General features: G+C 36.3%; 1 protein-coding gene and 1 long non-coding RNA gene across 5 annotated transcripts; both read right to left on the minus strand.

The window, feature by feature from the left end:
* Positions 1-17,914: 17,914 nt before the first annotated feature.
* Positions 17,915-46,772, minus strand: DCUN1D5 (defective in cullin neddylation 1 domain containing 5). Of its 3 annotated transcripts, XM_030835680.2 has the most exons (8): positions 46,356-46,772; positions 44,249-44,340; positions 39,084-39,154; positions 38,581-38,672; positions 25,066-25,174; positions 24,878-24,982; positions 23,049-23,151; positions 17,915-21,236 (listed from the first exon to the last, which is right to left on the minus strand). In XM_030835680.2, exons 1-8 carry the CDS (start codon positions 46,439-46,441, stop codon positions 21,181-21,183), a joined length of 714 nt encoding a protein of 237 aa, XP_030691540.1. In that variant the 5' UTR covers positions 46,442-46,772; the 3' UTR covers positions 17,915-21,180. The 3 variants fall into 3 exon arrangements, with proteins under 3 accessions (XP_030691540.1, XP_030691550.1, XP_069902285.1); XM_030835690.2 differs by lacking the exon at positions 44,249-44,340; XM_070046184.1 differs by lacking the exons at positions 38,581-38,672; positions 46,356-46,772 and having other exon boundaries at positions 44,249-44,286.
* Positions 46,773-53,002: 6,230 nt separating this feature from the next.
* On the minus strand, positions 53,003-71,045 carry LOC132597709 (uncharacterized). 2 transcript variants are annotated; one of them, XR_009564950.1, is made up of 3 exons: positions 70,915-71,045; positions 70,703-70,804; positions 53,003-54,296 (listed from the first exon to the last, which is right to left on the minus strand). It is a non-coding gene; the product is annotated as an uncharacterized lncRNA (long non-coding RNA). The 2 variants fall into 2 exon arrangements; XR_009564949.1 differs by having other exon boundaries at positions 53,003-54,328.
* Positions 71,046-72,089: the final 1,044 nt, after the last annotated feature.

The following is a 72,089-nucleotide window of genomic DNA, read 5'->3' on the forward strand; positions in this document are numbered from 1 at the left end:
AAGGAAACAACCAACAAAGGCTTAATTTCCAAAATATACAAACAGCTCATACAGCTCAATATCAAAAAAACAACCCAATCAAAAAAATTGGCAGAAGACCTAAATAGACATTTCTCCAAAGAAGACATACAGATGACCAACAGGCACATGAAAAGGTGCTCAACATTGCTAATTATTAGAGAAAGACAAATCAAAACCACAATGAGGTATCGCTTCATACCAGTCAGAATGGCTATTATCAAAAATTCTACAAATAATAAATGCTGGAGAGTATGTGGAGAAAAGGAAACCCTCCTACACTGTTGGTGGGAATGTAAACTTGTGTAGCCACTATGGAAAATAATATGGAGATTCCTTTAAAAAAACTAAAAATAGAGCTACCATATGATCCAGTAATCCCACTCCTGGGCATCTTCAGAAAAGATGAAAACTGTAATTCGAAAAGATATATGCATACCAATGTTCATAGCAGCACTATTTACGATAGTCAAGACATGGAAACAACCCAAGTGCCCATCAACAGATGATTGATTTAAAAAGATGTGATATATAGATATAGATGTAACTATAAAACAATGCAATATTACTTGGCCATAAAAATGTAACAGGTTCTCTTGCTCATTCTCCAATGGGGAGAAAGCTGGTTTCCTATATGGGGTGAGGATAGGGGTGGTCCAAGGGTCAGTATGGAGGTATGGCTTAGGTGGTTTGCCCACCCCTTTGGTGGTATTGAGGGCAGGGGACATGTGCAGTATATTGCTTTTGCTCCTGGCACCCTGTTTTTCTCCCAGCTCTTCAGAAGTGGCAGTTGGGAGGTTTTGTTTTTTGGGTTTTTTGGGGGGGGTACACTTGCTTTACCATGCTGTGTTAGTTTCTGCTGTACAATGAAGTGAATCAGCTATATGTATACGTATATCCCCTCCCTCCCAACCCCCCACATCCCACCCATCTAGGTCACCACAGAACACCCAGCTGAGCTCCCTGCACTATACAACAGGTTCCCACTAGCTGTTTTACACATGGTAGTGTATATATGTCAATCCCAATCTCCCAATTCAACCCACAACCCCTTACCCCCCCACATCCAAAAGTCCATTCTCTAAGTCTGCATCTCTATTCCTGCCCTGAAAATAAGTTCATCTGTATCATTTTTTTAGATTCCACATATATGCATTAACATATGATATTTGTTTTTCTCTTTATGACTTACTTCACTCTATATGACAGACTCTAGGTCTATCCACATCTCTACAAGTGACCCAATTTCATTCTTTTTTATGGCTGAGTAATATTCCATTGTGTGTATGTACCACATCTTTATCCTTTCCTCTGTCGATGGACATTTAAGTTGGTTCCATGTCCTGGCTATTGTAAATAGTGCAATGAATATTGTAAATAGTAAATGAATACTGGGGGGCATGCGTATTTTTGAATTATGGTTTTCTCCAGATGTATGCCCAGGAGTGGGATTCCTGGGTCATATGGTAGTTCTATTTTTAGTTTTTTAAGGAACCTCCATACTGTTCTCCTTAGTGGCTGTAACAGTTTACATTCCCACCAAAAGTGCAAAAGGGTTCCCTTTTCTCCACACCCTCTCCAGCATTTATTGTTTGTAGATTTTTTGATGATGGCCATTCTGACTGGTGTGAGGAGATACCTCATTGTAGTTTTCATCTGCATTTCTCTAATAATTAGTGATGTTGAGAATCTTTTCATGTGTTTTTTAGCCATCTGTATGTCTTCTTTGTAGAAATGTCTATTTAGGTCTTCCACCCATTTTTTGATTGGGTTGTTTGTTTTTTTGATATTGAGCTGCATGAGCTGTCTGTATATTTTGGAGATTAATCCATTGCCAGTTTCTTCATTTACAAATATTTTCTCCCATTCTGAGTGTTGTCTTTTCATCTTGTTTACGATTTTCTTTGCTGTGCAAAAGTTTTAAATTAATTAGGTCTCATTGGTTTATTTTTGTTTTTATTTTAATTGCTCTTGGAGGTGGATCAAAAAAGGTCTTGCTGTGATCTTTGTCAAAATGTGTTCTGCCTATGTTTTCATCTAAGAGTTTTATACTGTCTGGTCTTATGGTCTTACGTTTAGGTCTTTAATCCATTTTGAGTTTATTTTTGTGTATGGTGTTAGGGTTTGTTCTAATTTCATTTGTTTACATATAGCTGTCCAGTTTTTCCAGCACTATTTATTGAAGAGACTGTCTTTTCTCCATTGTATATTCTTGACTCCTTTGTCATAGACTTGTCAGCTAGTCTTTGTCATAGATTAGGTGACCATATGTGCATGGGTTTATCTCTGGTCTTCCTATCCTCTTCCATTGATCTATATTTCTGTTTTTGTGCCAGTACCATTTTGTGCCAGTAGCTTTGTAGTATAGTCTGAAGTCAGGAAGCCTGATTCCTCCAGCTCAGTTTTTCTTTCTCAAGATTGTTTTTGTTATTTGGAGTCTTTTGTGTTTCCATATAAATTGTAAAAATTTTTGTTCTAATTCTGTGAAAAATGTCATTGGTAATTTGATAGGCATTGCACTGAATCTGTAGATTGCTTTGGGTAGTATAGTTATTTTCACAATATTTATTCTTCCAATCCAAGAACATGGTATATCTCTCAATCTGTTTGTGTCTTTTTTTTTTTTTTTTTTTACAGTATGCATACCTCTCACTGTTGTGGCCTCTCCCGTTGTGGAGCAACAGGCTCCGGATGCTCAGGCTCAGTGGCCATGGCTCATGGGCACAGCCGTTCTGTGGCATGTGGGATCTTCCCAGACCAGGGCACAAACCTGTGTCCCCTGAATCGGCAGGCGGACTCTCAATCACTGTGCCAACAGAGAAGCCCTGTTTGTGTCATTTTTGATTTCTTTCATCAGTGTCTTATAGTTTACTGACTCCAGGTCTTTTACGCCTTAGGTAGGTTTATTCTTAGGTATTTTAGGCTTTTTGTTGCAATGGTAAATGGGATTGTTCCCCTAATTTCTCTTTCTGATCTTCTGTTGTTAGTGTATAGGAATGTAAGAGATTTCTGTGCATTAATTTTGTAATCTGCAACTTTACCAAATTCATTGATTAGCTCTAGTAGTTTTCTGGTGGCATCCTTAGTATTTTCTATGTACAGTATCATGTCTTCTGCAAACAGTGACAGTTTCATTTCTTCTTTTCCAATTTGGATTGCTTTTATTTCTTTTTCTTCTCTGATTGTCATGGCTAGGACTTCCAAAACTATGTTCAGTAATAGTGGGCAGAACGGATATCCTTGTCTTGTTCCTAATTTTAGAGGAAATGGTTTCACTTTTTCACCATTGAGAATGATGTTTACTGTGGGTTTGTCATATATGGCCTTTATTATGTTGAGGTAGGTTCCCTCTATGCCCACTTTCTGGAGAGTTTTTACCATAAATCAGTGTTGAATTTTGTCAAAAGCTTTTTCTGCATCTATTGAGATGATCATATGGTTTTTATTCTTTAATTTGTTAGTATGGTGTATCACACTGATTGATTTGTGTATATTGAAGAATCCTTGCATCCCTGGTATAAATCCCACTTGATCAGGGTGTATGATCGTTTTAATGTGTTGTTGGATTTAGTTTGCTAGTATTTTGTGGAGGATTTTTGAGTCAATGCTCATCAGGGATATTGGCCTGTAATTTTCTTTTCTTGTGATATCTTTGCCTGGTTTTGGTATAAGTGTGATGGTGGCTTCATAGAATGAGCTTGGGAGTGTTCCTTCCTCTGCAATTTTTTGGAAGAGTTTGAGAAGGATAGGTGTTAGCTTTTCTCTGAATGTTTGATAGAATTCACCTGTGAAGCCATCTGGTCCTGGACTTTTGTTTGTTGGATGATTTTTAATTGAAGTTTCAATTTCATTACTTGTCATTGGTCTGTTCATATTTTCTATTTCTTCCTGGTTCAGTCTTGGAAGGTTGTACCTTTCTAAGAATTTGTCCATTTCTGCCAGGTTGATTATTTTATTGGCATGTAGTTTCTTGTAGTAGTCTCTTATGATCCTTTGTATTTCTGTGGTGTCCATGGTAACTTTTCCTTTTCAATTTCTAATTTCATTGGTTTGAGACCTCTCCTTTTTTTCTTGATGTGTCTGGCTAATGGTTTATCAATTTTCTTTATCTTCTCAAAGAACCAGCTTTTAGTTTCATTGATTTTTGCTATTGTTTTATTCTTTTCTATTTCATTTATTTCTGCTGTGATTTTTGTGATTTCTTTCCTTCCACTAACTTTGGGTTTTCTTGTTCTTCTATTTCTAGTTGCTTTAGATGTAAAGTTAGGTTGTTTATTTGAGATTTTTCTTGTTTCTTGAGGTGATATTGAATTGCTATAAACTTCCCTCTTAGGACTGCTTTTGCTGCAACCCATAAGTTTTGGGTAGTTGTGTTTTCGTTATCATTTGTTTCTAAGTATCTTTTGATCTCCTCTTTGATTTCTTCAGTGATCTCTTGGTTATTTAGTACCATATTGTTTAGCCTCCATGTGTTTGTATTTTTCACAGTTTTTTTTTCCTGTAATTGATTTCTAATCTCATAGTGTTGTGGTCAGAAAAGATGCTTGATATGATTTCAATTTTCTTTAATTTCCCAAGGTTTGATTTTTTGACCCAAGATGCGATCTATCCTGGAGAATGTTGTGTGTTCACTTGATAAGAAAGTGTATTCTGCCACTTTGGGGTGGAATTTCCTATAAGTATCAGTTAAGTCTATCTGCTCTATGTGTCATTTAATCCTTGTGTTTCCTTGTTTATTTTCTGTCTGGATGACCTGTCCATTGGTGTAAGTGGGGTTTTAAAGTCCCCCAGTATTATTGTGTTACTGTCGATTTCCCATTTTATGGTTGTTAGCATTTGCCTTATGTATTGAGGTGCTCCTATGTTGGGTGCATAAATATTTACAGTTCTTCTTGGATTGATCCATTGGTTATTATGTAGGGTCCTTCCTTGTCTCTTGTAACAGTCTTTATTTTAAGGTCCAGTTTATCTGATATGAGTATTGCTACTCCAGCTTTCTTTTGATTTGCATTTACACGGAATATCTTTTTCCATCCCCTCACTTTAAGTCTGTATGTGTCCCTAGGTCTGAAGTGTGTCTCTTGTTGACAGCAAATATATGGGTCTTGTTTTTTTATCCATTCAGCCAGTCTATGTCTTCTGGTTGGAGCACTTAATCCATTTACATTTAAGGTAATTATCGATATGTATGCTCCTATTACCATTTTCTTTATTGCTTAGGGTTTGTTTTTGTAGACATTTTCTTTCTCTTGTGTTTCCCACCTAGGGAAATTCCTTTGGTATTTATTCATTTCAATTATTGTGTTTTCCATCACTGTTTGTTTGTTCTTTAGTTCTTCTAGGTCCTTGTTAGATATTTCTTGTATTTTCTTGATCCATGCTTCCACTCTATTTCTGAGATTTTGGATCATCTTTTTATAATTACTCTGAATTCTTCTTCAGGTAGGTTGCCTATTTCCTCTTCATTTATTTGGTCTTATAGTTTTTTACCTTGCTCCTTTGTCTGTAACATATTTTTTTGTCATCTCATTTGTTTTATTTGATGGGTGGGCCTGTGTTCCTTTCTTGCTGGTTGTTTGGCCTGAGGTGTCCAGCACTGGAGTTTGCAGGCAGTTGGGTGGAGCTGGGTCTTGGTGCTGAGATGAGGACCTCCAGGAGAGCTCACACCAATTAATATTCACTGGGGTGTGAGGTTCTCTGTTAGTCCAGCTTGGGCTTGGCACTCCCACCACAGGAGCTCAGGTCCAACCCCTGGCCTGTGAACCAAGACCATGCAAGCCACATTAAAAAAAAAAAAAAAAAAAAAAAAAAAAAAAAAGCAGAACAATAACAAAAAATAAAGTTAGGAAGATAAAAAATATATTAAAAAAATTAACAATAAAAATGAAACAACAACAAAGCAAAAGAGAACCACAACAGAAAAAAAAAAAAGAATAAAAAATAAGAATAAAAATAAAAGATAAAAAAATAAATTAAAAAATTTAAATTAAAAGGTAAAAATTTCCCTGGTTCCTCCTCTATCAGTGTCCTTGCCCCCACGGTGAGCTACAGCCTATCCTTTCTTCCCCAGTAGGCCTCCAAGACCTCTAGATAGGTCTCTGGACCCACTGTGTCAGCCTCATCTCTGCATGTTTTCTTCTCACCAGCATCTGTTCCTGAAACTGGCCTGGAGCACACATGTCCAAGCAGGTCAGCTGGGGTGCAGGCATCCACAGGTGCACCCACAGGGGCTGGCACAGCCAGAGAAGGCCTTGGAGGGAGGCAGCACTCAGCCCACCTGGACCCGCGCAGCCAAAGGAGGCCCCGTTAGGGGTGGCACTTGGGCTGCCAGGACCCTTGCGGCCAGAGGAGGATTTGGTGGAGGTGGGGCTCAGGGCCAGGACCCGTGAGGTCCATGGAGGTCTTGTCGGGGGCAGTACTCAGGTCCACCAGGACCTGCATGGCTGGAGGGGGCCCTGGGAGGGCGGGGCTTATGCCCAGCACCCACGCCACAGGAAGAGGCCTTGGCGGGGGTGTGGGGACAGGGGCAGGGCTCAGGCCTGGGGTCCCATGCAGCCAGAGGGACCCCAGCGGGGGGCAGGGTTTGGTGTTCAGGCCCAGGACCCCAGCAGGCTTGTGGGGGCCTGAACTGGCAGGGGAGATGCTGGCCAAGTTCCCCTCTGATCCCCCAATCCCCCAAAGGTCCTTCTCCATCCCTGCTGATCCCCTCACTGTGAGTGGACCCCTCCGAGCGTGGGAACCTCTCCCCTCCCCCAGCTCCCCTCAGGGGCGCCAGTGTCATCCCACCTCAACTTTTCTTCCCCCTTTCCTTCCCTCCCACGTCCTACCTGGTCACACGTGGATTCCTCCCATCCCCTTAGGTGTCCGAGGTTCCCCCACCAGTGCCTCCAGTTGGGTTTTTTTTTGGTATTTTTGTATCTTATTGTCCATAATTTGCCCCAACTGCACATGCGTGCAGTTATTTTTAGTCTCTTACAATTTCTTTGTATTTTGTTGCTCGAGGAGACATTTGTCCAGGTGCAAGCACTGCAGCAAAGGGTCCCAGGGCCCAGGGCCCAGCCTGTCTCACAGGGAGCTTGATTATAGAATCCAATGCTTTCACTTTACAGATGAGAAACTGAAGCCTTGGAAAATAAATGGGTAGTTTAAGGTCACCTAGCAAATCAGTGGTTCCATCTGGACTAGAATCACCTCCTCAGTTCCCTGTGTGATGGTTATCCCATCATATCACACTGCTGTTCTGAATTGAATCCAAATATCTGGACCCAGAATTCTCAGAGAATACACAGATGTGATAACCAAAGCACAGTCTGTGATGCTGAGGAAAAGGTGGGGAACAAGAGGCCCAGCTCCTAGAGAATTTGGGATGGGCACACATTTTTCCTTATTTTTCAAAAATAAAGAAGGTGGCTTCTCCCATCTACAGCCCTCTGAGGACTTTATTTCAACACAGGAGAAATATACACCAGGTTAAAGAATCATAATAAGGAAGAGATGATCACAAGGAACCAGCATGGAAAACAATTCATCTCAAACTACATTTTCTTTACTCTTTAACATGGTAAGGAAATATATTTACTCCATCATTCATTTCTTCATCTTATCAACAAGGAAATATTTGTTTGAGTACCTGTTATGGGTCTCACACTGAACTAAATATAGTAGGAAGATGAAAGACCACATATTTGGTTTTAAGGGCTCAAGACAATACAACGTAACATGACCAATGCTATATATAGAAGGTAAGAGAGGATGTTGGGGAGTAGGTGCAGGTGAGCAATGCCTTCCCAGTAAAAGCAATATCTATGCTGGGATTAGGGGTTTCAAAGGATGAGTGAGAGTTAGCCAGGGGACACCTTTCAAGATGGTGAGAGTAGCATGTGAAGGAATAGTAAATTTGGTAAATTGCAAGTAGCGTAGTGCTGTCCTGTAAGTATATGGTATCTATATTTCACCAGTTGACAAAATCTATATAATAATCTTTGTGCATAATATAAACATGTCAGGTAGATGGATTACTGACCAGCTGAATGGCCCCTCCCCAAGAGTAAGGAGCAACAAATTTATGTAGATGGGGCAAAGGTTTTAATTGGCTTTATTCAATTTTATTTATGAGGTTAAAAATAAAAGTACAATTTGAGCAATAGCTTAACATTGACTAATACAGAATATTCATAGATATGAAGCATTTGTTAACTACAAATTCTATGAGAAAAAGCAAGTTAAGGCTACCAATTAACGATATTGTAGAAGATATATAAGCATCAAGTACGAGATTTCTTTTTGAGAATGTATATTTATACAGATTAGAGTTTTACAAAATGAGAGGCCCAAGTGACCAGAAAGAGCAGTGGAGTAGAAGGAGAGTTTTAAAATTCAAGTTTAGATGTGCCATTTAGTATCCATTCAATCTTGGGGAAATTTCTTTGGGATCCATTTCTGTCTCCAAAGAGAGAGGGATGGACTAGATACACTTTATTAAATTCCTAGTTTAAAAAGTTAATTTCAAAATACAACTAGTTTTCAAGAACATGATTCTTGCCCTTATATCCCAAGTTCCAAGGTCCAGTAGGAATATCAACAAATATTTCCTGAATGAATCAATCAATCAGTGTTACTTCTGCACTGGCCCCAATCGTAACCTATGACTACCATGGGCAACAGGGGCAGAACAAGTAGAGAAAATGATCTACCACAGTGGGTCCTGGTGAAAATTCCTGTTTCAAGGTTAGTCTCTCTTCCTTCATTGGAAGAATGGGTAAAATCAGCAAAGGAGAAGGCATGCTTCTTTATATAACCTTTATTTACTTTTTTAAATTACCAAAGTAATACATACTCATTGAACATATTCAATACAGAAAATACAGAGAATGAAGTAAAAATTAAAACTCCTGGTGATTCTATCATCAAGAAGCTACCATTTTTCTGATTTTCGTGTAAAACCTTTCAGTCTTTTCTCTGTACATTTACACATACCCTGGAGTAACCAATTGTACATACTGCTTTAAACCTGTTTTCCCCCCTTTGATAATACAGCATGTATTTTTCAAGATGGTGTACTCCACTGTATGAATATATTATAATTTATATAACCAATTTCCTATTGGTAAGCATATAGGTTATTTCCCTTTTTTCTATCTGTAAAATATGATATGATTAAAATGTTTTACAAATTTTTAATTTATCGTGTAGGATAAATTCCTAGGCATAGAATTGCTAAGTGAGAGAATATGAACATTATTAAGGCTTTTGAACATATTTGCCTAAATGTCTTCCAGAAAGGATCTGCCAATTTATATTTCCTTCAGCAAAATATAAAAATTCCTGTTTCCCTGTACCCTTATCTACAATGAGTATTATCAATTTAAAAATCTGTGCCAATTTTGGAGGCAAAAATATCATAATTGTTTTAATATGCATTTCTTATTTTGATTTACATTTGTTTAGTAACTTTAATAGTAGGTCAACATTAAAGATAGGGCTGTACTGGAATTTCTGCCATACAGTGAAAAAAAATAGACAAAAGATAGACACCTTACATAAGCAAAATCATTTATTTATCTGTTCATCTTCATGTATTCATTTGTTCCATTTACTAAGTGCTTTCCCTATACTGTGGCTAATTGTGAACAGTGGAAAAATAAAAGGCAAAAATACACAATCCCTGCTCTCCAGATCACAGTTTAGTTAAGAAAACAAATATGTAAATTATACTTTATAATACAGTGTTATCAACACTCTAATAAAAGTATATATAAAATGATAGTGGTTCAAAGATAAGCAGGAAGGAAAGGATGTTTCTTAAAAAATAATCAGACCCTGAATAGGGGTGGAACCCTCAATGACTACAGAAGGCAGAAAAGATACGGGTATTTCAGAGGCAAAGAAAGGTGCTGTGACTTTTGAACATAAGAGAAAGGTTCCAATAAATCCAATCTTACATCATAAGGACTATTACCAATTCATACATTTTCAGCTCAAAAAGAATCATATTTTCCCTTATTCAGCTGGTGGCCTGTCAACTTTTTTCATTTATTGTGTAACACCAGACTACTCAATGTAACCATCTTATGACCAATTCAAAACAAATTACCAATTAAGGGGGGAAAATGACTCATTAGTAAGTAAAGATGTAAGCAGTTAAAGCAAATGAAGCATTCATCCTTCAGGAAGCTTTTTTTCAAAAAGCTGTTCTTCATGGTTTATCTTGTGGTTTGCTTCCTTCAATAAGGCAGCAATCTTAGAAATAATGTCAGCATGAAGAGCTCATGACTTACGCACCTCTGACATAACTTTAGCATCTCATTGGAGTTTCCAACTGATCCAAAAATGTTTCTTCTGATCATGAGATTTTGTGGCTTCACATATTTACTTTTCTTCCCATAAGAGGCAACAGGTTTCCTGACAGATTGCAGGAGCTGACATTCCAGGGCTCCCATTCTTTTCATTAATTAATATCGTATTTTTCTTTGTCATTCAACAAAAGTTTATTTGGAACCCACTGCATTCAAAGCGCAGCATTATGTTTTACTTGGCATTTTACAAACACTTTGAAGTACAATATCAATATGAACAACAGCCTTACCTCTACTTCACAGAAGAGGAATAGGAAACTACAGTAATCTCAAAGCCCTATAGCCAGTAAGCAGCAAAACAGAAATTCAGAATACAGACCTTTGCTCTCTAAGCCCAGGGCTCTTTCCACACTGTGCCTTCCTTACCAGTCTCCCAGTTCCCAGCCTCTTTCCTCTCCAGCTGTCTAATTCATGTACTTAAAACACCAAAGTACCACCCACCTTCGTCAAGTCTCACTGACTCTGAGAAGCTGTCTTGACCATTTCAGTTCAAAGAATTCTTCCTCCTCTGAACTCCTAAAGCTTGTTGCTCATATTATTCAACTGGTCCTAACTCAGAAAATGCTTAGTGGGATCTCTGTCTTCAATTATGAAATAATTTTAGTATCTATTTAGAAGGCACTGTGTCAGTCTATGTGGACCTACTCTGGTGCTATTCATACTTAAATTCTATTCAGTTCTACAAACATTTTGACAGCCTACTATGAGTGAGGCACTATGCTAAGAGCTGAAGACATTGTTTCTTCCCTCAAGAACCTTAGTCTAACCTTCCCTTAGTCTAATGGGAATGTAGATATGTAAATTTTTTATGTACACGTGTACATTTATTCATTCATTTATTAATTCAGTAAGGAAACTCTAATTTACTGGCTGTGCTACCACTGGGAACAAAAAGATAAGACATGGCCCATCTTTCAAGTAACTTGTAGTTACTTGAAAGAAGATAGACACATCAATGTTTTCATTCATTCAATAAACATCTATTTAAACCCTTATTATGTTGTGGACACAGAGCAAGGAACACTTATGAACATCATCCCTGTTCACAGAGCTGTTTCTCCTTTAAAGATTATAATACTCAAGGATAACTACACTGTTTTTTACATGTAAAAAGGGACCTCAGCTAGACATTCATTCATTCATTCTTATATCTATTCCAAATCTCTCTTGGCAGTTCTCATGTAACACTTCCTTTTAGACCAACTCTAGATAATGAACCTAAGAATTATCATAAACTTTATAGTACTAGTATAAACATTTCCAATGATGCTGAAATATATCTCATCTTATTCCATACTAAAACAATGTCAGCCACATTTTGGCTTTTATGCAGAGAATTAAAAAATTATGCAGAGAGAATTATGCAGAGTCTGGGCTTTCTCATTCTATTACTTTATTCACGTTTGACAGGCCAAAGTGCAAAGGTGGAAGCAGTGGGTTTCCAAACACGCTAGTCAGAGCTAGGGGTTCCTCTGAGATTTCTCAGAAGTGATAGTGGCAGTGGGGGTGGTGAGAGGGAAAGACTCAGAGCTTCCTATTTCAACCAGAGCATGTCAGTTTGCCCTGTTTTAGATACTGTGCTTCTAAGTACAACTTCTTTTGGAAAAGAATCCTGCTACTTAGATTAATGAAACAAGGTTTAAGAGAATCAAATAATGTAATAACACATAGTATCTTGGCTTTATAATTTTTAATTATTTGTCTTAAAAAGAGTCCTTACTATGAGGTCAAATTGGTCCACTTTTAAAGACAGCTACAGCAGCTAATGGTGCCGAGTGTTTATTACTTGGTGCCGAGTGCACTCTAAATTGATCATCTCATTTAGTCACAGTTAATATCCCTAGGAATGACCATTTTGCTATAATGCCCCACATTAATGGAGCAAATAAATCAGTTCGTATCACTGACTAATATTAGAGACTAATTTGTCAAAAGGTTTGCATTTCTAAATGTAACTGATTTAGTGGATCAACTTTATTTTGCCATTTATTTCATTCTATTATATAATAAGCAACACTTAATGAACACAAATCCATCCTACCAAGTCCAATTGATCTGTTTTCCAGACACCAGTGTAGCTCATATTTACTGCAAGCATTATTTCATTTCATCCTCAAAACAATCTTATGAGGTAAGGACTATTATTCTCATGTTACAGGTAAGAAAATTGAGGAACTAGCATGTAGAAGTAGGGACCCTAAAAAGACTGGGGAGCAGAAGGATTATGTGTGGGCAAACTTTCTGGGTGAACAGTGGGAAAAGGAGAAGTGTCCTCATCCCAGAAAGCTTGGTTTCACCTCAAACTGACAAGGGCCAGACAGGAGCCGTCCATTTCCACATTTATCCTTCTTCTCCACTTCGGTGACCATCAAAAGGCTAGACCTCCATTCTCAATGAATGCCATAGGTATTTCTACTCACTGCTCTTGATCGTGGGTGGAGATGAAGACTATCAGCAAAAGGAGTGGGAGCAAAGATGGAGAGTTGGAATAATCTCCATAACCTTTTTGTATTTGTTAATAGAAGGGCTTTCCTGCAAGGGAAAAAGTATGAAAAGAAAATAGATTTCTGCAAAGGCCTTGACTCTGTTTTTTTTTCCCTGTCTTTTTTCATTCATTTATCCATACGCTATGAACTAACTTAAGTACCAAGCACTGTGATGGGCACTAGGAAGTACCAAAAATAAATGAGTCATGATTTCTATTATTGAAGGAAAAAGACATTTAAATAGATACAGCACAAGACAGTAAATGCTATAAGATGCTACACCAAAGCTTATTTAGGCAGGGACTATATTTTACTTATTTTTGGAGCCGCAACTCTTTATCACAAAAGATAAAGAGTGTGATAGCACAAAGTTAACAGCTCAATACATTTCCTGAATGAATGTTTTCATGACCAATATTTCTTCTGACTGGCTTCAAATTCTCTTATGCTCATATATGTGTGGACCCTCTATATAAGATCTTAACGTAACTGTAGTAAGCTACGCTTGTGTTTCCTTGGACTTCATATGCAAGTATCAACTGTCGATCCTAGATATACTAAAATCAACCACTAGCCTAATTTTATGCTTTCCCAGCAATTGAAAAAATATAGTAGATAGTATACTTGTCGATTGAGAAACAAATCCATTCATTAATTGGGATTGAATATAGGTACAGTAATACATTTGGCTAAATTAATCCATTCACAGCTCTTCACAGTCTAGAGGCAAGCCTGCCCTCTAGTGCTAAAACTCACAAATTGAATCAGAATAGCAATTTCCAACTATCAGAAAAAAAGAACTAACATTTCAGATATATTAAAATGCAAAACTGTATTATCCCAAAACAAAAAGCCTCATTACAAGAATAAAACAGCATTCCCCCTTTTAAATTTGTCATATGCTTATATATTATCAATCTTGTTTCTTAAATCTCGGAGCTTCCATAACATTGTGGAAGGTAATGATTTTGTGTGTAGCAGAAAATGTTAACATCACATTTGTAATTGAAAAATCACAAAAGTTGGCCCCAAATTTCACTAATCACATATCTTCAATTCAGGCCTATTCTCTGGTTATACTTACTAAGTGATCTATCCATGCCCTGACTTAAACTAAGGCTATACACCAATGATGTCATATGATACATACATACATACATACATACATATATATATATATATATATATATATATATATATATATATATAGTACACATTCAGCTCAGACCTCCCTATAACTTCAAACTCAAATATCCAACTGCATGCTCTACATTTCCCTCGGGACATCTAATAGGCTTAACTAACATAACATATCCAAAACTAAATTCGCGATTTTCCCGTCCTCAAACCTGCTCCTGAGTCTTACTCATCTTGGTAAATGGCTGCTTCATTCACAGTTCTTCAAGCTAAAAATCTTGGAGTCATTCTTGATTCTTCTTTCTCATACCCGACATCCAATCCATCAGCATATTCTATGAGCTCTATTATCAAAATATTTTCAGAATCCGACCACTTATTATTTCCATTGCCCTCGGTCTCATTCAAACTACGCCATTTCTCATCTGGATAACTGTATTACCCTCCTATCTAATTCTACAGACTTCCATCCTCGCTTTGATCAGAACCCTAACTGCTTCCCCCTTCACTCAATGAAAGTCTAAGTCTTTGGAAAGGCCTACAGTGCCCTACATGATTAACTACAATCAGGCACAATCATTACTCCCAATCTCTCTAACTTCATTTTCTAATCCTGGCTAATATTCTCGTCTTGCTCGTTATCGTCTCAATGATTTCCTTGCCATTTCTTAAAAACACCAGGCAGACTACCAGCTCAGAACAGTAGTCCTGAGCTGACTACTGAAGAACAGAAAGTCCTTCTGCCTGGAATGCTCTTCTCCTGATTATCCATATGGCTTAACCGTTTGCTTCTTGAGACTTCTGCTCAATATCACTTCATCAGTGTATACTCCATTTAAAATGGCAACCCTATACTCACACACTCCCCAGACCCCTTCCTCGACTTATTTTCCCTAATAGCATGCCACCATATGATATTTTATCAATTTTTAACATATTTTATCAATTAAAATGAAAATCCCATAAGGGTCAGAAATAGTTGTCTATTCTATGCCTAGAACACGTCTCAGAACATACTAGATGCTTGGGATTTATTGAAACATTTAGTCCAAGAGGAATATGAATAAGTCAGATATAATAAGTGGTAGAATAAAACACAAAATCTCTGCTATTCCAGTTTATACAGGATGGAAAAATTTGTTAGAAAAAAAAAGAACTATTCTGACTAATTGCTTTTCATTTAAATACCAAGGTGTATTCATTCAACATTTACTTAGTGCTGTGGATAGGGCCCTATTTGAATTTCACAACAATACTGGTAAGTATTATTATCGCTATTTTACAGACAATAAAACTGATGACAGAAGTCAAGTAACTTGTCTAAAAGTGACATAACAAGGATGTGGCAAAGAGGAAACCAACTCAGGTTTCTTTGATATTACTTCTAAAAACTCTCTCAATATTTAAAGTAGTTCCAAGGAATGATATAAATCCAAAAACAGGTAAGGTTTCTACATTTGTAGATTAAAAATAACTGTGTATAAACTTGCTATAAGCCATTTGATTTGCATAATAGAATACGGGGAAAGTACTAAAGGTAAACTAATTGCACTTAATTCAATACTCACAAAAAATAATTTTGCTAAGTTTGATAACTTAATAACACTAAGTCTCTAATGACAAGTTGTTTAAATAATTTAGCCTTTCATCTTTCATGGCTCAAATGAAACTGGAAGCAATCATATGGAAGCACATTTTCTTTTCACCAAAATATGTGACGGACTTTTATCCAGAAGCTATTTTCTACACGGAAAAATAAATTACAGGTAATACCCAGTAACACTCAGTTTATTTACACACACACACACCATTGAGTCTGGGGTAAAGCTGGTTTCATACATACCCATTTTGCTTATTTTTGTTAGCTTTAAAAATAATTTTAAGTACTGTATTTGAGTATTTCATAATATCCACAATTTTAGTTTATATGTAAAACAATACGTCATGTGTGGCACAATTTTCATTATTACTTTAAAGCTGAGAACACCAAAATTGCAAAGGATAAAATTTCTTCAAAATGATATAACTTGGGGAAAAACTAAGAAAATTTTAATATAACTCTTACATTTATGGACCATAGATCCACAAAATAAATAAAACAAAGCTCCAATGAAATTGGCATAGTAAGATAAGAATCCATACTCATGTTAAAGTCTAACCTTTTTACTGGATGTATTTTAAATAATATTTAACACATGATAAACCAGAACCCATGCAAAATTGAGCCATATTATAAAAGGTTTAATAAATTACAGACAAAGCACACAAAATAAAAAGAAAATGATCAAACCAATAACAACTGGTCTAGGAAAGGAGCAAAGGAAGCACAATCTGTATAGGATATAAAAGATTATAAAGTGGATATAGCAAATTTATGATGTTTTATTAAGACTGATATTTGAGAAAAGGTAAATAAATTGTGCTTTAAAAGATCTAAAGATTTGGTCCAGTGAAGTAAAAGTTCACAAGAAGAGTCTCTACAATTAAATAGTGAATTAGAGATAATTCACCTGAGGCTTGGGGCAGGAATTTATCTTTACATAATTTATATAAATTTGACCATAAAATTTAGACTGCTTTTTTGGGCTTCGGCAGTACTACTTATAGGTAACAATGTCTGTCAACAAAAAAGATCAAGTCTTAAGCAATTTGTTTGTCTGCTTGTTAACAGATACTTATGAAAGTAATAAAACTATATTCACTAAAAAGTTATATGATCTAGGGACTTCCCTGGCGGCACAGTGGTTAAGAATCCGCCTGCCAATGCAGGGGACACGGGTTCAAGCCATGATCTGGAAAGATTCCACATGCTGCGGAGCAACTAAGCCCGTGTGCCACAACTATTGAGCCTGCACTCTAGAGCCCGGGAGCCACAACTGCTGAGCCCACGCACCTAGAGCCTATGCTCCACAACGAGAAGTCACCACAATGAGAAGCCCACGCACCGCAAGAATAGCCCCCGCTCGCCGCAACTAGAGAAAGCCAGCGCAGCAACGAAAACCCAATGCAGCCAAAAATAAATAAAAAATAAATTTATATAAAAAAATTATGATCCAAAATATTTAATAATCCAGATTGGCCTTTCCTCAGGATATCAAAGATATTTTGCTGTTACTTCTCTTTTCTCCTGAAGAGTAAATAAAGCCTTCTTTGAAATGTTTCCATGTAATGATTGCCAGTATCAGTCAAGAAGTAATACTACCTCAAGAAGAGAGAATTCCTCTTTAAGAATTCTTTAGACGTATGATTAAGAGATTATTTTGCCTTTTCTCTTTGTTTAACATAGAAATGCATTTAAATTATGTATTAAAATGTCCCCAATTTATTTGATACTTTAGACATTTGGTAAGCACATGAGAGATGTGCTACAAAACTTTATGCTATAGGAGCCTTGAAAGCCCGAACAAAACTTTATGAGATTATGAATTATCACAACAGTTTTAAGTACACTTCAAGAAAGCAGTTAAAAAAAAATTAGTATTCTTACTGGCTTCTCAAGCTGAGTACATAATGTATTTCAATAAATGCTTTTGTAACTTCCCATAGCATTTAAGGAGAAGGGACATGTTTTGATGAAGAAATAGTTCAAAGTAAAATGTTTCAGGGCTTCCCTGGTTGCACAGTGGTTAATATTCTGCCTGCCAATGCAGGTTCGAGCCCTGGCTCGGGAAGATCCCACATGCCGCGGAGCAACTAAGCCCGTGCGCCACAACTACTGAGCCTGTGCTCAAAAGCCCACAAGCCACAACTACTGAGCCCACGCACCACAACTACTGAAGCCTGCGTGCCTAGAGCCCGTGCTCCGCAACAAGAAGCCACCGCAATGAGAAGCCCACGTACTGCAACGAAGAACAGCCCCCACTCACCACAACTAGAGAAAGCCCGCGAGCAGCAACAAAGACCCAACACAGCCAAAAATAAAAATAAATAAATAAATTTATTTTTTTTAAAAGTAAAATGTTTCATTATTAATACTCTACATTAACTTGTATGCTTTAAAAACTCTATCTTAAAATTCTACTCTCTTCCTCACCTCCTCACACAGTGACAGCATTAATATTGTTAAAGATAAATTTTTGGCTCAACAGATGCAAAGGCATTTGTATTTAAGAGAAGTACTCTTAAGGGTCAATCTAACATTCCCATAGAAGGCCCTCATATTCCCATTTAAGAAACACTAATCTAGAGTACTTCAAACAAAGTAATACTCAAATCAGAAAAACCTATACATTATACATAAAAATACTATTACTGTCAAAAATGGATTATGTCAAGAAGTTTACTGGAAGCATTCGAAAAACAAGAAACCATTAGACAATAAAAGACAAACATTGCAACAGAGTCAGGTCAGCACACAATACACCATTTTTTATCTCCTATTCAAGTAAGTTACCTGAATCCCTAGGCTATTTCCTAAAGATAGCATTCCTTGTTAAAAATTACTGGCTCCGAGGGTTTGGGGGACAAACTCTCCATCCTCTCACAGTTGAGAATCAACACCTGGCTCTACTTTTTTCCAGTAGTATAACATCTGTATGCTATTCTGTAAGAAGTCGTTTCCAATGATAAAGCACCATTGACTATTTCATACCACATGAAGGAAGTAATACTGAAAATTTTACAACAGGAGTTCTGGGAAGGCACTTAAAGCTAACTAGCTAAAAGAGCTCCAACAGTTAGAAGGTTTCTTTTTCATACTGCAGGCTCCTTAATACTATCTTCTTTGCTTATACCACTTAACCTCTTGATCAGTAGTTTCCCAATAAATTATGTTCAAATATAAATTAAAAAAAGAAAAGCCAAGAAAGGACAAGCCCACATTCTGAGATGAATGAGGCAGAGTAAGTTTGCTTCCAAAATAAACGAATGACTCTAAGAAGTGAAGAGAACTAGGAAGAGCAAGAGAGTAAAGCAAGCACGGCCTGGGTATAAGTGGGCTGTTGACATAAGGAAGAAGTAAGTTTCATTTAAATTTTCAGGTTCAAAGTCTAAAAGGTATCTTTGGATAAGTAAGCAAACTAAATAGTTTCATATATTTTATTTATTTAAAGGTCATCTATAAGTTTTGAGTGTTCCTTATTTCACTTTAATATTGAAGATGACAAAGACAATAAATTTTGTTCAGGCCATATATTGACAACTTGTAAAATTTCATTTTAAATTATATGTTTTGGAATTAAATAAAAATTGGCAATATTCTTCAAGTTCAGAAGTTGTTCCTTGAAAAGTCAAATTATCAAGACTCAAATGTCTAAAAATCTAAATGCTTTACAGTTGTCCCTCAGTATCTGAAGGGGACTGCTTCCAGGAGCCCCCAAGTTTACCAAAATCTGCAGATGCTCAAGTTCCATAGTTGGCCCTCCACATCCACAGGTTCTGCATCCATGGAGCCAGAAGGTTGACTGCATACTTATTTTTAAAAATCTGCCTATAAGCAGACCCACACAGTTCAAACCCATGTTGTTCAAGGATCGACTGTACTTATGACAAATTTAATATTAAAACATCATTCATAATGTCGTAACACTGTATGCTCAGTTCCAGTAATTCAGTGATTCTAATACTTAGCACAAGTATTCCAGGAAAATTAACCTTAACTATCAGACATTTAAGGGAAAAATTGTTTTCCATATTATACCAGTGTTTTACAAAGTTGTACAAAGTGATTTCATTAAGAAGTAAAACAGCAATCATTTTCTCCCAGCCCATTAACCAAAAAGCAAAATAAAATAAAAATCTTTAAAATGCTATTCTCCCATAAATATTCACTTCTGTAATCACTCATTAAATAAACTCACCATCAAAAATCAACCTTTACCTTAAATCCCAATAGAAATGTCCTTATTATGGAAAAGTAACTTATTTACTTTTCTCCACTCATACAATGAAACTAGGAATGTTACGGAGGTTGTGACTTGGCTGTAAATGTGAACAAGGTTTTCATATCACTGGGACATTGGATGGTTTGAAAAGGAATGTACAAACAGCCCTGCTGCTAGTCCAAAAGATGCCTTTCGTGTGAATTAGAAAAAAGGCTGTCCTGTCCTCAAGATACTTTATTGCCAAGTCAGAAATATGATAATTAGCAATGTAATTGTACCAATGTAAATGGCACCCTTGAGTTGGGCACAATTACACCCAGAGTTCTCCCATAAGTCCTTATTCTATTATATATTTTTTCCAATATATATTTTAACTAAGTCCACAACATCAGAGCTAAGGTTCCCTTATGACCAAAAAAGAGATGGAGGAGGGGTGCCCTCAACAAAACTCCCCAAATCACAAAATGACAGTTAAAAAAGATCATATATATATGCCACTAACAACAATAATGATGATGATACAGCTTCAATACTAGTCTTAATTTCTCTCATAAGGCTGTCTGATTTTGAAACCATTAATATATGAACCTTGCTCTTTCAAATATAAATGAAATTTTTAAACTTATAGAATACAGAAAACTTAAAATTCACATTAAGAATATACATGCAATGCTGATTTATGCTTATTGACAATACTATTTAATGGTTAGGAAATAAAATAACTAGACATAATCTTTCCAATTCTAAACTGTGCAGATAGAGTATGTGCACAGTATGTTGGCAGCTTTCACAGAAAACCACAGCTGAAAGCTGGAGCACTTCCAATATCCAGAAATGTATTTTATTAGCTGCATCAGAAAATCATTACCCCAGAAGTCAAGGCCAATAAATATTCTTTCTAATTGTGCAGAAATGAATATAATGAGCTATACCATCAGCAGACTACATTGCCAAATATTAAGATTGTTTAAAATCTTTAAAATTCCACAAATTCCCAGTATGACAGACCTCTAAAATTCAAGAATTAAAATTTACAAAAATAAATACCACTCTGACACTCAAGGGACATCTTCACTTTAAGGCCTTTGTCACAAATCTGAATCTTTATTGTTCTGAAATAAATGTTATAAACATAACTCAAAACAAAAACTTCAATATTCAGTCTCGGAAGAGGTGTGGCTCAATGCCCATAACATGTAACAAGAAAACTTCCTTTAAAAAAAAGGAAAAAAAAGTACGATGAGAAGTCTTTCATATGAGTCAAAATGCACCCCTTTGGTTTTTTTCTTTTTTTTCCTCGTCTCATTAGCTTGTACACACGTAAGGATCTAAAGGTTTGCATTTTCTTCACAATAGTTCTTGCTATGACGTCTGACGAACTTTCTGCCACTCGACAAATTCATCAAGAAGAACAGGCCCTAGAAATAAAAGGAGCAATGTTATTAGAGTTCAGGGAACACATCTCTCCAACTATAAAACAAACTCCCCACAAACTCTGTGGTGATGATAGGGAACTGACCCTTCCCTTCTCCAGGTGGTTTCCTTTCAGCCTCCCTATTCTACTTAATGAGTGCTTTCTTAGCCTTTTTTCTTTTTTCTTTTGACGTAAGGGACTTTCCACAATAGATATTTGTAGAAACCTGCTTCTCAAGATTTGTTTCATGAACTCTCCAATACTAAGTCATTATTAACCTCTCTCTTTTTCTAACTGCCCACAGCTTTCTGCCATTTAATTATTAAACAATCTGAAAAGTGTTTAACATACTATTTCTGTTACCTCACCAAGAAGTTTGTAACAGTTTATTGAAGGTGTGGCCATATTAGAGACTTATATATTGTTCCAGTAATAGGACCTAGTATAAATCTGAACACAAAGCAAGTACCTAACAAATACCTGACTTAAGAACTATTGTAAAAGATATTTTTATAACGCAGGGGGTTCAAATTCATTTACTTACAAAAGTCAGATAGGTAGTTTAAATAAGCTCACTGTTTATTTTTTGTAAATGTAGGAAACTCATTGCCACAAAGAAATATGCTTGCCCTATTCTTCTTAAAGCACACAACCCTCTGGTGGTCTCACTTTTCCTCTTGCTTTCGATAGACATATTTCTCTACTGTAAGAAAAACAGCAGACCAGCATAATAATAAATGGCAACTGAAAAGCAACCTAGTTGTTGGCATACTGTGGACCAACACACCGGAATGCAAGTCCAACATAAGCCACTACTTGGTTCCAGCCTAATTCCTATAAAAGAACACAGGAACAGTTTTGTCAGATTTTCTAACTTTTCAAGCAAATCCAGAAGCTTTTATTTTTATACAAAATGTCTCAGTTATAATGTTGACTCAAATGCACATGAAAATACACATTTGCAGGCCAGACATAGTCCTTGGGCTGCCAGTTTACTGCTGTAAGGTATTATTTCTAAAAATATTAAATTTTATACTATTTTGTAGGGGGAAGACACAATATATATAGAAAGAAATAAAGTTATCCCTTCAGTATTTTGTTTCTTCAGTGTCACAAAAATAAGTCCATAATTTCAGTTTACATTTATAGGAATGTATCTTTTCTATGTAATCCTTCACAACATTAAAACAACATATGCAACCAAACTGATGGTGGGAAATAAAAACTTAATTTATCGTGAGAATTCGTTTGGCTTATCTAAATAATTTATCATTACTTCAAAGTTCTATTTTATGGCATTCTGGATTTTCCACTGAAGGGGATGGACAGATATTTTAATTTGAAGGATTAAAAAATTGTAAATATTTCATTTCCTGTTTACTCAATAATTCCTGAGGGAAGTTACTTTGACATCATTTGCCATATTGTGAATGGCTATTATGATATTAATTTTAAAGCTTCTGCTATTGTAGCTGAGGTTTTGCTTTCCTATTTTTAAAATCATGACTTTACTTTTCTTTCATAGGAAAATGCCAGGAAAGGCAGGAATAAAGCAGAATTTTAGCTTCCAGCTGCAGAAATTATATTCTAAACTTAGCTACCAAGTAACCGAAAATATTTCATTTACCAGCACAGATTTTATAATGTTGCTCAATCTAAGTTCTGTACCTTCTACACCTGCCTCCTCCACACTTCTCACACAATTAAATAAGAAATTGTTAGGAAGTTTAAATCCTTTATGGTAATGCTACACAAATCCACGTTCTCATTTAATAGTTTTAACAATTTTACTTTCATAGGAAAACATTATACTTACAAGCACCATCTTCATCATAGTTACTAAGATCGGCATGGACTGTTCTGCTGAATTCTAACACATTGTACCACTGATCTTTGTTCATAACGCGATACTTTGATTGCTGTAGAAATGATATAATTTTTGGATTACAGAACAAGCACTATTTATTAGGACTTGACTTCAATAAACACAGTTATAACCTTTTTGTGATTTAGTCTTTCCTAAAACATTTATTCCTCTTTTAATTATTTGTGTTTCTAAGAGAATCCTCAGGGTCATTTAGATGTCAACTTCATCAAATTTATTTTTCCCTTTATTTTTCTTTCATTCTTTAATTTTTTGGGGGGCGGGGCACGGCATGCGGGATCTTAGTTCCCCCACTAGGGATCCAACCCCTGCAGTGGAAGCATGGATCTTATCCGCTAGACTGCCAGGGAAGTCCCCTTCTTTCATTCTTGAGGAATAACATGAGTGTCAAGGGCACTAACAGTAAGGGTAAAACTCAATAAACTTTTACCAATGTATATGCTTGTGTAATCACCAATGAGATCAAGCTATACAATGTTTCCCAACACAGTAAATTCCCTCCTACTGCTTCTCACTAAATCATTTCTTTACGTAAGATTTACTGTTTAGCACATTTTGAAGTTGGCATCTTTGGAGGCAATGGAAAGGGTACAGACTTGGGTTCAAATCTCACTTCTGCTACCTGAGTGACCTTGGGAAAGTTATTCATTGGCTAAGTGGAGATAAAACATAATTCAAAATGGTGTTATAAAGATTTAAAAAGATAATGTATGTCAAACACCCTCCACATAACAAGCATTTGAAAATATTTACTTCTCTCAGCTTCTTTTAGAGGGGAATATTTTTACAGTTATACTTATCGTTGCCCCAAAACTACTAATATGAGGAAGATTGATAACATCCATCAACCAATCTACTTTATTAGGCTTAAAGATTTAAGTGTGCACAAACCCATTCACATAAGACCTTCTTATACCACTGTCTATTATCACAAGTTTTAAACGAAACTAATCTGGGGAACTTGTTATGATAAACAACCAGCTTTATGAGAAATTATTTTCGAAGAAAAAGCATCTGTATTCAAGAAACAGTGAGAAGTGAGAAGTATACAAAAAAATGAAATGAAATGAAATAAAATGAAATAAACAAAATAAAATAGAAAGAAGCACAAAAACAGATAGGAAACTAAAGAAAGCAATGAAAAAAAGGACAGTATCTTCTTCAAACCACCACATACAGAAGGTGCTATGATAAACCTTCTAAAAGAATACTTTCTTCATAAATTCAGCATACATTTCTCAGTAATCACTATATTTAAGTACATCCTCATATTTGTGTACATAAAGTTTATTCTAATTCTTTAGATTGAACCTACGTTTTAATACTAAAATTGGTTCTCTTATATTGATTTTTTCAGCCTAATACCCTGTATAACAGAGAGAAACCTGATTTAGAAAGCTTGAGATTTGTGCACTAGCATATATTCTCTCCTGCAAAAATCCCAAGAAACTAATTTTACATGAAGGATGTCTGTGCTAAAATATATTTTCTGAAGGTTTCTTTTTTATCTTTTTTTTTTGTGGGGGGTTGCAAGGCAGGGAATAAAAATGAACTTATGTACAGAATATGTTAATGAACATGAACTCATGTCTAAAAATGACAGCGGATACATACACATTTTAACAAATTTTCAAACACTTAAGCAGAATTTTTAAAAAGCACAGTATTAAAAAATCTACTTGTTTTTCTTCAATTAAAGGTATATTTTCAATCAGCTTAAGTTTTAAAATATTATTTTAAAAATAAAAACACATACATACCTCCAGGTACTGGTAAAATACTGAAAACAGTGGCCATGTCCTCCCAAGGAGAAGAGCTAACATAGACTTAGCTGTATCAATATCAAGGCTTCTCTGATCTTTATCCTAAAATAAAGGTAAAAGTTTCCCTAAGTGTGGTTTCAAGATTAAAAAAATATTAAAATTGAAAACATGGAAATTCCACCTACCCTTGCAAAATCAAAGGCATATCTGTAGATATTCTTAAATGAAGAAATATCATTCAACTGTGAGCGCAAAAAGTCAAATTTGTTCTGTAACTTTTCTGTGCAGTCACACCTTAAATTAAAAAAATCAAACATATTACATAATTAAGAAAATTAAATAAAAGCATCTTTAGGAGTTAGAAGGAATGCATTAAAGAAAAAACTGAGCACATTTATGAAGTTAATTTAGGTTTAAAATTCTCTGATTCACAAATTTAGAATAACAAACTATTGCCTTGTATCTACCAATGCAATACAAAAAGGAAAGATGATAAAAGAAAATCTGGCAATCAATGCAAGTTCACTCCAATAACTTTTCTTTAAAAAAAAACACAACTCCATCAAAAACTCGAATAAAATCACAAATATTTGATAAAAAGAGATGTATTAAAATGTGCTTTTACCACAAATAAAGTTAAGATGACAGAACAAATAAAATTAATCAGGCGTCTGATACAAATTTCACTGGGAAGTTCTTAGGTACCAGCTTGGTGAAAGAGATTAGCCATGATTGCTTTTACAAGTTTAGTATATAACTCATTGGAAATACATTAGTGATTCAGTCATAAACTCAGATTCCTACATTTTTAGTAAACAAAAAATCAAAGTAAATCAGTGATAGCACCTAACTTCACATAAGGCACATATACAAAAGAATGCAAACAAGTAATACGTGTTATTTCTAAAGACTAGACATGAAGTATAAGAAGCTAAAGAGATGGAATGTCCAAAAATATTTACTGGCTTTCTGACTCCCCCTGGGTTGATATATTCCCCTACTTAGGAAGAAGCAAGGCAGACAAAGCCTTTCACAATTGGCACAAATCTCCAGTCTCATCTCCTGCCAGGGCCCAATATCCTTAAAATATAACTGTGCTCTAGTTATAATTTCACTTACTATTCCCAAATGTCACAGCTATGCTTTAGCACACATTATTTTATCTACTTGATATGCTGTTCCTTCTAACATTTTGACAAAATATTACTCATCAAAACCTAACTCACAGTTTGCGCTCTCTGAGATCATCTGACTCCCTCCGATCAAATTAGTTGTGCCATCTACTGTGACCAACTGTATTCCACTCAAAACTGAATTTTAGTACTCATGACGTAGACACCTAGCATTCTCAGCTTTAACCAAGACTTTCACTATTCTAAATCAAAATTGTGATGTGTAGTAACTTATTGTTTTATTAAGGTGTAAATTTCTAGTGTTACTTAACTCTTGCATTCTTAGAATAAGCCAAACTTGGTCATGTTATCTATTTTATACACTGCTAGATATCTTGCTATGTTCATAAGTGAGACTGGCTTGTATATTTTATTCTTTCACATTCTCTTTTCTCGCTCTATAACAAGTTATACCATAAGCTTCAAAAACAAAAAAAAATGAGAAATAGTACCCTTTCTTCTGTTTTCTGAAAAAGTTTACTGAACACTGGAATTAGGATTTGTCCAAACTCAGCAACTGAAAATCCACCTGGGCCTTTTCATTGAGGGAAGGAAAACCTTTTAATTACTAAATCAGCATTTTAAATGGCTATCAGACCATTCAGATTTTCTATGTCTTTTTGAATCAGTTTTGGTCATTTATACACTTTTCTGATCATTTATTTCATATATAATTTTATTTAAATATGCCAATTAAAATATTTATAATATTTTCTAATATGATTATTATATTTATATATTTTTGCCTTTTCTTTGCTTTTCTTAATCACCTTGCCATAATTTAATTCTCTCAATTGTATCTTTTTTCTATTTTAGTAAGGTCTGGACATCTTTTTATCTCTTCTGCTTTCTTTGGGTTAATCCTTTTTCTAACTTCTTAAATTAGATACCAGTTCATTTGGTTTCAGGCTTTTCTTCTCTTTTAATATAACATTTAACACTATAGACCTCCCTCTAAGTACAATTTTAGCTTCAGCCACAGTTTTGTAAGTATTATTGATTTGATTATTCACTTGTAAATGAAGCCTTAACAAGAGTGGTTTCAGAGGAGTCGCAGGGATAAAAGTTTTGCTAGAATAGGTTTAAAAGAAAGAACGAGAAGAGAGAAACTGGAGAAAATAAGCATAGACAACTGCTTTCAAAGAGTCTGGTTCTAAAATGGAGCAGAGAAAAGAGCTCTAAAGTGGAATAGTGAAGGAGGGCAGAAGGTTTGCTTTTTAAAAAAATAGATACAAGAAATAACTTCTACTTTTAGGAAGATGAAGTAAATGTTCTCTTCCCTATCTCTCCTGCTAATTCAACTAAAAGCCCTAGACATTATATATAAAACAAACATAAGAAGACTCTGAAAGAATCTGAGAAACAATACAGTAGTATGTTCCCTGGGTTTTCTTTTTGCCTTGTCTATCGCAGACTTGGAGATGAAGGAGTCAGAAAAACGGAAATGCCAATGAGGGCAGACAAACAAACAAACAAAACAAACAAACAAAAAACCTGCTCTCCCACTAGTCAAAAGTAAGCAGCCTAACAAGACAGAAAACATTAGAAAGAAACACTCTTCTCCTGTCAAACACCAAAGAAAAAACTGGCTCAAACCCCAGTAACGCCAGCAAAGACTGAATGGGGACCTGAATGGTCTACCCTCACCAGAGTATAAGGAGTTTGCCCTCTCAAATTCTGCAGTGTCAGTAGTGGAAACCACATGGGGAACATGAACTTCCACTCCCACCAGTTAGTAAAAAGCAGCCAATCCTCCTCTGACCTGAGGTAGTGTCAGAGGAGGATTTATAAAGAGTCAGGGCTTTCACCATCACTGCAGGAACAAGGCCACCACCCTAGTAGTGTCAGTAGAGACTTTTTGGGGAACAAGAAAGTATCATTGGAGGCCTAGTGGGACCTAAAACTCTCATGTCTGCTAACAGTAATGAGGACTTCCCTCCTCGGATGTCAACAGATGCAGAGTGAGGAACTTTGATTTCTATAGGCTGGAAGTAATAAGGTAGTGGCCCTCACTTTTCCTGCTGAAGTGGTATGAGAGGAAGCTAGCTAAAACAGAAGGCTTAAATAAGATCCAGAGTTTCATAATGTAATACTCAAATCTTACAGGTTTCAATAGAGAAGAAAAAATAATTGCTTGCCACAGCAAAACCAAGATCTCAAATAGAAAGGAAAAAGACAATCAATAGATGCAAACACTGAAATGATAGAGATGTTTAGAATTACTTGACACAGATTTTAAAGCAGCTATTATAAAAATGCTTCAAAAAGCAATCATGAACAAATTAAAACAAATGAAAAGATAGACACTACCAGCAAAGAAATACAAAGTCTAAGGAAAGAAATATATAAAAGAACCAAATGGAACTTTTTGAATTATAAAATACAGAGCAGACTTAAACCCTAATATATCAATAATTAAATTAAATATAAGTAGCTTAAATATAACAATTATAAGAGAGAGATTGACAGAGTAGGTAAAAAAAAAAAAAACCTAACTGCTATTTAGAAGAAACTGACTTCAAACATAATACAGGCAGATTGAAAGTAAAAGAATGGAAAAAGATATATTGTAGAAACAACCAAAAGAAAAGAGGGGTGGCTACACTAATATCAGCTAATGTAGACTTTAGAGCAAAGAAATTAACAGAATAGAGAGGAACATTACATAATGACAAAAGGTCAATCCACCAAGACATAACAATCCTAAATGTATGCACCAGACAATGGAGCTGCAAAATATGAGACAAAAACTTATAGAACTGAAAGGGGAAATAAACAAATTCACAATTACAGTTACAGATTTCCACACCTCTCTCTCAGCAATTGAGAGAACAACTACACAGAACATCAGTAGACATATAGAAGAATTCAACAGCACCATCAATCAACAGGATCTAATTGACATTAATAGAACATTCTATTCAATGGCAACAAAATACTTATTCTTTTCAATCCTGAGCCATAAACAAACCTTGACAGATATAAAAGAATTGAAATCACACAGAATATGTCCTCTGACCACAATGAAACCCAACTAGAAATAACACTTAGAAACTAAACAGCCAACTCCTAAATAATCCATGGGTGAGAGCAAGTCTCAACGGAAACCAAAAAATATACTGAAGTGAATGAAAATGAAAAAACATGTCAAATTTTGTGAGACACAAAGCAGTGCTGACAGGGAAATTTACAGCACTAAATACAAACATCAGAAAAGAGAAAAAGTCTCAATCAATAATCTAAGCTCCTACCTTTGGAATCTTTTCTAGAGAAAAAAATCAATGAAACAAAGATGTGATTCTTTGGAAAAGATCAATAAAATTGACAAGTCTCTAGCAAGAATGACAAAGAAAAAAGAGAAGACAAAGATTACCAACATCAGGGATGAAACAAAGGATATCATTACAGACCTGCAGATATCAAAAGGATATAAATTTGACAACTTAAGATGAAATGGACCAATTCCTTAAAAAGAAAAAAAATACAACACTCAAAATTTTAACTATTAGAGTATGTAACTATTAAATTATTAATAAATTGAATTCAAAAGTTAAAAACATCTATAAAAGACATCTACAGGTTCAGGTGGTTTCACTGGAGAATTCCACCAATCTTTGAAGACCAATTCTACAGCCTCCTACAAAACATAAACTATAAGGAAAAACTTCCCAATTTATTTTATAAAGCCAGTATCACCTTAACAGCAAAACCAGAAAAAGACAGTATTTTAAAAAAATCATCACAAGAAAAAAAAAATTTATAGCTATGTATACTGATGGATGTTAACTAGACTTATTGTGGTGATCATTTTGCAATATATACAAATATTGAATCATTACGTTATACACCTGAAACTAATATAATGTTATATATGTCAATTGTACCTCAATAAATAAGAAAAAGAAAGAAAATTACAGGCCAATATCCCTCATGAAGCCATAATAAAATATTAGCAAGTAAAATTAAGAAGTATATAAAAATAATTATAAACCATGATCAAGTGGGATTTATTACAGGTATGCAAGATTGATTCAGTACTCAAAAATCAATGTAATCACATTCATAGGCTAAAAAAAGAAAAATTACATGATTATATGATTTAACGCAGAAAAAATATTTAAAATACATAATATCTATTCATGTTAAAACTCTCAGAAAAACACAAATAGAGGAGAACTCCCTCAACTTGATAAAGAGCACCTACAAACAACCTACCAGAAAAAGTACTTAATGGTGAAAGACTGACGTGTTTACCTCATCATGGGGAGCCAAAAAAGGATGTCTGCACTCACCACACTTATTCAACACAGAAGTTCTAGCCAATGCAATATTTCAAGGAAAGGAAATAAAGGGCATACAGACCAGAAAAAAAAATAAAACTGTCCCTATTTCATGTCATAATGATATGACATGACTGTCTGTGGAAAACACAAGGAATACACACAAAAGAATCTTAGAATAAGTGAGTTCAGCAAGGTCACAGGACATACAAAAATCAATTATATTTCTATATATTAATAATGAGCATGTGGATGCTAAAATTAAACATACAATACTACTTACAGTGGTCAAAATAAAGATGAAATATTTAGGTTTAATTCTTACAAAACATGTACAGGACATATGTTTGACACAAGACTGATGAAAGAAACCAAACACTTAAATAAATGGAGACATACCTATCTTCCACCAATTGAAAGAGTCAAAAAAGTAAAGATGTAATTATTCTGAAATTCACATTCAGTTTAACAAGAACCTCAGTAAGATTTTTTTTTGTAAATATAGAAGATTATTCTAAAATTTTTGGAAAAGCAAAGAAACTGTAGTACCTTAAAAAAAATTTGAAAAAAGATGAAATCAGTCTACCTGACTTCAAGACTTAGTATGTAGCTAAAGTAATCCACACTGTGTGGTAGTGGAAGAAGATCAACAGAACAGAGAACCTAGAAAAAGACCACACAAATATGCCCAAATGATTTTTGACAGAAGTGTAAAGCAATTCAATAGGAGAAAGAGACTTTTCAACAAATGGTACTGGTGCAAGTGGACATCCACAGGTAAAGAAATAAACCAAAATCTAAGTCTCATACTTTTTAAAGAAATCAACTCAAAATGGATTACTGATTTAAAAGTAAAATGTAAAAATATAAACCTTCTAGAAAAAATGTAAGAAAAAATTCTCGGGATCTAGAGCTAGGCAAAGAATTCTTAAGACTTGACACCAAAAACACATAAAAAGGAAAAACTGATAAACTGGACATCATCAAAATTTAAAACTTTTGCTCTGCAGAATTCCTTTGAAGAGAATGAAAACACAAGCTACAGAGAGGGAGAAAATATTTGCAAACCACATATTCAATGAAGGAATTAAATCTAGAATATAGAGAAAACTCTCAAAACTTAACAGTAAAAAAAAAAATTTATCCACTATAGCTCTTAACCTCTTTCCTATTTTCCTCAGATATTGTAGGTCACTGATTCCTATTTTATTTACATCTATCTCCTTTGCAGCTCACCTATTGAGTTTTAAATCTTTTATATATTTCACTTTTAGAAATGTAATTATCTGAAATCTGATCATCTGAGACCATTCCTCTTTTTTCTTTTAAAACACATTAAATGTAGTTATTTTATACTGAGACTATAATTATTCAAAATACTAGCCTTAAAGTCTTATTTTAAAGTTTAAGATCTGTTTCACAACTTGTTTAGTGATTTCTGATTGTTAATGATCACTGAAATTTTTTCTGCAGAAATTGAGGCTTCTGTTTAAAATGCTTTCCTGTACAGAAGAATTGCTTCCATGAAACACATGGGAGTACTGATTACCTGGGACAATTCCAAAATACGTTTCTGGATTGTGCCTAAATCTGACGAAGAGCCGTGCCATGCGGCTTGTGGGTTCTCAGTTCCCCACCAGGGACTGAACCCGGGCCACAGCAGTGAAAGACCGGAATCCTAACCATTAGGCCACTGGGGAACTCCCCACAAAGAGCTTTTAATTAGGAATTCTCTCAACCAGAAGCCCTCTGCCTCCAACTGTATATGCAGAACCAAGCCCAAGCAATCAAGTCTCCATCTATTGGGTAGGTTTGGCCTCAATGACTAAATATAGGAGGTTTTGATCTGATTCTCGTTGCAATTTGTCTCCAGTTCCCAACATGCACAGATAAACGGCCAGATCCTAGGTGACTAAGAATAGGTAGGTATCCTCAGGGTAAATGCCAGCTCCGTAGATCCCTATGGAATCACCATCTCTTATAAATTCTGGCCTCTGATTATTTTCCTTAATTTATATTCAAGTCCAGGTGTGTTTTTTTAAAAGATGCTTTAATAATTTATCCGACATTTAACTGTTTAATATGGGAAATGGTTTGTTTGCACATTTAGGATGCCATAACTGCCAGAAACAAAAATCAAAATTTGGATAAGTTAATCATCTAATATGTCTGGGGCCTAGTTCCTTGCATATGAATGAGTGCACAAAATGTTTCATGCAGAAACAAGAAAAATTTATTCTTATCATTTATTAGAAATTTATTACTTACTATTTCAATAAATGGCTTCTATTAGTACAAAAATTCTTCATTATATGAAAAAGTTTTAATGAAAGTTGAAAATGCAGTTAACTTCTACTAGAAGAATACACAAAAGAAACAAATTCTCAGATTATATGCTACTATTAAGCTGTCTGAAAATTAGGAAATGAAGTCTTCAATATCTCCAGTTATCAACTGAAAATGTTCAGAAGGTACTAGTACTAAAGTAGCTAGTTACATGTACTCCCTTCCCCATCATGATCTATTTTAGGTAGGGGCCTCATTTTCTGTAAATCTTTGTAGCTTCCTGAAGCAGTGCTTTTCACATTTTTTTTAGTGATGTGACTCACATTTTCACACAAAATCTCATGCAGAATCTTAACAGACTTGCGATTCAGGAAGGCAAACAAGTTAAAGGATACCTCCCTACTTTCAAAAGTTATCTCTCACTACCACCAGAGTTTGAAAATCATCCTCGTGGCATATTAACATGGGGCCTGGCATATAGAAGCACTCCAAAATTATTTGTTAAATAAAAGTATTATTTAACAAGATTATGTTAAATAATAAACCACAAAGTAGATGATATATTAATTTAATTACAAGAAGTTTCAAAATTCCTAGCTGGGGAAAGGTTAGTGGAAAACTGTAGTTCAAACAAAATTGTAAAGTGTATAAGTAGTGACTGACAAGTCTCTCAAGGAGATAAGAATCCAAGAGATTACAATCCTTCCCAAATATTTTACATTCCATAGGTACATAGAGTGACAATATTACTTAGGATATGATCTCAACAAGCTTAAGACAGAGATAAAGAATGAAGTTTCAAGTCAAATAGAGACCAGTTAAAATTCCAATTTCTCCACTTTCCAGTCACGTGGCTTTAGGCAAGTTACTTAACCTTTACCGATCTGTTTCCCATTTTAAAACCACAAAAACAGTAAGAGACAGCCGTAAGATTAAATGAGAATCAGGTAGTAAATGCGTAGCACAGTTCTTAGCTTGACAGGCTCCTTTTGAGGCAAATGGCTGAAAAATCATCTTCACATTGGTGGCTCGCTCCAAACTATTTCTTATCATTATAATCGCTTATCTACATCTTTCAGTTGAGAAATAATTTAATAGAACTGACAATTAATGTTTTCTTCTTGGAGAAGAGTGAAAAAAATAAGAGCACGAACTTCCGTATCTATTACCAACATCATAAAGACCGTGACCAGACCCAGCAAAACCAGTAATCATGCCCAAGCAGTTAAACACTATTCTTATAGTTAATCTAGCCCCAAAATAGACTCACAAGAGTTAATAATGTTGACACCTCCTAACTTGGCAAGTTTAGAAAGACTATTTCCCCTGAACTAAAAAGAAATGCATACTTAACTAGTGTAGCATGGAAAGTAAGAATAGCACTTTTTAAAATAACAATCAAATAAAACCACACAGATTTTAGGGAACACTGGCACAATATAACAGCAATCTCCAAGGTCACTGCTGTTAGAATCAGTGAAATGGGTTTAAATTTCAACATAAAGGCTTAGGAATTAATTTCTTGAGTATTGTTAAACATCTGATTAACAAGAGAGGCTTCTGAATTTCTGCTTCACTTAAGACCTTTAAAATGAGAAAAAATTTTCATTTATATATTAGATCTAAGTGAGGTTATCTTCCTTAATCATTAAGTCAGTAAGAATGCCATGACACACTGATGTATAACAGGAAGAATTTTATTCACCAAGTTATGGATTTAGAACTTTCTCTGACGAGATTGGGCGCATTGAGAGTGGTATGGCCATAGACTAGAACTTTCTCTGAATCAGGTGTATCAATCCGAACCATACAATTAATCCATCTCTGGGGGGTATTTGGAAATGTGGAGCGGGGGCATTTTGAAATTGTTTTGATGACTCTGGGGGAGAGCAAACGGGAAGAATGCCAATGGCAATTAGTACTTGGGCCCAAAATGCTAAGTGAATGATAGTCATACATCACAGACACCACAGCATCCAATCTATTCAACTCTTCCACTCCCACCAAAAAAATTGTATAAATGTTCCCCATTCCTCTCTCCTAAAGAAAGTGAAGCCAGTTAAGCCTATAATCTTCAAAGTACAATGCTCAATATGGAGATCAGAAGGTGTACAACTTGTAGTCTACTGGCAGACAGCTTAGTTACTACCATTCTTGTCAGATGCTATCCTTTTGGCTCTTTTTTTCATTATCATAATCAAGTATACTCTTGTCAAAGATATATGCCCACAATTTTCTCTAACAGCATGGTAGATGCTCCAACAACAAACTTTCAGCTAGTAGATATGAGAAAAGTTATCCGCTCCAGTAAGGTATGCCAGAATAAAATTTTCAAGTATCCTTGGAATCTTGCCTCTACAGATGTGCATCTTAATGGGGATAAGGTCCACAGATTTTCTAAGGTTCTCAAAAGAGTCTATGACCTAAAAAAAAAAAAAACCTCCTCTATTGAAAACTATCCCCAAAATCTTTGATGATTCCTATGCTCAAAAATCTCTGATGGCTTCCCAAGCTAAAACATATGGTTTGAACTCTCTCAACATATTAGTCAAAGCCCTGCATAATGTAGCCATTATCCCAACTATCTGGAGTTTAAAACTACTCTGTCAATTTTCTTTATGTACCTTTTGATTCTAGCAAACTAGACATATGTTTTCTTTTCTCAAGGTTCTGCTCACAATTTCTTCTTGAAACAACATTTTCCTATACCCTCAACCATCAAAATCCTAATCATTCTTCAAGGTCCAGTTCAAATGCCACACCTACAGTAAAGACTTTCCCGTCTACTCAGCTGGAATTAACCTCTTTAGCAGCTGTGCTTTCATAGTATTTGGTACTTTTACTCTAGTACTTGTCCCATCCCACCTGGATTTATGGTTACAGTATGCCTATGGTTACAGTATGGCTGCAGTAATGCCTTTCCCGCCCTAATGAAATGTAACTAAGGGACAGAGTTGTGTCCCATGCCTCATTGTGATCATCAGTAAGCGGCACAGTACTTTAGATAAAATAGGTGTTTAAATATCTCCTAAATTAAATCTGACTTGAAGGGAAATTTGATTATTATTAAACAATGATGAAAATGAAATAGAGCAAAGTATCTGGAAAGGATATGGCAATTACATCCCTGAAACTTAAAAAAATGGCCATTCTAGTCCAATTATATACAAATTCATACCCATAAATTCTTTCACACAAAAGAGAAGGACAATTCAGTTGTGGAAAGTTTGTATGAATAACAGCTTTAAAATAAATAAATGTAAAAAAAAAAAGTACTCTGAAAACTGTTAAGCATTATACAGTTACAGATTATAATTAACCATGATTATGACAGTCCCCTATTCTTGACCATAATATACATTTTAACTACCAGACTGTTTCTATTCTTTAGCAGAGCTCTACTTAAAGTTTTCTACGCGTTAAAATTCATTAATTTGAAATAATTGATAACTACATTAAGATGATTTAGGAACCATCAAATAACTATGTCCAGATTAAATTAAATCCTAAAAATATGAAAAATCTATAAAAGGAATCAAGTCTGTGAAATTTTACATTTTATAATGATTATATAAAACCAAGTATACTAGACAACTATACATTTTTAAAAAAACAAGTTTTATAGATTCTTTTGTCTCTATTGGTTTACATTTTAAACTATTTTATTCCTAGCAAGTTCTTTACAAGAAGATTCAGGGAGTAATAAGATTAAGCCAATTAAGAGAAGATACTCTGTACTTCAACAAAGCAATCTAGATCATTGGGGGTAAAAAAAAAAAATAACATTTTCCCAGTCAAGAGTGCTTGCCTAATTTTAGTAGCTTTAAAGATCTACACTATAGAGTTCTAAGCAGATGGGCAGGGGATAATAAATGAATGAAACAGAAACCTCTGGGTCAATTTTAAGTACTAAATATTGCTTTTATTTTGTAAAGCCTGTGAACTTCCTATTGGAAAGATACGCTAATAAACAACATGTTCATGGGTTCATCAATTTCCCTAGCATATACCCAAGGCTATATGCTAATTATTCACAAGTAAATACTAGGAACACTTTGTGTTTACATATTTCTGTTATACAGAGGCTCTTTATATTATATCAAGTAATTCAAAAACATAAATAATTAGAAACTTTTGGTTTAAAAATACACAAACAATTGTTAGCTGAGATATTTTAAAAAGCAATAGACAAAAAAAGCAGTAGGAATAGTACATAAAGCAGTTGTAATGCCAAATAAAATGTCTTACAATTGACAAGCCATGCAACAACTGATATAAATTTTAATAAAACAGACTGAGCTACATGAAATTAGTTTATATTCTTTGCATAATCTTATATATTTTGTCTTTCTCTATAAAGCTAATTGAATGGTGAGAAACAGCCCAAAGAATTTCAGAATCAACATTTTAATTTGACATGTTATGACACCTAGATGAATGGCAGTCTTGGTTATAAATACTATGATTTTAAAAGTTAATAATGGCCGTCTATTTTATAAAGAATGTAACAAAGGAATATACATAAAGGGATGATGCAATAGGAAGTACAGTATGGTAGACTGGTATTCAGGAAATTTAAATTCTATGTCCTAGCTCTGCCACTAAGAACTATGTAAACTCTGGCAAAATTTTCTTCACCTCTCTGAGTCTCAGACTCCTCATCTCACTTATAAGTAATAAAAGTGAGAGGGTTGATTTTATGTTCTATTCTAGGAACTATGATTTGGTTCATATGAGCAAAGATTTTTACATTAAACAAATATATATACATATACATATGTGTATGTGTATACATACACACACATATATTTATATATATACACAAACACACACACACACAAAATATCTAAATGTTAATACTGGTTAAAAAGGAGAATTACAAAACATTAGACACTGAAAATCCAAATATAAATATTTAAGTTTCATATGAACAAATACACTTAAAAAAAATAACCAAGTATTTTGAAATTTAAGGATAGGCAAACAAGGAGTAAAGAATAGTTAAGTGTGTTAATAAAAGCATAATCACAACAGGAAATCACATGGCTAATTAACCTCCAGTTTGGGGCTCAAAAATATTATAAATTTATGCTTGCTCTAACTATTTTAGAATGTTGACTATTAATAACTTCCTGCATGAACATCAGGAACATGACATAATATAAAATTAATACACAATTACTAACTGACTCTGAAACTAAGCACACTTTACTCTGAAAAGCCAAAATCAAATTATTTTTATAAAGAAGCAATTTTATAACTTATAAAAGCGTCCCAAGGCAGCATCCTAAACTGAAAGTATACAACTATAAAAAGGCTAACGGTTGCACAGGAGCCAAACAATATTTCTACTTTTGTATTTATGAGATTCATTTGGCAAAAAAGAAATAATAAAAGTATCATGTAACTCTCTTCAAATTTCTTTTTTTTAAATTTTTTTGCATTGAAGTAGAGTTGATTTACAATGTTGTGCCAATCTCTGCTGTACAGCAAAGTGACTCAGTTATACACATACAGACATTCTTTTTTTTATATATCAAATTTCTTTTTTAAGTCAAGTGTAAAACTGAAGAGAGAGGAGGCCCCAGAGCTTAGGACTGCCCAAGAACAAACTCCTCATGTAGTAGAATTCTACATTCTGAGAAGGAAATCCCTTATCACTCAAACATCCCGTGAGTAAATAACTTTGATAATGAATCTCTAATTCACCCATCAAGAGAGTCAATGAGTTTTAATAGAACTGTTCTTAGGTTCTTTCTTAGGGAATATGAAAACTGGAGTAACAGTTCATTTTGCCAAAGACCATAATATAAATTTTGTCAATCCTAAACTGATTGTTCTAGATCAAACCAATTTGATTAATTTAAGGTGAAACCTTACTCCCAAAAAACTACGAAGCACAAAATATCAATTAAGATCTTCAAATAGGCCATCAAATTTGTTTTTTAAAAAAATTTCTTACTGTAATGAAGTCATCCCCTTTAACCATTCTTCCTTGGTAAAAAATCCCATGCTTTCAGCCTCCAATTTCCACGCTAAAACTAACATAATAATCTGGAAAGAACAGAACATAAAGGATAGGGGAAAAGTCAGCATAGAGATAATCATGTCTATATTTATCATGGAGAGCATTTTTATACAACTATTTCCATCCTTTAACTATTAAAGAGTACAATCTCTGGAATTATTAACTGTAAAGAAATTTAGATGGGCCAATTTCTTAAAAGCAAAAAGTTCTAACAATTTCTGAAGGTAGAATCTCTCTTACTCTATTACAAATGACATTTGTATCAAGAAAGAGAACACGTGCCCAATTTAAATACATTTAAAAAAACCTAAATGAAAATCTACAATATTCATGAAGAAACAAAATCTTCTGATAAGATTAAAGTGTTCCAATTTTTAGAAATTTATGAATATGCTATACCCCACTTGTATTCCATTTTACTTAGAAATAAAACATACATTTTCAGGTTCAACACCAATGTCTTCACAAAATTTTTCCATTCCTTCTGGCCCTACAACTTCATCAGGACCTTCAAAGACAAAAATAATTTATATATTTTATTGTTATAATTTAATATCAACATAAAACATAAGTCACTGTGTTAAAGGCATCTATGAATACACCATAACATTTTTTGTGAATAACTGAATTTGAATTTTGGCATACCTTTGATAAAGTATAAATACTTGTCACCAGATTAAAAATTTTTTAATTTTGAAATACTCTTTGAAAACCACATTATAAAATATAATTAAGAAAACAGAAAACAAAGCAACGTTAGTATCAATCGCTAGCTTGTACAATAACTTGAACCTATCCATTAAAAATACGTTTACTGAGAACCTCTTCTGAAGAAAATTTTTCACAATGCATTAACAAAGAAGCACAAGAAGGTTTGAGCTTCTTATTCTACTAGACTGTGCCAGTACCAACCCACAATTCAAGACAGTAAACAAAGGAGAGTATCTGTTTCTTACTAAAACAGAAGGTCATTCATTAACCTTCTGAAATATACCCAAATAAAATTTACTAGTTTTAAGATACATTATGAAAATAATGATGTAAGGAAATTACAACATTCAGATTCCAGAATGAGATATTTTCCTTGGTCCTAAAACAGACAGTAAAGCATAAGCATTATGTCATTTTAATGTAGAAATAAATGCTTAATCCCTCAATTAGCTATGTCTATTATTAGTCCAAAAATTAAGGACATTTTCCTTATATTTTTCTCCTTAGTAACAGTAAATATAAGTCAGTACACCAATTCTCAAATTTTTTACGTTATCAGATTCCCATATAGTAATTACATCATTGCTAGGTCTCTTTTTTGACTTGATAAAACAAATTTGTGACAACATGAATGGACCTTGAGGGCATTTTGCTAAGTGAAACAAGTCAGACAGAGAAAGGCAAACACCATATGAGCTCACTTGTATAAGCAATCTACCAACCCCCTTCCTCTCCCCCAAACTCAAATACAGAGAACAGACTGGTGGTTGCCAGAGGCAGGGGTGGGCAAAATGGGTGAAGGTGGTCAAAAGGTACAAACTTCCAAACTTAGTAAGTCCTGGGGATGTAACATAGAGCAGAATGACTATAGTTAATAATACGGTTTTGCGTATTTGAAAGTAGCTAAGAGAGTGAATCATAAAACTCTCATCACAAGAAAACAAAATTTGTGACTATGTGTAGTGACAGGTGGTGATCATTTTGCGATATATACATATATCATTATGTTGTACACCTGAAATATAATGAGGAAGGTAAAACAAATTTTAAAATATAAAATATGATAGAAATATTTACCACACCTGGTTTTTGAAAGAAAATACAGTCTTCAAATATTATTTTTAAAGTAGCTAAGAGAAACTTGTTTTCCTTTCTTAAGGACTGAAAATACTCCAGATTTGTAAGTCATAGACTAGACCAAGGCTGCTCAGGTGGCATTTTATATCACCACCATTAGTTCACAAGCACAACATGTAGCCAATGTCCTATGGTTTTTCTTCATAGAAGAATGTGACCATCCAATATGTGACCAGTTAAACTCTTACTATCTCAGATAAGGTCCAAGCTGCTAAGATGATGTTCACAACATGGTCTGAAACCAAAACCTTTTCAAAAATTTTCTAGTTTAAATAAGCATTGCACTTAGTTATGCAGTGAGGTGTTAAAAGGTGAAGGGGTGGTAATTGCAGGAAACTTTCACTTCCTAATATATATTTGGAGGGGTTTTTTATGAGAATGTGTTAATTATGTAATTTTAAAAGCACACATATACAATTAAGGTGTTAAAAAATACTGAATATGAATCCTTATATGTGGTTTGGATGAAAGTAAAAATCAGATAAAAAATTTAATGGAAGAAAAGTTTTTTTCTTAAGGCATGATGGAAATATATTCTACACTTTTCTAATGCAACAAGAAAGCAGACTTGCCCTCAAAGCTGCCATCATTAGTAGTTAGAAGAGAAAGTCATGTCAAGAAATATCAGTTACTGTCATAAAATATAGCCTCCCTAGAAAATGGGAGATTAGTGATTAAAATTTGATAAGAATCAAGTTAAATTATGTCATATGGAGATATATAAGATAGATATAAGACCCTTCTGTAAATGACAAGTGACTTTCACAAAGCAATGCAAATAATGATAGCAAAAATCTAAATCTAAAACAAGGTCTATACTAATGTTCTTTTCCCCAGATTGCATAACATCAATTATACTTCTTGAAACAAACTTCAATAAAACTACTCCCAGGGTAAAACCTCTGGAGTGGAATTTAACTGACTTTTTCAGGCACAAAATAGGCTTCCACTCAACTTAAGAATCTATGAAAATGATTTAGTTCACTCTACCAGCTGGTTACTTATTAGGATCATGCATTCTATCCCACCTTTTTTCTGATTCTTTATAAGACCTTAAAAGTGCCTTTTCACCTTCTATGCTTTTGTTCAGTAACAGGCCCAATGTATTACTGAATCCTTGCTGATGTAAATAGCACTCAAGATGAGAGGTGTTATGAAAGGGCAAAATCATCAGGCTTATCACACATGACCTATAATATATAAATAAGATTTGTGGTAAAACATTTTTAAAACTTAAAAAAAAATCAATTTTCTGATGTTTTAATAACCATAAGGAAATGTTCCCAGGTATACCTGCAGGGTCTAAAACAATGCCGCCCATAGCAGATGCTCAGGAGAAAAAAAAAAAATCTGCTCAATGAAATGACACAGAACCTTCAACATAAATTACCTAGGAACTATACTGTTAATTTTGGAACAGTATTGTGAAAATATACAACCAGTAAATCTGATGCTGCAATACTATTACTCTTTTAATAATAGCTGACACTTATTGGGTTCTGACTATATTTAACCAGATACAGCGATAAGTGCTTTCTTAACATGTATTATCTCAGTAGGCACAATTATTGTCTCCATTTTAAAAAGGGACATCCCAGTTACTGTTTATTTGGCAAACAACTGGCACCTCCTTATCAATTAGGTCTCTGACCAAAGTAATCTCTAGAGAGACCTTCCCTATTCACCTTATTTGAAAGTCCATCCCAACTTTCTACTTTCTATCCCTGAATCATACCATATTTATTACTTTTATAATCCCCCACAATCTGTAATTATCTTACCTACTTAACTTATTTACTGTCTGTCTTCCCTGCTGGAAGGCAAGTCCCTCAAGGGCAGGGATCTTGTCTAATTTGTTTACCACTATATTCCCAGCACTTAGCACAGTGCCTAACCTACAAGTGCTCAATAAATATGCATCATTCAGTGAAGGACAGAAGATAAGTTAACCTAAAGTACACTTACTAATATTTTCTTTGTAAAAGAAAAACTAGCTGCCATGTACATATTTTAAAATAAGACAGTAGTAGTTAAAGCATAGGCTCTATGGTCAGAATGACCTGAGTTTGAATCCAGATTCTTGTCACTGTATGATCTTGGGCAAATCACTTAATCTAAGCCTCAGTTTTCTCGTCTAGAAAATAAGGATAACACCACCTACTTAACAGAATGGTCATAGGAGAATTATATAATTAGCACAATTTCTGTAATAAAGATAGCAATTATTTTGCTGGCCATTAAAAAATGCTTGTATAGGAAATAAATGTTTAAATCAAATATTATGCTACCCAGGAAAGTCCCTACGAGAAGTAAAACAAGCAAGCATGAAAGAAAAAAAAAATTGACTAATTTTATGGTATCTAGTACCCTTTATAGGCAAAATAAGATAACTGACCTTTTGATTCTGTATCATTATCATACCTACTGGTAAAACTGGCATTTTGAATACTGGGTCAACATTTTAAATGGAGGTCAAAAGAAAATGAATTCCCTCTATTTAATTTGGGTTAGTGGTTGTCTTGGGATGCCAGTAATAGCAGTTTTTCTGGTCTAGAAAGAATCTGTTCTGTTACTAAACAATTTTTAAATTATACTTTTGGGATCACTCAGTGGATCCCAACAGTGAAGTTACTGTCCTCCAAAATGGTCTTATTTTCCATACAGTTAGCCTAAACCTTAACCTTAAGTTCGAAGTACTCTTGAGACCTTAACTTGATTAGCAATAAATACAAGACAATGACTGCATATACACTTTTATTCTAAACAAACACTCTGAGAATGATAGTGATAAAAGGGGAAAAACAAAACAAAACAAAAAACCCAACCAGGGAGGCAGGTAAAAGAAATGAAACAAAGGGGAGGAAAGAAAAAAAAAACAAAAAAAAACTTTAAAATCAATAATTCCAAAAGAACTAAATCATTCTAAGGGGAAAAAAATTTCTTTTCATATATGCTTATGAAGAAGTTAATAATAAATGGAAAACAAGTGTTCTTTTTCATATATTTGCTTAACTCGTTGGCCTCATCCCAGGCTTTGACTTTTACCTCTGAACTACAGTTTCACCCTAGTCCTAGAGTTTTTCATTCACCACTTACAGGATTTACTGTAGTTTAAATTAGTTTCCTAAAGAAGCTTTCCCTGAAACTTCCAAGGCTGGATCATACATTTCTCCTATGAACTCTCACAGTGCATCTTCCTAATATAGCATATAGTACACTGTACTAATATCAGTCTGTTTATTACTGCATCTCCAGTAGAAATGAATGGCTAAATAAATAGCAATTATATTAAAGGGTAAATCTGTCATGTAATGATATACCTGAGTTTTAAATCTTTTACTATGTCTCCCAAGAGTTTCAGAAAATGTCAGTTTATGGTTCAGAAAAATTTCAAAAGAAAACTGAAAAGAAAAACAAATATAAAATGTTTTATTACATACTTTGTGTTTTCCAGAATACCAACTCTACTGTAGCCAATGGATGTAAACCAATAAGTGAATCTGTTTACAAATTTTACTAACAGTAAATGAGTTTCACTCCTCCCATTAAACATATACCGAATTATATATTTAAAGAAATATCAGCCTTAAAGGGCAACAAATTCTTAGCCTAACCATAATCCCCTGTCTTGACCCTGATCTCAGCACAAAGGACTAACACATAGCAGGCCTGCAATAAATAATTTGTTAAATGAATAAACCAAAAGAACGTTTTAAAGCATGTGACTGTTATCTTCTTATATTAATTTCATTACCTGCATACTCATAAAACCAAGCCAGGCACTTCTTGCTTGAAAAATGTTCCTCTCCACTTATTAGTCTAGCAGGGGGTTGGGATCTGCAATAGCTTAGAAAACACACAAATGCCTAAGAATTTTAACAAGTCTCAACTTTTAGTGAAAAGCTAAGTTCAATATGAACTACTTCAATTCAAACCAAAGTATTTTTTTTTTTACAGTTGGTGTTATAGGGAAAAATTGGAATTGTTAAATACTTGCAATTTGAAACAGTAATCTATATATAAAAATTTCTGTCTAACAAAACCCAAATGCTACTTTGCTCACTATCAAATTCCAAAAATATCACTAAAATTATTTCCCCCAGATTTCAAAAGACCACACAGAAGTTCAACCTGATGGTCTCAATCCAGGACTGGTAGTTGGGTATAAATCTTTACAGTGATTCTTCTGCTGATTTGTATGGAAATTACATATGTGTATAATTTGAAAACAAATCTTACAAAGTATATTTTGATACTCAGTGAATCAATATTTCAGAATAATATTATATATTAAGAGTTGTTTATTTATCATCTACCAAGCTTAAATCAATATTTTAAAGACAAAAGATAATATAGGAGTTAAGGCTATAATTAGATTCCACAGATTAAAAAGAAAAAAAAAAAACCCTAACAGATAATACCAGTTCAAATAATTGGGCCAAAGCCTTGAGGATTTAATGAACAGAGAACCTTTTCTCAAGGTTCCACACTACCACAATGACTTAGGAATGCTATAACTTATGCAACTGAATAATGTAATATAAAATAAGGGTGCCATATTTAAAATTTTAAGTTGATAGAGCAAAGTATCACCTGAGTTCTAATAATACTGACTGCTCAGCAGTTTTAATGTGCTTAATTTAAATAATTTTGATACATTATACAATTAAGATTACTACAAGTTAATGTGACAAAAAACTAATTTGCATGTTTCAAAAAAATATGAGCTAATGGAGTAACTATGTCAAATTCTAGTATGAGTTATCAAGAGGTATAAGAAAACAGCAGTATCTTTCACAGTAATAGTCCAAGAAATACCCTTGGGCTCTTTTGCCAAACACAGTAATGAGGAAAAAAATTCAACCAATTACAAAAAGGATAATGCAGACTAAAGAAGTCACCTACCTCACATTTTAAGCAGACCTCTCTTTAAGGATAGTTCTATCATTATCTCTTCTTTATAATGCTGGCTACTTTAAATGGTGGCATCTGAAGTTGTTACATTAAGTGCCAACCACTAATACAGTCAAGACACCCGAAAAGGGAATTTTAAAAACTCACTTCTCACACCTAAATTGCAATGATTTTTTGCAGCATACAACGTTGCTGTAATGCCTTAATGACACGCTACAAGGGGATCAAAGAGCTATACAACTACAGCTCTGCCTTTTCTTTTTCTCCAAGAGGATACAGAGTACAATAGCTCTCAAATTATTAATATTTATATTGAGAGCTAACAGCATCCTGATGGCTGAAAAACAAAACGCACGCAGGGCCTTTCCAACTCCGCACATAAGGACTTGGCTCAGGTGGAGGCGCTATATACTTCCAGAAAATGGGGCTCCTAGTGGGATGGTCCGGGTTAGATCACTCCAAATACTAAATCTGGAGGGCAATTACAGCATAAGGAGCTTTTTTTCTACCATTCCCATGGCAGTTGTCAGATCAAAATTCCTCGTGCTCTATTCCTTTCTTCACACTCTACAAAGAAATTCTAGAAGTGACCCTTGCACGGATCTGTACTCACTTCTAGGTCTGGAAGGAAGGAGGGGGAAGGGATTAAGGGAGTAGGGGGTAACGGGAAAGAGGGCAATTTGCGTACGCATTCCTGTTTCTCCACCCTCCCTGGCACGTAGGCTCAACGTGAGGCGACTCTCCGAGTCCCTTCGCTGGCGCCAGAGCACACAAACCGAACATGAGGTGGAGCCGAGCGCAGACTCGCGCGGTTCCGCGCCTCCCACCTAGGTTTATCAGAGGGGGTTCACCTCTCCCCAGCCCGAGCCCCGGAGACCCGGCCCGCCTCCTTCTTCTCTAGCCCTGCAGCAGAGGAGGTAAGACTGAAGGGTAGGGGAAGGTGGTACCTGGAGATTTTACACTTTTTGAGGCCTCCGTCTTCCGCTACTGCCGCTGCCACCCCAGGAGATTTTCTCTTCTTCTTCACCGGCATCTTCCGCCCTCCCCGGCAGGGCGGGCAGGGGAGCCGGGGAAGGGGCTTGCTGTCAGCTGAAGACTCCTCAGTGCTGGCACCCGGTTCCCAGAGACAGCAGCAAGCAAAGGAGCAGAGTCGCCAGCCCGCCCCAGAGCGGCCCAGCCCGGCCGCTGCCCGCTCCCAGGTCCCCTCCTCGTCCTTCTCTGCTCGAGGCAGCGGATACTCCTCGCCGGCAGGCACTGCGGCTCGATCACACTGGGAAGAGAACGCGGACAGCGTAGCACCTCCACCAGTAACACACTCGGAAAGCAAGAGGCTCACTCCGACCCGGACGCGAATCGCCCAGGGCCGGAAGTGACGCAAGCGCAGAGACGGACGCTGGGAGGGGCGTGGCTTTGGAGGTTCCCCGCTACCTTCCGCCCAGCTGGGTTAGACTGTGTGGACTCCGCGGTTGGGGAAATTGGAATACCTTGCTCGTTTGACTACCTTAGGTTGTCCAGTCTATCCAGACCTTTCTCACGAAGCTTCCACCCTGTCCTAATACTGAAAGTCACCCCCCAAAAAGGTCTTATGAAACCACTAATACTCTGCAGTTGGCGTTAAAAATAACCTGGTAAAGTAAGCCAGGTTTCACTTCTGATCTCTTCCGTGCGGTAACCTAACGTTGTTTCCCACCCCTTAAATACATGTTTCTTTATGGGCCATCGATCAGCCTCCCACTTACCCATCCCCACTTCTCCGTCGTCCCTGACCTCTGCTTATTACTTTTTCTCTTATTAAAACTTAGCTCCACCATTTCTGTTTCACAGAGCTCACCTTTCAGAGACAGTAGGTGATCGCTGACCTAGTAAAGAGGAATTTGAAGGACAATTCTAAGGGATTATGCAGTTCCCTGTTACTTAGCATCAAAAGAATATTGTTCTAGAATTCTGTAATCCTCCAACCCAATTAAAAGTGCATGAGGCAAAAAAAAAATTTTTTTTAATAAGATCAATTCTCTAAAAAGAAATAGCATCTGTAAGTAGAGGACAGAGAACTGTTAAAACTCAGTGCAATCAGCAAAATCTAGACTGTCAGAAGATCTACAAGAAAAATGACGAGATTCCACAACAAATTATTAGAAAGAGGGAGAGAGAAGGAAATTTTTAGAAGGTACTTTAAAAATAGATCAATCACTTTTTGTATGTGGTTCTTCTTTGAATCTTTATTCAAATGGCATAAACAATGTTTTGGCATTTATGGGACAATTGGAAAATTGAACATAAGCTGATATTTGATAAAATTCTAGAACAGTCAAAATTATGTGTATGACAGCTATCAGTGATGCTTGGGGTTTGGGTTGGGGTGGTGATGGAGGGGGAAGACTTGACTGCAAGAGGCACAAGGGAACTTTTTAGATAATAGTAATATTCTATATCTTGATTAAGGTGGTGGTGTATATACTTGTCAAAACTCATTGAACTGTACAACTAAAAATGTATGCCTTTTATTGTATGAATGTCATTCCTCAGTAAGGTTGATTTAAAAGGTGCCTAAAAAATCCCACAAAACAAAACAAAGGACAATAACAAAACCCTATTAGACATAACCAAGCTTATTTCTTCAAGAAGTGAGCTACAAAAGCTAAACATCCCTTTTCCCAAATGGGACAAAGGAAATGGGATAAAAATCTAAAGGAGAGGCACGAAGACCTCAGAGGACAATGTTCAAGGGATATCCTTACAGGGAGCAGAATGAAGGCCTATTTGAAGGATAAGAAACCCTCATAATGCCTGTCTAGCAGGATACCAGCATTGTTACGGACCCGGGACTATTGCACATCTTCTTTTCTAAATAGGAATATTTATTGTGGTTATCATGTCCCTTCTCCACTGTTGTTTATTGCATGAGAGTGGGGAGCAGATAATTGTCTCTGAGTTCACAGGTGACTGGACCATAAAGAGCCACTTCCAGATGTAAGGAAGAAGACCCCATCACACCTGGATATTCTGGAGATTCAGCTGAATGCACTGACTGAATAGGAGCCTGCCTGCATCTATAGAATTCTCTGAAAAAAAAATACAATTGTGAGTCTATGTATGATATTCACTCATTCAGTCTGTTACTCAAACAATATTTAGTGATCACTTAAACTAGGAACTGCTGGAATTAGGGATATAAAAGGCAGGTATGACTCTTGCATTCATGATGCTTACAGTTTGGAGGAGGAAATATATGTAGCCTATTTACGTTTAAAAGAACATTATGAACAAAGAATAGGGTCAATAATCTATGCTTGTTAGTGATATTAAAGGGAAGGTGATTTCCCTGGAAATCACTTAGATCATTTTCTTCATTGCTTTCCCTGATCAGTACATAATGCACCACTATACCTCCATTCTCAAAATAAAGCATTCCATTACTCCAATTGCTCTAATAGAAGGGGCATCACTGTGAGCAGTATAGAATTGCCTAGTTAAGTGGTTTTAATCTTTTCTGCTGTTCACCAACACACAGATGTACATTATTTTTCATCAAGAAAGCACCTAGGGCTTCCCTGGTGGCGCAGTGGTTGAAAGTCCGCCTGCCGATTCAGGGGACATGGGTTCGTGCCCCGGTCCAGGAAGATCACACATGCCATGGAGCAGCTAGGCCCGTAATCCATGGCCGCTGAGCCTGCGCGTCCGGAGCCTGTGCTCCGCAACGGGAGAAGCCACAACAGTGAGAGGCCCGCATACCGCCAAAAAAAAAAAAAAGAAAGCACCTAGAATGGAGAAACAAACTATGACAGAGTACTGTGGTTCTTTGTTGTGTGCTATAATTTTTTTTTAATAAATGTAAATTAGAAGGAAAGGGAGGGATGAAGCATTTACCTTAAATAGAAACACATGTGTTCTGGTTTCAGCTCCAAAGACACTCAGTGACTTTAGGTAAGACACAAAGCTTCCTTTCTCTTTCATCTTATTTTACTGTTACATGAAGTTTATAGAAAAAATAACTAAATAATATCCATCCATAAAGACAGAGGACATATATTTATGCCAAATGGGGCAGTGGGCAAAAGGACTGAAACTGAGCCATAGCTTTGATCTATTTGACATTTTGGTTGTATATTCATCCCTTAGCTTGGGGGGTGGGTTATAGCATGAAGCTATGAAAAAGATCGTTTAAAATTGTTGTATCTATATCAAAGCAGCCAAAAATAGTGCCCTGAAATATATTAATTCATATATCCTGTACATAGTCTATTTTTTTCTTAACACTTCTTTAAAATAGGGCATTTCAACTTGCCAGAAAAACAAACAATACAAAAATTAAGTGATCTGTGGGATGCCACTTATTATTGGGGTCCTGGATCTATACAAATACTCTTCTTTCCATACATTAACATTGATATTTTTCAAAATAACCTTATAGGTCAAAATTTTGTAAAATACTTCCATATATATAAACCCAGAGATAGAAGACTATGGAAATATCCTGGCAGTCCAGTGGTGAGGACTCTGTGCTTTCACTGCCACGGGCCTGGCTTCCATCCCTGCCTTGGGGAACTAAGATCCCTCAAGCCACGTGAGGTGGCCAAAAAAAAAAAAAAAAAAGACTATAAGAGACAAATATGGAGAGACAAATAACAGTAGAGAGACAAATAACAATGAAAACACAACAATCCAAAACCTACATGACACAGCAAAAGCAGTTCTAAGAGGGAACTTTACAGCAGTACCATCTTACCTCAAGAAACAAGAAAAATCTCAAACAACCTATCCTTACACCTAAAGCAACTAGAGGAAGAAGAGCAAACAAAACCACAAGTTAGTAGAAGGAAAGAAATCATAAAAATCAGAGCAGAAATAAATGAAATAGAAACAAAGAAAACAATAGTAACTATCAATGAAAGTAAAAGCTGGTTCTTTGAGAAGGTAAACAAAACTGATAAACCTTTAGCCAGACACATCAAGAAAAAAAGAGGTCTCAAATTAATAAAGTTAGAAATGAAAAAGGAGGAGTTACAATGAACACCACAGAAATGCAAAGGATCATAAGAGACTACTACAAACAACTATATGACAATAAAATGGACAACCTAGAAGAAATGGACAAATTCTTAGAAAGGTGCAATCTTCCAAGACTGAACCAGGAAGAAATAGAAGATATGAACAGACCAATCCCAAGTAATGAAATTGAAACTGTGATTTAAAAACTCCCAACAAACAGAAGTCCAGGACCAGATGGCTTCACAGGTGAATTCTATCAAACATTTAGAAAAGAGCTAATACCTACCCTTCCAAAACTCTTCCAAAAACCTTTAGAAGAAATAACACTCCCAAACTCATTCTACGAGGACATCATCACCCTGATACCAAAACCAGACAAAGATATCACAGAAAAAGAAAATTACAGGCCAATATCACTGATGAGCATAGACTCAAAAATCCTCAACAAAATACTAGGAAACTGAATCCAACAACACATTAAAAGAGTCATACACCATGAGCAAGTGGAATTTATCCCAGGGGTGCAAGGATTCTTCAATATACACAAATTAATCAGTGTGATACACCATATTAACAAATTAAGGAATAAAAACCATATAATCATCTCAATAGAAGCAGAAAAAGCTTCTGATAAAATTCAACACCCATTTATGACAAAAAATCTCCAGAAAGTGTGCATAAAGGTAACATATGATGGCCATATATGAGAAAACTACAGCAAACATCATTCTCAGTGGTGAAAACTGAAAGCATTTTCTCTAAGATCATGAATAAGATAAGGATGTCCACCCCCACAACTAGTATTCAACATAGTTTTGGAATTCCTAGCTATGGCAGTCAGAGAAGAAAAAGAAATAAAATTAATCCAAACTGGAAAAGAAGAAGTAAAATTGTCACTGTTTGCAGATGACATGAATCTATACATAGAAAATCCTAAAGATGCTACCAGAAAACTATAAACAATGAATTTGGTAAAGCTGCAGCATATAAAATTAATACACAGAAATCTGTTGCATGCCTATACACTAACAACAAAAGGTCCGAAAGAGAAATTAAGGAAACAATCCCATTTATCATTGAATCAAAAAGAATAAAATCCTTAGGAATAAATCTACCTAAGAAGGCAAAAGACCTGTACTCAGAAAACTATAAGATATTGATGAAAGAAATCAAAGATGACACAAACAGTTGGAGAGATATATCATGTTCTTGGAAGAATCGATACTGTGAAAATGACCATACTACCCAAAGCAATGTACAGATTCAATGCAATCCCTATCAAATTACCAATGGCATTTTTCACAGAATTAGAACAAAAATATTTACAATTTGGATGGAAACACAAAAGACCCCAAGCCACCAAAGCAATCTTGAGAAAGAGAAATGGAGCTGGAGGAATCACAGGCTCCCCAACTTGAAACTATACCAAAAACTACAGAAATCAAGGCAGTATGGTACTGGCACAAAAACAGAAATATAGATCAATGGTACAGGATAGAAAGCCCAGAGATAAACCCATGCACATACGGTCACCTAATCTATGACAAAGGAGTCAAGAGTATACAATGGAGAAAAGATAGTCTCTTCAGTAAGTGGTGCTTGGAAAACTGGACAGCTACATGCAAATGAATGAAATTAGAACACTCCCTAATATCGCACACAAAAATAAACTCAAAATGGATTAAAGATCTAAATGTAAGGCTGGATACTGTAAAACTCTTAGAGAAAAACATAGGCAGAACACTCTGACATAAATTGCAGCAAGATCTTTTTTGATCCACCTCCTAGAGTAATGAAAATAAAAAGAAAAATAAACAAATGGGACCTAATTAAACTTAAAAGCTTTTGCACAGCAAAGAAAACCATAAACAAGATGAAAAGACAACCCTCAGAATGGGAGAAAATATTTGCAAATGTAGCAACTGACAAGGTATACAAACAGTTCATGCAGCTCAGTATCAAAAAAAACAAACAACCCAACCAAAAAATGGGCAGAAGATCTAAATAGACATTTCTCCAAAGAAGACATACAGATGGCTAAAAAACACATGAAAAGATGCTCAAATCACTAATTATTAGAGAAATGCAAATCAAAACTACAACGAGGTATCACCTCACCCCAGTCAGAATGGCCATCATCAAAACATCTACCAACAATAAATGCTGGGGAGGGTGTGGAGAAAAGGGAGCCCTCCTACACTGTTGGTGGGAATTTAAACTGGTGCAGCCGCTATGGAGAACAGTATGGAGTTTCCTTAAATAACTAAAAATGGAGCTACCATATGATCCAGCAATCCCACTCCTGGGTATACATCTGGAGAAAACCATAATTCGAAAAGATACATGCACCCCAATGTTCATTGCAGCACTATTTACAATAGCCAGGACATGGAAGCAACCTAAATGTCCATCAACAGAGGAATGGATAAAGAAGATGTGGTACATATATACCATGGACTATTACTCAGCCATTAAAAAGAATGAAATAATGCTGTTTGCAGCAACATCGTTGGACCCAGAGATTGTCAAACTGAGTGAAGTAAGTCAGGCAGAGAAAGACAAATATCATATGATATCAGTTTTATGAGGAATATAAAAAGAGGGTACAAATGAACTTATCTACAAAACAGAAATAGTTACAGATATAAAAACACACTATGGTTACTAGGGGGTAAGGCGAGGGAGTGATTAATTGGGAGATTGGATTGACATATACACACTACTATATATAAAATAGATAACTAATAAGGACCTACTGTATAGCACAGGGAACTCTACTCAGTACTTTGTAATGAGCCTATATGGGAAAAGGATCCAAAAAAGAGTGGATATGTATTTATATATGTATAACTCACTTTGCCATACACCTGAAACTAAGACAACATTGTAAAGCAACTATATACCCGTAAGAAAAAAAAATGAAAAAGAAAACAGTATAAATGGGATGTTAAAACAGAAATTCCTATCTTGGAGCTTTAGTAAAGCCTACAAGAACCCCTAGTGTTTTCAAGAGGCCCAGCAGTGCAGAACTATGTAGCATATGCCATGTTCCCCTTACATCCTAAAGCAGTGTGCTAGAGCACATCAGTTACAGCCTGACACTGGCTATCATCCACTCCAGGACTCAGATTGAGAGAGTAGCCACTATCTGGAACATTGTTTGTCATGATGACAGAGGGAAAGGAAAACATGGTGAACATGTGTTTTTGGATGGGTGGCAGAGAAAACCACAAGTGAGTGCAGGGAGCTTGTGTTTAGGTATTTTCTTATAAACATTTTCACAGCCTTAAGCATACATGGATGTCGTGTTTTTGTCTCACTATATACTTCCCAAACTTGATATTAGAAAGTTGGCATAGTGGAAATTGTTTCTTAAAATAAGAACCACGATTAAAGTGATGTATTTGCCGTTTTTAACTTTGCAGCCTTGGATAAAACATTTAATTGTGTTGTGATTCAGTTTTGGCATCTGTATAATATAATAATAATATATGCTTTATCTAGACATCACAGCATTGTAATGTTGAGAAAGTAAGGGACTTCCCTGGTGGTCCAGTGGTTAAGAATCTGTGCTTCCACTGTAGGGGGCGTGGGTTTGATCCCTGGTCGGGAAGCATCCCAAACAAAAGACAAACAAAGAAAACAGTAAGAAAATATGAAGGTGCTATCAAAACTTCTAAGGAGAACATAATTATGTATCAGCTGGAGTCCTTAGTGTACAGCCAACCAAAAGTCAAGTTCTACTAGTCTAGAAAGGATATTTACTTAAGGTAGTCCACATAATCAAAGAAGGATTGCAGAGAAGGAGGCGTGCCCCGGTCCGGGAAGATCCCACATGCCGCGGAGCAGTTGGGCTCGTGAGTCATGGCCGCTGAGCCTGCGCGTACGGAGCCTGTGCTCTGCAACGGGAGAGGCCACAACAGTGAGAGGCCTGCATACCGAAAAAAAGAAAAAAATAGCGTGATCTACACAGGGCAGTTTGACTAGGACTTAGCAAGTTCTTCGGCTTTGGTTAGGCATCACTTCTTTGGAAAGTTCACAGGTGACATGTGGGCATTTACTGAAGGCCCTCCCTACTCAGCACTGAGCAGATTAGTTCACACGACTCAGCAGCCTAGTCAGCGAAGGCAGTGATTCCTAGAAAGGCAATAAATGATCTGCAAATAGTCTCAGACATTTACTTCGCACCCACACTGCTCTGGGCCCTGAAAATGACGACGTTGGCATTTCTTATCATTGAGTCTGATCCTCTCCAAGTGTTCCTCACAGATCTACTCCTTCATCTCTAGCCTCACAGAGACCTCATCCGAGATCAACCTCTATCCAACTCTTGAACCGACTCTAGCCAATTGTTATGGCATAAACTCTATGCTCTGCTTCTTTCAGGGCCTGGACTTTTAATTTGCAAGGGCCTTCTTGTCTCTAAGGAAAATATGGCTCATAAGAAACAAAAATTTTGTCTTTCAAATGCATTTTATTTATTTATTTTGTTACTATCATGAGGTTTCAAGAGCATATTTTTAAAGTAAAAAAAATTAAACATTAACTGATTTTCATTTCTGACTTTACCATCATATTTCTCCTCGAGGCAATAAGAATGACACTGATTAAAATGTTCATGAACAAGAATGTTCAGAAAAGAAAAGCACACAAAAATTTTTTCAAGATATTTTCTCTCTATGGGCTAAACAACCAGAGAATTCTCAGATATGCTCATGGAGCCAGCCCTGTACACACCTTAAGAGAAAGTCAAGGCCTGAGCGACCTGCAGATTCATTCAGTGGAGCTCCAGGTTTCTGTGTCAGGGAGTGCTATGTGTTCACTGAAAGTCATTCTTTCTTACCCTGGAGACAGTAAGATTATATTTCCTGCCCTGCCATGAAAATCTCCTGCCTTAGGCTGCTCTTTACCTGCCAGTCAGCCAGATTCAAATCACTCAGGAGAGGATTCTATCATCCCAGGGAATAGTGGAGCCCCAAAGTGGAAGTAGTCTAGATCCCTCAATCATCACATGGAAGATTGCCTGCCAAATACCACACTGAACTGTCAAGTGAAGGAGAAATATGATTCTGCTACGTTAAGCCACTGAAATTTCAGGGTTGTTTATTGTAACATTTGCAATACCTTGACTGTATTTGTCAGGACTAGGCTATGTTACAATAACACCAAAATCTCAGCATCTTATCAAATGAAAATTAATTTCTTGTTTACAGTATGCCATCAAGAAGACTCTAGTCATCATAGCTAGGCTGATAAAAACTTCATCTTGACTTATGCTTCCATGATCACCACAGCAGTGGAAAAGAACTATGGTAAATCATACATTGGCTTTTAATGTTTCTGTGCATATGTGATATATCACTTCTATCAAAACAAGTCAAATGGTCATGCTTATCTTTAAAAAGAACAAAGAAATGGAATCCTACTATGTGTCAAGAAAATGGAAATCCAGACATATTTGGTAAATGACAGTAATGACTACCACATGAATACAGACATTGGTGTTTGGAAGGAGGGTGCAGGAACATAAAATATGTTGTACAGAATAAGTAGGCAGCAGGCAAGAAAGAAGCAGAGTAGCAGGCTGGTTAGCTGGACAGCCCTACCGTGCCTTGGCAAAATATTTAGTAAAACTGACTCCAATGAGAAGTAGAAGTTAACCATGAACCTAGTGAGACTCTAAATCTATGGGAAGTAAATGGAGGCAGAGTGATAATGTGTCGGTTACAGTTATCTGCCTTTAGCAAGATATTATGTGAAAGAGGGGAGCTCAGATGAGAACTGTTTGGTTTTTTTTTAGGAGAGATAGAAGAGTACTAAGGAATTCTAGAGATCAAGGTCCTTTCAGGATTAGAAAAGCTGACTTCTCCTAGATCCTAAGTAACAAAAGATAAGACTGGAAAAAATTTAAGTGACAAAGGCACTAAAATATCTCTCAGTTAAAATAAAATGTGACTCAATCTTTTTGCAAAGATCAAATTAAGGTTTTTAACCTTGCCATCCAAACTTGTTGCTGCAGATAGCCTCAAGATAGCCATCCTTAATTAAGTTGAGAGTGAGGGGCGTATGTATGAGGAAGCATCATTCTCGAGAATTATATATGTATAAGAAAGAACTAGAAAGTGGAATTTAGAATATGGAAGTAAAAGCAAACATGTTAGAAAGTCTGCTAAGTTTAAGGGAATTGTGTTGTTCAAGAAACTAGGTACCTGGACTAAAAAAGACTTTGAGCCTTAAAACAACCATCAAGCTCCTAGAATTTCCCCAGCAGGAAGACTGGATGTCTTATTTTTTTTGGTTTATAGGTTGCTGGGCCATGCGGAGCCACATTTGAACCTCTTGGAAAGGACTGTGCATCACATGGAAACCTTAGATCCCTTTCCTTTCTCTAATAAAGGAGTCCCCAAAATATATATTCATTGACTTCACAACTCAATTCCTGACAAGGACACTAGATATATGATGGGAATAACTTCACTGGTGCTGAAACCACGCATCTCGGATTGGGACTTGAACACATGGGCTGGGACTCGAACCTAGTCAAAACCCAGATTGGGGCTTGAACCCATTGTCTTTCAGTTGAAATCACATACCTGGTCTCAGGGCTTAATGAAGCTCAGGTTCTTTATGTCTCAGCACAGAAGGAATTCAGTGAGAGGCAAAGTGATAAGTAAGAAGTGGATGTATTTAGAGAGATACATATTCCATAGACAGAATGTGGTCCATCTCAAAAAGCTTGAGAGCGGCCCCAAAATATGGGGTGGTTGGTTTTTATGGGCTGGGTAATTTCACAGGCTAACAAGTGGGAGGATTATTCCAACTATTTTGGAGAAAGGGCAGGGATTTCCAGGATTTGGGCCTCCTCCCACTTTTTGGCCTTTTATGGTTGGCCTCGGAACTCTGTCATGGCACCTATGGGTGTGTCATTTAGCATGCTAATGTATTACAATGGACGTACAATGAGGCTCAAGGTCTCCTGGCAGTCAAATCTTCCACCATATCGTACCTAGTTGGTTCTACCAGTTTTTCTTCTGTCCTCAATGGCTATGTCATTCCTTTAAAGGTTGTGCCCTGCCCCCTTCCCTCCTGTTTCAGTTTCAGTGAATATATTTCTTAGTGGTGTAAAATTTCAAATTTTATATTTGTTAGATAACTCAAAGGTGCCAAGGCAATGCTTGAAAAATGGGAATTGCTACTGTTACCTAAAATCTGGGTTCACCTTCTGGTGGGTGTCGAGCCAATAGATACAAACAAGCCAAAGATTGAGAGAAGGAAGTATTTATTACTTGCAGCAAGTAAGGAGAACACTGGGGATCTTTCCCAAAGCAGTGTCTCCCCTAACAGCAAATTCAGGGAAGTTTTAATCTAAGGGTACATGCATATTCATGAGGGGCCTTGAGCAGAGGAGAATTCAGCATAGAATTGGGGCAAAGCTTGACAGAGTCCAAGTTTTAGTTGATTGAAGTCAGGAGGGTCAACATCATCATTCCACCCTCCACCTGGATGGGGGCCTAAGTTTCTGCAGAACTCAAAGATATGTTATTATGTGTATCACTTGAGGAACCAGGACCCTGCCCAAGGCTGCACTATTTTGTCTTTTTTTAAAAAAATAAATTTATTTATTTATTTTTGGCTGCATTGGGTCTTCATTGCTGCTTGTGGGCTTTCTCTAGATGTGGCAAGCGGGGGATACTCTTCTTTGCAGTGCGCAGGCTTCCCATTGTGGTGGGTTCTCTCATTGTGGAGCACAGGCTCTAGACACATGGACTTCAGTAGTTGTGGCTCCTGGGCTCTAGAGTGCAGGCTCAGTAGTTGTGGCACATGGGCTTAGTTGCTCTGCGGCATGTGGGATCTTCCTGGACCAGGGCTTGAACCCGTGTCTCCTGCACTGGCAGGCGGATTCTTAACCAGTGTGCCATGAGGGAAGTCCTGCACTATTGTTTCTTGACTGTTTCTCCCTAGTTTCTGCATTCCATCCCTGAAGATCATTAATTACTGAGACTTGTTCAAGGGCAAGCATTGCCACCTGGCTTAGATCACAAAATGGCTTAGGCCAAAATGGGTTCCTATGTCAAGAAAGCCATTCCTGGTTCTCTTTCTCTGAGGACCCCCTACCCTCTCTGCTTACATTACTTGGCCTCTTTTCTTTAAATTTATCCTAAGCTACCCTGCTGAGTAAACTGTTGCTGCCAATTATTTGATGTTCTATTCTCAGAGCAACAGGCTGTGATGTCACAGTGTTATTCTATCATAGAATTTATTCAAAACAGATGCTAGACTGTGAAGCAGAAAGCTCTGATTTAATTGCATGTAATTTAACAATCTTTCTATGTAAATAAAAATGGAAATAGAAATAGAAGCTAAAAGACTCAAAATAGCAGTTTATGTGAACAATTTTTCTTAATAGTTACCATGGTACAGGGCGGAGTCCAGATGGCAGAGTAGGAGAACTAGGAGTTTGTGTCCCGTCACAACTAGGGCACCTAGTAGGCACTGGTGGGGGGCCTTGGACCCCTAAGGGGACAGGAAGAATCCCCACGCGACCTGGTAGGATGTGTGTTGGGGGGAAGGAGGCGGGGAGGAAAAGTGGAGGTGTGATGGGACCAGTGCCCCTGAGGGGCAGCAGGGGGAGGGGAGGGGTTCCCACCCTTGGAGGGGACCACTCACAGGGAGGGGATAAGCGGGGACAGGGAGAGACCTTCGGGGGTAGGGGAATTGGAGGGGAATATGGCCAGCGTCTCCCCCACCAGCTTGGGCCCCAGTGAGCCTGCTGGGGTCCTGGGTCTGAACCTTCGCCCTCTGTGGCCCCTTCCGGCTGTGCAGGTCCTGGGGTCATGGGATGGAGGGAGGGAGGAAGAAAAGTGGAGGCAGGATGAGACTGGCACCCCTGAGGGGTGCCTGGGGGAGGGGAGGGGCTCCCATGCTTGGACGGGCCCACTCACAGTGAGGGGATCAGCGGGGACAGAGAGAGACCTTCAGGACATTGGGGGATCAGAGGGGAACACGGCCATGGTCTCCCCTACCCACTCGGGCCCCTGCGAGCCTGCTAGGGTCCCATGCCTGAACCTCTGCCCTCCAGGGCTCCCTCCTGCTGTGCAGATCCTGAGCTTAAATCCTGCACCCCATGGCAGGGCCTTTTCCAGCCTCACAGGTCCTGAGCCCAAGCCCTGCCACCCCCTGCCCCCTGCAAAGGCCTTTTCCAGACACAAGGGTCCTGGGCCCTGGGGGACCCCACTCCACCAAGGCTTCTTCCGGCTACGAGAGTCCCGACATGAGCCCTGCCCCACTCCCCACCCCCCCACCAAGGACTTTTCTGGGCTTTTCTTTTTTTTTTAGCTGTTGTGGTTCTGCCTTGTTTGTTATTTCATTTTTCTTTTTTCTAACACTTCTTAAGTTTTCTAATTTTATTTTATTTTTTATTCTTTATTATTGTTCTGCTCCTTTTTGTTTGTCACCTTTTTTTTTTTTTTTTTTTTGCCATACCGCGAGGCTTGTGGGGTCTTGGTTCCCAGGCTGGGGGTCAGGCCTGACCTACTGTGGTGGGAGCACCAAGTCCAAATCACTGGACTAACAGAGAACTTCAGACCCCAGGGAATATTAAATGGTGTGAGCTCTCCTGGAGGTCCTCATCTCAGCACCAAGACCCGGCTCCACCCAACTGCCTGCAAACTCCAGTGCTAGATGCCTTGGGCCAAACAATCAGCAAGATAGGAACACAGCCCCACCCATCAAAAAAAAAAGAGATGACAAAAAAATATTTTACACACGAAGGAGCAAGGTAAAAACCTATAAGATCAAATAAATGAAGAGGAAATAGGCAACTACCTGAAAAAGAATTCAGGGTAATGATAGTAAAGATAATCCAAAATCTTGGAAATAGAATGGAGATAGGGATTGAGAAAATACAAGAAATGTGTAACAAGGGCTGAGAAGAACTAAAGAACAAACAGTGATGAACAACACAATAACTGAAATGAAAAATACACTAGAAAGAATCAATAGCAGAATAACTGAGGCAGAAGAATGAATAAGTGAGGTGGAAGACAGAATGGTGGAAATAACTGCTGAGGAGCAGAATAAAGAAACAAGAATGAAAAGAAATGAGGACAGGGCTTCCCTAGCAGCACAGTGGTTGAGAGTCCACCTGCCGATACAGGGGACACGGGTTTGTGCCCTGGTCCGGGAAGATCCCACATGCTGTGGAGTGGCTAGGTCCATGAGCCATGGCCGCTGAGCCTGTGTGTCTGGAGCCTGTGCTCCACAACGGGAGAGGCCCATGTACTGCAAAAAAAAAAAAAAAAAAAGAAATGAAGACAGTCTCAGAGACCTCTGGAAAAACAGTAAATGCACCAATATTCGAATTATAGGGGTCCCAGAAGAAGAAGAAAAAGAGAAAGAATCTGAGAAAATATCTTAGCCACCCAAGCCCAGGAAGTGCAGAGAGTACCATATAGGATAAACCCAAGAAGAAACATGTCAAGACACATATTAATCAAACTAACAAAAATTAAATTCAAAGAAAAAATATTAAGAGCAGAAAGGGAAAAGCAAAGAATAACATACAAGGGAATCTGTATAAGTTTATCAGCTGATGTTTCAGCAGAAACTCTGCAGGCCAGAAGAGGGTGGCAGGATATCTTCAAAGTGATGAAAGCAGAAAACCTACAACCAAGATTACTCTACCCAGCAAGGATCTCATACAGATTTGACAGAGAAATCAAAAGCTTTACAGACTAGCAAAAGCTAAGAGAATTCAGCACCACCAAACCAGCTTTACAACAAATACTAAAGGAACTTATCTAAGCAGGAAATACAAGGAAAGAAAAAGACCCATAAAACCAATCCTAAAACAATTAAGAAAATGGTAATAGGAATATACATATCCATAATTACCTTGAATGTAAATGGATTTTGTGTCCATTAGAACGCACACAAAAATAGGACCTGTGTATATGCTGTCTACAAGAGGTCCACTTCAGACTTAGGGACATATACAGACTGAAAGTGAATGGATGGAAAAAGATATTACATGCAAATGTAAATCAAAAAAAAGATGGAGTAGCAATACTCATATCAGATATACTAGACTTTAAAATAAAGACTACTACAAGAGACAAGGAAGGACAGACACTACATAATGATCAAGGGATCAATCAAAGAAGGAGATACATCAATTATAAATATTTATGCATCCAACATATGAGCACCTCAATACATAAGGCAAATGCTAACAGCCATAAAAGGGGAAATTGATGGTAACAAAATAATAGTGGGTGACTTTAACACCCCACTTACACCAATGGGCAGACATCCAGACAGAAAATAAGGAAACACATGCTTTAAATGACAAAATAGACCAGATAGACTTAATTGACATTAATAGGACATTCCACCCCAAAGCGGCAGAATATACTTTCTTCTCAAGTGCTCATGGGTCATTCTCCAGGATAGAGCACATCTCGGGTCACAAATCAAACCTTGGTTAACTTAAGAAAATTGAAATCGTGTCAAGCATCTTTTCTGACCACAGTGCTATGAGATTAGAAATCAATTACAGGAAAAAACCTGTAAAAAACACAGACACATAGAGGCTAAATAATTCACTATTAAATAACAAAGAGATCACTGAAGAAATCAAAGAGGAAATAAAAAAATACATAGAAACAAATGACAATGAAAACACAACAACCCAAACCTACGGAGGCAGCAAAAGCAGTTCTAAGAGGGACGTTTATAGCAACTCAGTCTCACCTCAAGAAACAAGAAAAATCTCAAATAAACAATCAAAATTTACACCTAAAGCAACTAGAGAAAGAAGAACAAAAAAAACCCCCAAAGTTAGTAGAAGGAAAGAAATCATAAAGATCAGAGCAGAAAAAAATGAAATAGAAAAAGAAAACAATAGCAAAGATCAATAAAACTAAAAATTGGTTCTTTGAGAAGATAACAAAATTGATAAACCTTTGGTCAGACTCATCAGGAAGAAAAGGGAGAGGATTAAAATCAATAAAGTCAGAAATGAAAAAGGAGAAATTACAACTGACACCACAGAAATATAAAGGATCATAAGAGACTACTATAAGCAGCTACGTGCCAATAAAATAGACAACCTGGAAGTAATGGACAAATTCTTAGAAAGGTACAACCTTCCAAGACTGAACCAGGAAGAAATATGAACAGACCAATCACAAGTAATGAAATTGAAACTGTGATTTAAAAACTCCCAATGAACAGAAGTCCAGGACCAGATGGCTTCACAGGTGAATTCTATCAAACATTGAGAGAACAGCTAATACCTACCTTTCCGAAACTCTTCCAAGAAATTGCAAAGGAATGAACACTCCTAAGCTCATTCTACGAGGGTACCATCACCCTGATACCAAATCAGACAAAGATATCACAAGAATGAAAATTATAGGCCAATACCACTGATGAACATAGACTCAAAAATCCTGAACACTAGCAAACTGAATCCAACAACACATTAAAATGATCATACACCCTGATCAGGTGGGATTTATACCATGGATGCAAGGATTCTTCAATATATGCAAATCAATCTATGTGATAAACCATATTAACAAATTAAAGAATAAAAGCCATATGATCATCTCAATAGATGCAGAAAAAGCTTTTGACAAAATTCAATACCCATTTATGATAAAAACTCCCCAGAAAGTGGGCATAGAGGGAACCTACCTCAACATAATAAAGGCCATATATGACAAACCCACTGCAAACATGATTCTTAATGGTGAAAAACTGAAAGCATTTCCTCTAAGATCAGGAATAAAACAAGGATGTCCACCCTCACCACTATTATTCAACATAGTTTTAGAAGCCCTAGCCATTGCAATCAGAGAAGGAAAAGAAATAAAAGGAATCCAAATTGGAAAAGAAGAAGTGAAACTCTCACTGTTTGCAGATGATATGATACTATACATAGAAAATCCTAAAGATGCCACCAGAAAACTACTAGAGCTAATCAACGAATTTCGTAAAGTTGCAAGATACAAAATTAATGCACAGAAATCTCTTGCATTCCTATACACTAACAACAAAAAATCAGAAAGAGAAATTAAGGAAAAATCCCATTTACCTTTGCAACAAAAAGAATAAAATACCTAGGAATAAACCTACCTATGGAGGTAAAAGACCTATAGTCAGTAAACTATAAGACACTGATGAAAGAAATCAAAGATGACACAATCAGATGGAGAGATATACCATTTTCTTGGATTGGAAGAATCAATATTGTGAAATAGACTACACAACTCAAAGCAATCCCTATCAAATTACCAATGGCATTTTTCACAGAATTAGAAGAAAAAATTTTACAATTTCGATGGAAACACAATCCTGAGAAAGAAAAACAGAGCTGGAGGAATCAAGCTCCTTGACTTTGGACTATACGACAAAGCTAAACTATTCAAGACAGTATGGTACTGGCACAAAAACAGAAATATAGATCAGTGGTACAGCATAGAAAGCCCTGAGATAAACCCACGCACCTATGGTCACCTAATCTATGACAGAGATTAGAGGACAAGTCTATGACAAAGGAGTCAAAAATATATAATGGGGAAAAGATAGTTGCTTCAGTAAGTGGTGCTGGGAAAACTGGACAGCTACATGTAAAAGAATGAAATTAGAACACTCCCTAACACTATACACAAAAATAAACTCAAAATGGATAAAAGATCTAAGTGTAAGACTGTAAACTATAAAATTCTTAGAGGAAAACGTAGGAAAAACACTCTTTGACATAAATTGCAGCAAGATCTTTTTTGACCCACCTCCTAGAGAAATGGAAATAAAAACAAAAATAAACAAATGGGACTTAATTAAACTTAAAAGCTTTTGCACAGCATAGGAAACTGTAAAAAAGACAAAAAGACAACCCTCAGAATGGGAGAAAATATTTGCAAACGAAGCAACTGACAAAGGATTAATTTCCAAAATACAGAAACAGCTCAGGCAGCTCAATATGAAAAACAACAACAAAAAACAAAAACAAAAAAAGCTCAATTGAAAAATTGGCCAAAGGCCTAAATAGACAGTTTTCCAAATAAGACATACAGATGGCCAAGAGGCACAGGAGAAGATGCTCAACATTACTAATTATTAGAAAAATGCAAATCAAAACTACAATGGAGTATCACCTCACCCCAGTCAGAACGGCCAACATAAAAAATCTACAAACCATAAATGGCAGAGAGGGTGTGGAGCATATGGAACCTTCTTGCACTGTTGGTGGGAATGTAAATTGATACAGCCACTATGGAGAACAGTATGGAGGGTCATTAAAAAACTAAAAATAGAACTACCATATGACCCAGCAATCCCACTACTGGGCATATACCCTGAGAAAACCATAATTCAAAAAGACACATGTACCCCAATGTTCATTGCAACACTATTTACAATAGCCAGGATAGGGAAGCAACCTAAATGTCCACTGACAGAAGAATGGATAAAGAAGATGTCGTACATATATGCAATGGAATATTACTCAGCCATAAAAAGAAATGAAATTGAGTTATTTGTAGTGAGGTGGATGGACCTAGAGTCTGTCATACAGAGTGAAGTAAGTCAGAAAGAGAAAAACAAATACCGTATGCTAATGCACATATATGGAATCTAGAAAAATGGTACAGATGAACCTATTTGCAGGGCAGGGATAGAGATGCAGACATAGAGAATGGATGGGTGGACACAGAGGGGGAAGTAGATGGCAGGATAAACTGGGAGATTAGGGTTGATATAAATATAGTACCAAATAGATAGCTAATGGGAACCTACTGTTCCCATTAGGATCTCAGCTCGGTGCTCTGTGATGACTTAGATGGGCGGGATGGGGGGTGGGAGGGAGGTCCAAGAGGGAGGGCATATATGTATACATATAGCTGATTCACTTCATTGTACAGCAGAAACTAACAAAACATTGGAAGGCAATTATACTCCAATTAAAAAATTCTAATAAAAAATAGTTACTATGGTATAAAGCTTTCTCTTCAGCACTTTACATTAGTGTTATGTATTTTTTAAAATAATATTAAAGGGTATTTAGTTGCAAATCTAAGGAAGACTGTTTTCTTTTAAGCTAGATCATGCACACGGTAAAGAAAGCATCATCAAAGCATCTAAAAAAATAACTTGCCTGAATTGTCTCATAACAGGAGGTTCCAATAAAGAATGCAGTGCTGCCACCAAAAACTAACCAGGAGAATTCAGGAGGCACAAAAGGAGGAGGGAGGAGATGCCAACCCAAACATCCTGTCAACTTCCTAGAAACCTTCACACTGGAATCTATCTTGCCTGAGAGATCTGCACACCACCAGGATAGACCTTGATTCAGTCCAAGTATGGGCAACAAGCAAGATGACTGGCCAAAGACAACCTGGAAAGCAAAATCCATTATCATAAAACGTGAGACTGCAAGCCACGTGGCAGAGCAGCTCTCCTGGGTTCCCTTACCCTACTGCTCTCCACCTGGGTGCCCCTTCCCAATAAAGTCTTTTGCTTTGTCAGTACATGTGTCTCCTTGCACAATTCATTTCCGAGTGTTAGACACGCTTGGGCCCTGGAAGGGGTCCTCCTTCCTACAACAATTATAGAGGAAAAGATTACCTATTATAGTAATACATTTTGAAAGTTTTTTTATACTGAGAACCTTAAAACAGTAGGTTCACTGGCATACTTCATTACACTGAAAGGCAAAATTAAAAGCACTATATTTATTAGACAAATGATTATCATGTAACTAGTTATAGGTGCAACAGACTTTATTAAGACAACATACTGTAAAACAGCTTTACAAACTCACATGCTTACAGGGGCAAGTAGGCTATGTAAATTAGTGAAATGGTCAGGGTGTGAGACAGTGGGGTGGGTGAGTACACATCTTATCTGTAGCAGTCTGGATGGGCTAGATTAGGGCAGAGAAACAAAGAAGTCAATTGTTCAATTGTTTAAGACAACCAAATTTGTTTGTTGCTCACACTACATGTTGGTCAAGGGTCAGCTGGGGACCCTGTTCTTTGTCATTAGAACAAATCTATCTAGATTTGACATATCTATCAAATGTCACTATCTAGAACATTATTGGTTACTATGGCAGAGGAAAAAGAAAGTGCACAGTTTATCTTGCTTAGTCCAAGCAACATTTTTTTCCTTAATTTGAAATATGTTAGAAGGTATGGTAGTCATTAGAACTGTTCTCAGATATTTTATAGCTTTCTTTCTTTCTGTGCACAAGGTACAATAGCACTTTCCTGCCTACTTGCAATTAGATGTTACTATGTGGCTTGGTTGGCCAACAAAATGTAAATGGAATTGATGTGCATAAACTTTAAGAGCCACAAGGTTTCTTTTCACTCAATACCAATAAGATATATTTTCAACTACAACAATTGTGACTATTCAAGAGAACTCTTATATAAGGTAATTTAAAACAAAGCTCAAGAAGTAGAAACAGTTACCAAAAAGTTTACAATTAACTTTGATATTTAATTTTTAATATATAATGAAGCCCCAGCATTCAAATAAATAGTATTTAACATCTGATAGAAGACTCAAAATATTTATTTAATCATAGTGTCTGTATTTTCTTATAGTGAAACCCAAGAGTATTGTCTGCAAGGAGCTCCACACTTTGATTTTGTTCTCCACCAATGTCTGTTTCTGATTCTCTTTGTTAGTGGAGATTGGGGAAAATCATCCCCACATTACCACATTTCTGGCCCATTCCCCCACCTCCTCAACCATGTCCAGGATTAGTCTGGGGAATGGAAGTAGACAGAATTGCAAATGCAAGAATCATCTTCATTTAGATGTATGAACTGATAAACACTAACTCCTTTATTTACATGGCTCCTTCCTCTCCCCCTATATTTTCAGTACAATTGACTACAGGAAGTATTGGGTCCCTATTAGAGTCAGGTGTAATGGTTAATGGCTATTTTCTGACTTAGGAGCAGAATTTGGAGAAATAGACTCCCTATTATTCCACAGGGACACATAAAAATGTACAGAGGTAAACATATTTAAGTATTTGAGTTGAACATTAAATGTCATATTAGAATATATATTTCATTGTACTGGTGATTGAAATCTGTAAATACTATGCCCTAGAGTAAGTTTCAGCTTCTCCAAGTGTGAAGAAGAGGTTCCGAAATTACATTCTTTCATGTATAGCTCCCCCAACAGTGTCCAAGGATAGTAATTAGATGACTATTCTTTTTTTTTAAATTTTGTAATCTTTGGCTGTGTTGGGTCTTCGTTTCTGTGCAAGGGCTTTCTCTAGTTGCGGCAAGTGGGGGCCACTCTTCATAGTGGTGCGCGGGCCTCTTCACTATTGCGGTCTCTCTTGTTGTGGAGCACAGGCTCCAGACGCGCAGGCTCAGTAGTTGTGGCTCACGGGCCTAGTTGCTCTGCGGCATGTGGGATCTTCCCAGACCAGGGCTCGAACCCATGTCCCCTGCATTAGCAGGCAGATTCTCAACCACTGTGCCACCAGGGAAGCCCAAGATGACTATTCTTTAATATGAAAAATGATATTATAACAATCCTATGGTATTTTTTCTTTCAATTGAATAAGAGTATAAAGAGTATATTTAATAAGTGGGGCAATATTTTTTAACCATCATTATGTTTTTAATATAATTTGCCTAATATTTGTCAAACATAACGGATAAAACAGAAAACGTTTTTTTTCCTCTATTCACTTTCATAAAATAGATACAGATAACTTAGAGATCATCTAGAACGGTGGTACCCTGGGGAAACTTGAGTTATTTTTGGGGGTCTGTGAGGTCAAACTATTTCCACAATAGTAAGACATTTTGTGCCTCTTTCACTGTGCTTGACATTTGATGGTGTAAAAGTAATGGCGGGCAGAATTCTAAAACAGCCCCGAGGTTTCACTCTCTGGTGGGCACACCTTGGATAACCTTCTCATCTTGAATGTGGGCAAATCCTGTGAATATAGTGGGCTACCACTTCCATGCTTTAGTTTACTACTCAGTTAACTCTGAGTTATTAAAGGAGATTATTCATTGGGCTTGATCTAATCGGGTAAAACCTTAAAAGGAATGGGGCCCTTTGTGTTATAAGAGATTTGAAGCACAGGAGAGATTTGATGTGTAAGAAAGTTCTCTATTGTTGGCTTTGAAGATGCAGGTAAAGAATGCAGTGGCCTCTAGTTGCTGAAGGTGCCTCCAGCTTATAGCCAGCAAAGAAATGGGGACCTAGGTCTTGCAACTTCAAGGAATCTAGTTCTGTCTCAGCTATATGAACTTGGAAGAGGACCCTAAGCTCCAGATGAGAACTCAGCCTGGCCAACATGTTGAACTAAGCCTTGTAATACCCTTAGTAGAGGACCAGAGATGCAGTTCCCAGACTACTAATGGACAGGACTTCAAGCTAATAAATGGGTAGTGTTTTAGACCACTAAGTTTGTAGCAATTTGTGATGCAGCAATGGAAAACTAAAATAGTGGCTAAACTGCTGACACCTTGGCACAAATCAAGGCACCAAAATGTTTTAGTAGTCATCCATTCTTCACTTCCATGTACTCACAGGAAAAGATTCCAGTTTCACTTACGAATGTCCTCAATGATAGAGTAAATAATTTTATCAGATCTCAAAACTTGAGTACAAGTCATTTTAATATTCTGACTGATGAAACACCATAAAGCACTTCTGCTGCATACTGAAGTACAGTTTGCCTTAAAAAAAAGAACTTGTGTGACTGTTCGAATTGTGATCAAAACTAGCAGCTTTTATCACTGAAGGCAATTTTTACTTGAAAGAATGACAAACTATGATTATTAAGATTTGGGTATTTGGCAGACTTTTTTTTTCCTCAAAAATGAATGAAATAAGCCTATCATTTCAAGGAAAAAACTGACAGTATTTGTTGACAATGATGAAATTCAGGCTTTCATGCAAAAATTAGAATTTTGGAAAACTTAAACTCTCTACTGTAAGTTTGACAACCTCTCCATACATAAAGACTTTTTCTTATGATATCAGTGGTTTATTAATGAATGTGATTTTTAAATATTGCACAGTAAAAGGTATCAACATTTAGAAGATCTGCATAGCTCAAATATTTTCCAAATGATCAATGCATGATGTTACAAAATTATGCATGGGTAAAATATCCATTCAGAGTGCAAGTGACCAATGGATTTTAATGTAGTTGAGTATGAAATGTTGATTGATATGGTTCCAGATTCCAAATTGTAACTGTCCTTTAAGAAACTACCATTTGTGGAGTTTTGGTTTAGTAACAAAGAAGAATACTCACAGTTAACTGAAAAGATTATAAAGTTCTTTCTGTTTTCCAACTACATTATCTGTGTTTTCTCCATATACTTCAACTAAAACAACATATTGCAAGAGATGGAATGCAGAAGTAGATAGACGATCTCTCACTAAGGAATATATTAAAGAGATTTGCAGAAATGTAAAACAATACCACTCTTCTGACCAAATTTATTTTTGTTTTGGGAATTATAATTATTTTCATAAAATATGTTATTTATGTTAACAAGTCTTGGGCTTATTATTTTTAAATTGATGAATAAATGAATATTTTAAAATTTGTCTCACATTGAATGACTATTATAGTAAATGTTGACAGAAATAATGCAGAGAAACAAAAATTTTCTGGAAGCTTCAATACTTTTTTAAAGTATAAATAAGTCCTGACACCAAGAGGTTTGATACATGTAAATACCGAAAAAAGTTAGGAATCCTTGGTTCAGAAAGGTTTTGTGCCCTGGCTCACATTATCTGTTTGCATGCCACCTGCTAACCAACTTTTAAACAAATGCTCCACATTAATTTTTTTTAAACAGCACACTACTGCTGATATCAGTTACTCATTGGTTAGTGTGGCCTAAATTGCGATTAGAAAATAGACCCACACATGTATAATATAAAATGGTTCAAACACAATAAAGGTTACGTGGGCCTCTCACTGTTGTGGCCTCTCCTGTTGCGGAGCACAGGCTCCGGACGCAGAGGCTCAGCAGCCAGGGCTCACGGGCCCAGCCGCTCTGTGGCATGTGGGATCTTCCCGGACTGGGGCACGAACCCATGTCCCCTGCATCGGCAGGTGGACTCTCAACCACTGCGCCACCAGGGAAGCCCAATAAAAGTTATTTCTTGCTTAACAATTGCTGGCTTTATGCCACACTGTGATTCAGAAGCCCTGGTTCAGACTCTTTCATGGTTCTGCCATCTCTTGATGCTTTGTTAGCTGCATCCAGCTGGCAAAGGGTAAAAGTATACTTACTTCTTTAAAATCTTGCCTTGGAAGTGGCACACACTACTTCTGCTCACATTTCATTGGTGAGAATTAGTTAACGCCCACACCTGGATGGCAAACACTTCTTAGCTGCGAAAGGGGAGATATTATGTTAGTGGTTAGCCTGCTGCTACCACTGTGAAATAGTGTCTAGAGATTGAGAATTGTATTTGGGTATGAATCTTCATTCTATAACTTACCATCTCTGAGATTCTTTCTTCTTTATTGAAGCTTCATGAGTACAGGGACTTTATCTGTCTTGTTTTCCACTCTAGGCCTAAGTCTGGGTATACAGCAGTGAACAAGATACACAAAATCCCTATCCACATGGGGTTTACATGTCAACTGGACATCTAGGTTAAAATGTTTTTTGACATCTGGGTTAAAATTGATGAAAACACTCAAATTTCATATCTTGTGGAAGTCCAAAGCCCATCCAAGATTTCTAAAAATTCCTGGGAGGATGAGATTCTCATGATTTCAGCTGCTTTCTAGACTCATCTCCCTACATGTGTTGCCTTGTTATTCACTTTTATTCACATTGCCATGGATGCTTAATTCAGCCATTTCACACATCTCCACCAAAATAACTCACCCAGACTAAGCATTTGTGAGTAATGGAGACTTTCCTTAAGACCCTGGTAAGGATCATAATGCTCATTGCAGAGCAAGAATCTCTGTATCCATATTAGCCATTTTTGCTTTCAAAATCCTTTTTCGCTATCCAGTCACCCTGGGTCGCTATTTGGATTTTTTCCCATCCAGCTGCCGGCATTCTACCTCACTGACTCCCTTCCCATCTTTTGGATTATTTCGTAAGAATTTGAATTCATTTCCCTTTATAATTTAAAGCACTTCAGCTTTCTTTAGTTTCCATTCCTCAAACTTAATCAAGATGCTCAGCAGATAAAAAGACCTTCTTTCTAATTCTAAAAGAATATAGTAGTGATTACCGAGTGCAAATAAAACAATTGGTATGTGTTTATTTTCCCTAGGATAATGGCTCAAATCAGGGTTGAGATGATGACTGATTATGAGGGCAGAGACTATGGTCTCCAGGGCCTAGTTCACTACTTGGCATATAGCAGCATGAGGTAAATATTTTTAGAAGATAATTATTGAATTCGGAGACTCTTTGATGAATATTGGGATAAATGACCAGTAATTTAGTAGTTTGTAGTGATGCCATGGGGTAGAAAATGATGAAGGCTGATTTCACATCTGTATTTCTTCAGCATTTGGTTATGCTTGTTATAAAACAAATTAACAAGTATCACTGCCCGTTTTGGTTATTTTACAATATGGCTGTGTGTTCTGATAACGATTGTGATGAAAAATTGGAGAAATAATAACATTTTTCTGAAATAATAGGATA

The sequence above is a fragment of the Globicephala melas genome, chromosome 8, assembly GCF_963455315.2.
Source record: "Globicephala melas chromosome 8, mGloMel1.2, whole genome shotgun sequence".
NCBI classification, from domain to species: domain Eukaryota; kingdom Metazoa; phylum Chordata; class Mammalia; order Artiodactyla; family Delphinidae; genus Globicephala; species Globicephala melas.

Excerpts from the sequence above, each read along its gene's own strand:
- DCUN1D5 (XM_030835680.2), bottom strand. The coding sequence starts at position 46,441 with ATGCCGGTGAAGAAGAAGAGAAAATCTCCTGGGGTGGCAGCGGCAGTA. Across the intron at positions 38,673-39,083 it reads TTGGTGTTGAACCTGAAAAT|ATTATTATGTTAGTTTTAGC; the intron begins GTATGTTTTATT and ends TGTTCTTTCCAG. Across the intron at positions 24,983-25,065 it reads ATGCCTTTGATTTTGCAAGG|GATAAAGATCAGAGAAGCCT; the intron begins GTAGGTGGAATT and ends CCTTTATTTTAG.